We start from the raw sequence: 72,089 nt of genomic DNA, 5'->3' as shown, positions 1-72,089 counted from the left end.
CTTATCTTATAATTCTGTGGGTGTTACAGTACCCCATACCTCATAGAAAGTTCATCCTCGAACTTAAAATAGCTCCGGATACTTTTGTTTCATATCATCTTCTCGTTCCCACGTGCCTTCTTCGTACTGTTGATTTTGTCATAGGACCTTCACTAAGGGTACTTCTTTGTTCCTTAGTCTTTTGACGTCTCGATCCAATATCTGAATTGGTCGGCTTTCGTAGGTTAGGTCCTCTTGCACTTGTACTGTCTGGGGTTCGATCACTTGGCCCGTGTTCGGAATACATTTCTTTAGCATCGAAACGTGGAACACGTTGTGAATGGCTGACATCTCTTGAGACAGCTCTATTTCATACGCTACCTTGCCGACTCTTTTCAGAACCCGGTATAGTCCCACATAGCGCGGGCTTAGCTTTCCCTTCTTACCGAACCTCATTACTCCCTTCATAGGAGCTACCTTGAGGAATACTGAGTCTCCGACACTGAACTCCAATGGCCTTCGTCGCTTATCCGCATAATTCTTCTTTCGACTCTGAGCAGTTTCTATTCTTTGGCGGATATTCTGTATAACACGGGTGGTGTTATCGATAAGCTCTGTTTGAAATCCCATCTCTTTCTTTTCCCCGCCTTCATACCAACATATAGGCGATCTGCATTTCCTACCATACAGAGCCTCATAGGGTGTCATCCCAATAGTAGCCTGGTAGCTATTGTTGTAAGAGAATTCTGCTAAGCATAAATATCGGCACCAGCTTCCTTTGAAGTCCAAGGCACAAGCCCGTAGCATGTCTTCTAGCACTTGGTTCACCCTCTCTGTCTGTCCGTCGGTTTGAGGGTGGAAAGCAGTACTGAATAATAGCTTCGTGCCAAGAGCCCTCTGAACACATTCCCATAAATGCGAGACAAAATGACCATCTCGGTCAGAGATGATGGTCTTAGGAATCCCATGTAGTCTAATGATTTCCTTGACATATAATTGAGCCAGTTGCTCAATTGAATGAGTCATCTTAATTTCCAGAAAGTGAGCAGATTTGGTTAGTCTATCCACGATTACCCATATAGCGTCATAGCCGTTTGTTGTCTTGGGTAATCCTGAAATAAAGTCCATAGAGATATCCTCCCATTTCCATTCTAGAATTTGGACAGGCTGCAGTAATCCTCCAGGCCTCTGGTGTTCTGCTTTAACCCTCTGACAGGTCAAGCAGGCACTAATGTACTGAGCCACATCTCTTTTCATACCGGACCACTAGAATTTCTTTTTCAAATCCTGGTACATTTTGGTGGATCCCGGATGCATTGCATAGGGCGTTGAATGAGCTTCTTCTAATATCTTCCTTCGCAACTCGAGGTCCTCGGGAATACATAATCGATCCCTGAGGTATAATACTCCGCTGTCCGCGGTACGAAATCCATCATTCTTTCCTTCTAAGATCTCTTGTTTAATCCTTTGGAGGTTTTGGTCACTGATTTGCTTCTCTAATATATTGTCGAATAGGGTGGGTGCTATGGTCAGGGTGGAGAGTCGCCCGGATATAGTCTCGACCCCATGACACGAAATGTTTCTCGGTTTCCTGATAGATTTGACCAATGGTTCGCCTTCAGTATTAAATAAAACTTTAGCATGTTGGCTAGAGATAGGCGGCTGACCTGTAACGATAGTAGTGGCGTTCGCCACATCTTCACTGGTAAGCGCGAAAACCCTGGCATTCGTCGTCACTGGCGGGGCTTCCAATCTCCCTTGGCTGATCGAAGTCCCTTCTATAGCAGTTTGCATCTGGTGTAGCTGTGAAGGGGCACTCTTGTTCTGATTATTCTGCTGGAATGGTGCCTGGAACTGAGTAGGACAGTCTCTGGCCAAATGTCCTTCCTGTCCGCAATTATAGCATTTTCTCGTACCTTTGTGACACATCCCGGAATGCAGCTTCCCACAAATAGAACACTGGGGGTATCTCGGTTGCTTATTCACTGACCCACTTTTGGCATTGTCCCACTGCTTTCTTTTTCCGGTAGAAATTCCTTTCCAGCCTGGTTTGGTACTCTGGGATTTCTGTCCTTCAGCTCGGGTCTGACCTTTATTCTCATTCATTGCTTTCTGATAATGTTCCGTAATCAGTGTGCTGCTGACTAATTCCTCTGTAGTCTGCAGTCTATTAACTCCACCGGCCACATTCAGTGCTATCTCGGGTCGAAGCATCTTCAGCATCAGTCGAACCCTTTCTCTTTCTGTACACACTAATTCGGGACAAAGGCGTGCTAGACGGTTGAAGCGCTTTACTGCTTCGTTCACTGATAAATCACCTTGCCGGAACTCGGTGAACTCGTCGTAATGCCGATTCGTCACTTGCGTATGGAAGAACTCTTCAAAGAACTCTATCTCGAAGTCCGTCCAATTCATCATATTCACTTTCCTCTTAGCTTTAACTCATTCCCACCACATTCTCGCATCTCCGGAGAAGCAGAAAGATACGCATTTGATCTTCTCTGATTCAGGCCAGTCCAGTAGTTCCACTGTGCTTTCTACCGTCTTGAACCAGGCCTGGGCATCCCACGGCTCGCAAGTACCCGAGAAGTTCTCCGGCTTCAGCCTCAACCACTGTATTAAGTAGGTCTCCTGTCGAACCACTGGGGCAGGGGCTACCGGTGGTACTGGTGCAACTATTGGCACGACGGGCACTGCGTTCTGAATTACTGGCGGGGTGGTAGGAGTTCCTTGTTGACCCATCAAGGCCGTGATCAGTTGTTGTTGTTCCGTGATCTGACGTTGGAGGTCGGTAACTACCTGAGTCAGATCTGGTGGAGTTACTGTCTCGTCCGCTCGGGTAGTGCGTCTCCTAGCCATGCTTATCTTCATTAAATAGCAACAAATTATCGTTATTCCTATTCGACTATCATAAGGTCAATACTATTCCTATCCTACCATCATGCATACCTAAACTAAATCAAAGAATAAATAAACATGCATAATATTAAAGCATCAAAACAAAAAAAAAATAATTTAAGCATGTAGAATCTTACTTGGAGTGGCAGGATGGAGGCTTGACATGTGTGTAGTGGAAAGGCTAAATCTGGCTCTGATACCAAACTGTAACGCCCCGCCCCTCCTACTAAGGCGACGGGGGGTTACTTGGTCATATATTATTACTTACTACAGCGGAAGTCTTACTTAGAGAATTTAAAACTTTTCCTTACTTTAAAATCACCATGGACATATAAACCTCATAGCATACTTAACATGAATTTTTGAAACATAATACTTAACACATAACTAATGTCATGGAGTCATAATGTAATAACATAACATGGCATATTTCTTATTAAACAAAAAGCAGGTCTTTCCATTTAGCCGAGTCACTTCCACACACATCCTTCTAGCCCCTCCTACTGCTCCCCTAGTACATCCATTCCTTGCCTTTATCTGCAGTACAAGAAAGTAAGCTGTGAGCACTCATGGCTCAGTAAGTTCCTTTCCTACTCACAAAAATCGCATAGCATATCAAAATCATAAGTCATAATGCATGGAAACAAATCTATCATATCAAGCAACATATCATGGCATATCGTAACATAACTATCATAAGGTATCATGGCATAATATAACATGATCATCAAATGTGTCCTGATATAGCATAACATCATCATAAATATCATGGCATAATCATAACTTATAAACAAGGTAAATTCCTAATCATGTATCATGAAACATATGCAACATGTCTTTTGAAAACTTATAGTATACATACTTAAACATAATCTCAACATGATTAGGGCCCCGGCTTGTACCACATACATAAATGTGCACGTCCTATGTAGGTCCAAGGAAGCAAGTCTTGAACCCTACAAGACATACATACTAGGCCCGTTTCTTAGTCCATCGACCTAGGGGCACTTAGGAGCCCATCCCTAACGAGGCCCGTTTCTTAGTCCATCGACCCCGGGGCGCTTATGGAGCTCACCCTTGGTACAAGCCATACATAAAGTAAAGTAGCATGTCATACATATCATAGTTCTTATCGTTTCATGCATATCATATTTCTTAACATATCATAAAACATGCATATTTGGGCACACAACACATGCATGGATCATAAGCATACATAATGAACATGTCATTTATCACATCATAAGGCATGCATATTTGGGTACACAGCACATGCATGGATCATAAACGTACATAATGGACATGTCATTTATCATATCATAAAGCATGCATAATTGGGCACATAGCACATGCATGGATCATAAGCATACATAATGAACATATCACTCATCATACAAAGACATAATCATACATGGAATCATTTAAATAACATCTCTTATTTCATAACATAGCATGTGAGGCACATCTAGGTCACTAAACCTTTTATGGCCGAAAGTCAAGAGTAGAGACATGAATTCTAAACAACATACAAACATAAGAAATTCATGATAACTTCACGTCTTATCATAAGAAAGATCATAAGCATGTTAACCTAAATTTTTAAGCTCTCCTAGGTTCCTAATTCTTTCATGGCCGAAACCTTCATGAAGAGCAATCAAGTTCTAAGCAACATGCAAACATGTAAACCCTAAACTCATATCACATCATATTTCATAAGGAGCAACTTGAGCATGTTTAATTTGGGTTCTAAGTTCCATAAGCTTCTAACCTTATCATGGCCGAACCCTAGCAAAGCCTTATTCTAGGTTACATGTAGCATGAAAATGTTGAACCTTAAGCCAATATCCTACACATTTCATGAGGAACATCATAAGCACATTTGGTTCAAGTTCTAAACTTCCTAAACCCATTAACTCAAGGTGGCCGAAACATATTAAACATGGAAACTAGGTTTCTAGTGGCATAAGAGCAAGGAAACCACAACTACATTTCATAGCATTTATCACAAGAAACATCATGAGCATATCTAAGTTGTGTTCTAAATTTCCTAGGCCTTTAAACCCATGGTGGCCGAAACATGTGAGCATGGAACTAGATTTCTAGTGGCATAAGAGCAAGGAAAACACAACTACATTTCATAGCACTTATCACAAGAAACATCATGAGCATATCTAAGTTGGGTTCTAAATTTCCTAGGACTTTAAACCCATGGTGGTCGAAACATGTGAGCATGGAATTGTTTTTCATGTGGCTTAAAAGCATGGAAACCTTACACAATTTTCATGGCATCATTACAAGAAACAACATGAGTAAACTTAGTTTAAAAATCTAAGCATCCTAGCCCTAAAACTTAGTGTGGCCGAAAGTTACATGTAGCCAAATTTCTATGAAATAAGCAACCATAGGAACATCAAACTAGTTTCATAACATTTCATCAAGAAGGTCATGAGCCTTAGACTTGATTTAAACTTTTCCTAGGCCTCAAATCTCAACATGGCCGAATCTTCACAAGCATGAAATAGAATTCAAAACCAACATACAATCATGGCATAACATCTTAGCTTCATATCTTGTCTTAGGAAAAATCATAGCATGCTTAGTTTTAGGTTTAAAATTCTCCTAGGCCTTTTATTCTTCCACGGCCGAATATTCATGAGCATAAAATAGAGTTTCAATCAACATACAAGTAAGAGGAAAAGTTAACAACAACATTATCATAGGGTACTTAACACAAGAACAAGGAAGCATGTTTAGTTTGAGTCTTTAGCTTACCTAGTCCTCTTGTTCATGCTTGGCCGAGAGTCTAAGGTTCATGGATCTAAGTTATAATTAATCATTCTAGTATGAAAACATTAGATTAACCTCCTACATAAGATACATATCATAAGAAAAATAATAAGCATATCTAGTTTAAAATTTCTTAGCCTCTTCCTTTTGTCTTGGCTGAAAGTTCCATAAAGCAACCTTAGGTTCTCTTTTTTTTTTTTTAGAAATCTATCTTCATGGAAAAACATATGAGCTATTGTACCACAGGTGAGGGGAAGCTTACCTAGTGTTCACTTGTAAATCCTTAAGGAAATGGTACCCTTGGTGAAGAGAAAGAAGAGAGCTACTCCTTTTGGTTTCTCTTGCTTGGAAGGGTACACCTTGAAGGCTCCTTCTTGTAATTTAGTTTTCTCTTAGGGAGAAAACCTAAACTTGGCTTGTGGTGATGAGGAAGAAGGACTCTAGTTTCGGCAATGGTGAGGAAGAAGAAAGAAAATGAAACCCTTTTCTTTCTTTCCTTTTTATGCTAAGTGGGTGGAAGAAACAAATATGAACTTTGCTTCCCTTTCTCCTTAATTCATGTATATACTTTTCTAATGAGAATATGTCATCATTCATCTCCCTTAATTCTCCTCATTCTCACTCTCTTAATCCCCACGAAAACAAGGAGAAACAAATGGAAAAGACAACTTGTCTTTTGCTTACTCCTTTTCCTTAACCAAGAGGTAAACAAGAGGAAGAAAGCTACTTGATTTTCTCTTGTTCCCTCACTTAATTATATCCTCACTTTTAACTACAATTCCCATCATTTTCCATTCATATGTTGTTCATTATCCTAGTGGTTATCATACATAATTTTATTTCTATTCTTTGTGAGAGGTTCAAGGTTCAAACCTTCACCTCTTCTTTTTATTTCTCTTTTTTTTTTTTCTTTTGATTCTTCTTACTTTTATGCTCTAAAGAAAATAACACTCATATACTTATCTTATAATTCTGTGGGTGTTACAGCCGGGAGGTGCTCCTATGGCCCTAGGGATGAAACCCTATGTTCCCTTGGGCTTGTGCGCCGAGAGGGTGAAGGACAAGGAGGGGGCGGCGTGTGAGGGTGAGGGAAGAGAGCTTTCGATCCAAAATAATAACTCTCCACTTAATTTCCCTATTTATATTAAGTGGTAAATACGCCCCAACTAAACCTTAAATATAATTGTCCTCCTTTCCTTTCAGCACGCCCCTGCTGGGGCCCCTTGGTTACTAGAATCACCCTATATGTTATAGAGTCCATAGGTCTCGGGTTCGATTCCCGCTTAAGCTGTCTTATATTTTCATTTATTTTTGCTACTTCGGCTATTCTAAAAATTCCATAAAAATATTCTAAAATTTCAGAAAAATAATAGAATATTTTTAAAATTAATTTGAGAATTTTTGGGCGTTACAATCCCCTATACCTTATAAAAAGTTCGTCCTTGAACTTAGAATAACTCTGGGTACTTCTGTCTTATACTAGCTTCTATCTCCCAAGTTGCCTCTTCTGTTATATGATTTTGCCAAATGACTTTTACTAATGGTACCTCCTTATTCCGTAATTTCTTAACTGCTCGGTCTATTATCTGAATAGGTCGACTGTCATAGCTGAAGTCTTCGCGGACTTGTACCGACTGGGGCTCAATCACCTGGGTGGCATCTGGGATATGCTTCTTCAGCATAGAGACATGAAATACGTTATGGATAGCTGACATCTCCTGGGGTAACTCTAGCTCATATGCTACCTTGCTAACTCTTCTGATGAGAAGGTACGGTCCCACATATCTGGGACTTAATTTGCCCTTCTTCCCAAAACGTATTACTCCCTTCATGGGAGTCACTCGGAGAAATACTGTATCCCCAACTGAAAACTCTAAGGGTCGACGCCGTGTATCAGCATAGCTTTTCTGGTGGCTCTGAGCTATCTCTATCCTCTGGCAGATCTGTTGTATAGCTGTTGTGGTATCTGCTACTAGATCTGTCAGAAGTTCTAGTTCTTTCTGTTCACCACTCTCATACTAGCAGATTGGAGATCTACACCTCCGCCCGTAGAGAGCCTCGTAAGGTGTCATGCCGATAGTGGCCTGATAGCTATTGTTGTATGTAAATTTTGCTAAACTCAGATATTTGCACCAACTTCCCTTGAAGTCTAGGGCACACGCTTGGAGCATATCTTCGAGTACCTGATTTACTCGCTCTGTCTGACCATCTGTCTGTGGATGGAAAGCTGTGCTAAATTTTAACCTGGTGCCCAACGCTGACTGTACACACTTCCAGAAGTGTGATGTGAATCTACTGTCTCTGTCTGAAATGATGGTCCGTGAAACTCCATGCAGTCTAACAATCTCCTTAAGATACAACTGAGCTAGCTTCTCCATGGAGTAGGATATCTTGATAGCTAAGAAGTGGGATGATTTAGTCAATCTGTCGACTATTACCCAGATGGCATCAAAACCATTCATGGTCCTGGGTAGTCCCACTATGAAATCCATGGAGATATCCTCCCACCTCCATTCTGGGATCTGGATTGGCTGCAGAATTCCTCCTGGCCTCTGGTGTTCTGCCTTGACCCTATGACAAGTCAAACAGGTACCGACATATCTAGAGATGTCTCTTTTCATCCCAGGCCACCAAAAACGTCTCTTTACGTCTTGGTACATCTTGGTGGAACCAGGGTGCATCGCATAAGGAGTCCTGTGAGCCTCGTCTAGGATCTTCCTCCGTAGTTCCTCCTGATCTGGAACGCATAGTCTGTCACCAAAATACAGTACCCCACTATCAGATACTCGGAACTCTCCACCTCCTGATTCTGCTAATCCTTGCTTGATCCTCTGAATTTCAAGGTCCTGATCCTGAGCTGTCTGGATGTCACCAAGCAGGGTGGATGCTAATGTCATAATAGAGAGTTACCCAACTATTAATTCGAGACCGAAATCTGCAATCTCCTTTTGTAGGGGCGGTGACATGGCTGCTAGGGATAGTAAGGTGGCACTGGACTTCATGCTAAGTGCGTCTGCCACCTTATTGGCCTTTCCTGGATGGTAGAGGATATCTATGTCATAGTCTTTGACCAGCTCGAGCCATCTGCGCTGTCGCATATTCAGATCCTTCTGAGTGAAGAAGTACTTCAGACTCTGATGATCTGTATACACTCTGCACTGAGCTCCATACAGGTAATGTCTCCAAATTTTGAGGGCTAAAATAACTGCTGCAAGCTCAAGGTCATGAGTAGGGTAGTTCCTCTCATAGTCCTTGAGTTATCGGGAGGCATAGGTGATCACCTTGCCATTTTGCATCAGTACTGCTCCTAGTCCCAATTTAGAGGCATCGCTATAAATATCAAAGCTGTCTGTGTTTTCTGGCAGAGTCAGAATGGGTGCACTAGTCAATCTTCTTTTGAGCTCCATAAAACTGTTCTCACAGTCCTCTGTCCACTGAAATTTTATGTTCTTCCTGGTGAGAGCTGTCAGTGGGGAGGCTATCCTGGAGAAGTCCTCTACAAATTTTTTGTAATAGCCTGCTAGTCCCAGAAAGCTTCTGATTTCACTGGCGTTCTTAGGTCTTTTCCAGTTACTCACAGCCTCTATCTTACTGGGGTCTACCATGATACCATCCTTGGAGATGATGTGACCCAAAAAGGATACTTGATCGAGCCAGAATTCACATTTCATGAACTTGGCATACAGCTGGTTCCGCTGAAGGGTCTGTAATACTATCTTCAGGTGTTCTGCATGTTCTTCCTGAGTTCTGGAATAGATAAGAATGTCGTCGATGAACACAATGACAAGCTTATCTAAGTATTCTCTGAATACTCTGTTCATGAGGTCCATGAAAGTAGCTGGAGCATTCGTCACGCCAAAGGGCATGACTACGAACTCGTAATATCCGTATCTGGTCCTGAAAGCTGTCTTGGGTATATCACCTTCTTTAACTCTCACTTGGTGATATCCCAATCTGAGGTCTATTTTAGATAACACTGCTGCTCCCTTTAGCTGATCGAACATGTCATCTATGCTGGGAAGAGGATACCTGTTCTTAATCATAACCTGGTTTAGGGCTCGGTAGTCTATACACAGGCGCATGCTCCCGTCCTTCTTCTTCACGAACAATACAGGCGCTCCCCATGGTGAGTGACTAGAGCATATGAAGCCCTTGTCGAGCAGCTCATGTAGTTGCTCTTGAAGTTTCTTCAGTTCCGCTGGAGCCATGCGATAGGGTGCTTTGGAGATGGGATTTGTACCGGGAATAAGTTCTATCTCAAATTCAATCTCCCTATCTGGTGCTAGGCCTGGTAACTCCTCAGGAAAGACTGCTGGGTAGTCACATACAACTCGGACCTCTTCTAGCTTTTGGTCCTTATCCTGACTGGTATTGACTACATGTGCTAAGAATCCCGTACATCCTGCATCAAGTAGTTTCTGTACTTTCAGAGCTGAGAGAAACTTCTTGGCCTTCCTCTTTGGTTCTCCGATGTACCCAAACTGCACTCCTGCTTCGGGTTGGAATACAACTCTCTGTTTACGGCACTCTATGGAAGCACCGTACTTAATCAGAAAGTCCATTCCTAAGATGACATCATAATCAACCATATCTAATACTATCATATCACCAAAAAGCTCTCTGTCTACTATGATGACTGGCACTGCTCGGAGCCAGTGCGTGGATGCCACGATTTCTCCTGAAGGTAGTGTCGTCAAAAACTGACCACTGAGTACCTCTAGAGGTATTGCCAACTTTTCGGCGAATGCCCTGGATATATAAGAATGGGTTGCCCCAGTATCGAATAAGACAGTTGCACTTTGCTGTAAAATACTAATCTGACCTGTAACAACTGTCGAGGCATTCGCTACGTCTTCTCCGGTGAGTGAGTAGATCCTCGCATTCGTCGTGGCTGAGGGGGCTTCCAGTCTGCCTTGGCTGATGTGTGGACCATCTAAAGCAGCCTGCATCTGGTGCAACTGAGCTGGTTTGTCTCCGTACTGAATCGGCTGTGGTGGAGGAAAACTGGTCTTGTTCGGGCATTGCTTAGCCATATGCCCTTCTTGGCCATATTCGAAGCATCCTCGCGTGCCCTTGCGACAAACTCCGGGGTGGAATTTCCCACAAGTAGAGCACTTGGGATAGCTAGGTTGTTTACTAGCTGGTCCTCCTTTTGGGTAACTCCCTAGTTTGTATTTGTTACTGGAGTTCCCTTTCCAGTTAGAGCTGTGGCCCTGGTGTTTCTGAGTACCTAAGCCTCCTTGGCCTTTCGACTCTAAGGGGGCTTACTTCTGCTGCTTGATGTTATTCTGGTAATGCTCGGTGGTCAGAGCACTGCTTACTAGTTCTTCTGTAGTTTGCGACCTACGGACACCGCTGGCCACATTCATTGCCATTTCCGGCCTTAACATCTTGAGCATCAACCGGACTCGTTCTCTTTCAGTGCTGACCAGTTCAGGGCATAGACGAGCCAGTATGTTGAATTTCCTCACGGCCTCCTCAACTGAAAGGTTGCCCTGACAAAATTCAATGAACTCGTCGTAATGGCAGTTTGTGACCCGCATGTGAAAGAACTCCTCGAAGAATTCCCTTTCGAAGTCGGCCCATGTCATCTGATTCACTGGGCGCTTCGCTTTAATTTTCTCCCACCACATACGTGAATCTCCTGTCAGGCAGAAAGAGGCGCATTCACCTTTTCATGTTCTGGCTAATCCAGAAGCTCCATCATACTCTCCAGTGTTTTGAACCAGGCTTGGGCATCCCATGGTTCACTAGTGCCTGAGAAATTCTCTGGCTTGATTTTCTGCCACTGGATTAGATAGGCTTCCCTCTTTGCCCTTGCTGCTGGGGCTACTGGTGCGGCAGGTTGAACTGGTGGAACTTCTATCACTACTGGGGTTGCTAGGTTAGGTTCTGGAGTGACAGTGGGAGTGTTCTGCTGGTTAGCCCATAAGGTGGCTATCTCCTGTTGTTGTTCAACTAGTTGCTTCTGTAACTGAGCCACTACCTCTATAAGGTCTGGGGGAGGCACTGAGCTGCCTGCCTTATGCTGGGGCTCAGTAGCTGGTGTCTTTCTAGCTGGGCGTCCTCGTACCATTTTCTAGAGAAATAGAGGACATACATAACTAATACAATCATAGGTACATAACTACTATTATCATGTTAGATGTTATTATATATAAACAAGCTTTAGTCATCTATAAACATGAAAGCAAAACATAAATAAAGTAAGAGGTGTTCTTACTTGGAAGCTGCAGGTTCAATACTGATGTGTGTGTAAGGAAGTATGGAACTTGCTCTGTTACCACTCTGTAACGACCCGCCTCCTGAACTATCTAAGCTATGAGACCGGGGGTTACATTATGCTAACTATTCTTGTGCGGAAGAAAAACTGAACTAATTAAAACTCTCTGCTATTTACTATGAAATCTGGAAATTATTCTCAGAGTACACTTCTGAAGTTGTACATACGCTAAAGAAGGGAACTTGACTTTCTATTTGGTCAAAAACTGAAATTAGGCACTTCTAGCTGAAATCAGACATTTCAATCGATCGGCTGATCGATTGGAGTTGTCTGATCGATCCACTGATCGATTCAACTCGCTACTGTACACGGGGTCAAATCTGGATCGATCGACTGATCGATCCAGCCTGGCCCATCGATCCGATGATCGATTCAGAGGCTCTCTGTTCGCGGAAATTAAATTCCTGATCGATCGGCTGATCGACCCATAACCGATCGATCAGCTAATCGATTCAACAGCTCTCTATACGCGACAGATTACCTCCCAATCGATCGGTTGATCGATCGGGGACCCTCCAATCGATCGGCTGATCGATTGGAGCTCTGATTTCTGATGCATTTCAGAATCTCGTGTACAACATGGATATATCAACTAATAAACACTAAACCCTTACTAAACAGGTCATGATTCATAACTTACCGACTGACATCAAGGTAACTAGAAGTCTAGGCATAACATAGTGCACACATTCACAATTCATGACACATAATATTCTAGAAGTGCAGAAAATAACCAAAACTTAAATACTGAGTTCTTAAATTTGCTAGTTTCCCCAAAGATCTTCATTCCAAGTTCCTTCTCACACACATCTTTATTGCATTGCCCTCCAGCCTCCGCTAATCCATCTTCCCTTTACCTTTCTCTGCAGTATAAGGAAAAAGGAAACTATAAGCTTGGGAGCTTAATAAGAAATCATCTACCTCACAAAAACATGAATTCAACGAAATCATGCTTTTTTTTAAAATATGTTGTGCTAATGAACATGATGAGAATCATACTAGAATACTGAAACATGGCAGTCAACTACTAAACATAGCTATTTGTGTATCAACAAGAACGAAACTGATATATAAGCTAAGCTAATTGTTATCACAATAAGAACTAAACTGAAACTAAGCTGTATCCACATATTTGTTTCGTGAAGTTTGAAAACTATTTTCATAAATAGATAAAAATACTAGTCACGCTGTTGATGGGCCCGGCAACTGTACTCGCGGCGCGCGCATCCCTAACTAGGTCCGAGGTAGCAAGTCCCGAATCTAGTAGGGTTACTAGGTTATCTAAACCTAGGGACGACTATGGGAGCCCAACCCAAGGACAACTGAAGTCCAGTACAGTGTCACTGATAAAGTAAAATACTGTTTATAACTGATTTATCTTATCTTGCTTTTACTAGGTTATCTGAACCTAGAACTAGGTTATCTGAACCTAGAGGCGACTATGAGAGTCCACCCATTGGACCGTAGTCCCGTATAAACTGAGGCAAGACTAAGTATACTATTTAAAATGCACCTATGGCATTTAACTGAGCTATCAAAATGCCTACTGCAGCATTTTACTATACTAGGCATTTTATCGAACACTTGGTGTGCTTTAATTCTGCATATGGCTAAACTGAGAACATAAATGCGAACTAGGGGAATAAAAACATGCAATTAGCTACTTATACTGCAGGTGAGGGGTTACTTACATCCTGCGCTAGATTTCTTACAATTCCGATCGCTAGGTTTCCGGAGGAGATGATCGTTTCGGCGATCCTCTTGCGTCTACGCTTCCTTCTCGCGGAGGGGAGCATCCTCGTATCGGAGACATCGCCGGGAGGTGCTCCTATGGCCCTAGGGATGAAACCCTATGTTCCCTTGGGCTTGTGTGCCGAGAGGGTGAAGGAGAAGGAGGGGGCGGCGTGTGAGGGTGAGGGAAGAGAGCTTCCGATTCAAAATAATAACTCTCCACTTAATTTCCCTATTTATATTAAGTGGTAAATACACCCCAACTAAACCTTAAATATAATTGCCCTCCTTTCCTTTCAGCACACCCCTGCTGGGGCCCCTTGGTTATTAGAATCACCCTATATGTTATAGAGTCTATAGGTCTCGAGTTCGATTCCCGCTTAAGCTGTTTTATGTTTTCATTTATTTTTGCTACTTCGGCTATTCTAAAAATTCCATAAAAATATTCTAAAATTTCAGAAAAATAATAGAATATTTTTAAAATTAATTTGAGAATTTTCGGGCGTTACAATAGTTTTACTCGATCCAATTGAGTTAATTAGCTATACTCAATCTAATTGAGTTTGTCTTTACCCAAGCTTGGATAGGCGGGACCAAGATTGTCCCTCCGCACCCTACCAAGATAATATGCATTGCTCTGCTTTGGCAGATTCAACAACAACAAATGATCGAGGTAGTGATGGGTATCAAAACTTGGTAGGCATTTCAAGTCGACGTGATTAAGATCTAATCTAATCATGAATGTGTATCATATACACATTAAGGCATTAATTACCCTACATTAGCATGCATCACATACACACAAGCAAATTAAATTGTGATGAGATCATGGCCCTACTACGATCTTCTCAAGCCAATGAGAAGATCGGACGGTCAACCTAGGGATAACGGCTTCTTCAAGCGCCTCCTTTGACCGCCATGTGTTGACAGCATCCTGCTCGTAACTCCTTCTTGAGTGGACCTTCCACCGCTTTATTTTGTACATTAAAAATATGAAACTCGAGTTACATTCGAGTCTAAAGTCTTACAACAGGAACATAAATAAAGGAGGCACGACACGTAGGTCGGATATCATATACAACACGCACAACATTAAAATGGTGCGCAGGCCATATTATAAATTACAACACAATTTTAAACCAATCAAATTGGGGTTTTGGGCCATGACCATCACAATATCATACATAATTCTAAATTATGTATTTTACATAAATTTCTATAATTTTACTACTATTTTTATCAATTTTATGAGTCACAACTCCGTGGCGGTCCCGTTTAGCGATTTTCGAGCGCGATCACGAGATAATGCCCCTTGCGGGGTTAGGGGTAGCGCCCCTTCTCACGAAATGAATATCACGAGTGTCCCATCTTGATCTAATAGCGCCTTAAGTCACTATCCCAAAACAAAAAAATTTTGTTTGGGCGAGACCTTTCCATTTCAGAAGGTTTGTCTTGGTATTTGAAGCCTACAAGTGTCCAAGCACTTGTTGCTTCGCCTCTACGAGAAAAATACTCACAAAATCCATAAAAATAGAAAAATTACAGAAACTTATAGATGTAAATCCTTTTTCGTAAAAACAAATACAAACATGTACATGCTTCGCACGTGGCTCTGATACCACTGTTAGCAATTCGAGCCGCAAAAATCACTTTTTGCATTGTAGAAACCCCAAAGCTAGCCACGGATCCGTGTGAAGATAAATAAAAATTCATGTACATGTTTGTCTACACTAGATCTACCTTAGATCTACATGAAAGAAGTGTTACCCTTGTAGCGATGCCCTTCGTTTATCCCGCTCGTCCAAATGGTTGCCGGATCTCATAGAGTGTCAAGTGTACACTCCTCTACACGTATCCACACAGACAAAAGGTGGAGAAAAATCACTTAGAGTGTGCTAGCACCCTTGAGAGGTTTCAGCAATGGAGGAGAGGGAGAGAAGAAGAAGAGAGGAAGAAGATGAAGCCTTGAATTCACACCCCTTGAATTCACTTAATGTGGCCGGCCACTCTTAAGAGGTTTTAAACCTCCATGTAATACCAAGAGTCATGGCTCTTGGTCTCCCTCATGAGGTTGTACACATTGATGTAGCCTTGATGATGTGGAACATCATCATTGGCCGGCCCATGCCAAGTCACAATGAGGTGGCATTTGGTCAAGTCAAACTTGACCCTTCATCTTCCCTCTCAAGTCAAGTCAAACTTGACCTCTTATCTCCCATGGTTGATCAAATCTAACCTTTGACTCAAATCAATTTAATTTAATGAATCTATATTCATTGGTTTAAATTGATTCAATGAATCATAGTCTAAATTAGACTCATTCGACACATGAATCAAATTGAGTCCAACTCAATTAGTCTAATCTGGATTACTCTTAATCCAATTTGGTTCATCACATGAACCTAATCCTCTTGGTCCATCATATGAACCTAATCTCCATCTAACTTCTGTGACCCTATAGGTTCTTGTAACGTTGGCAATGCTCCTAAACTCATTTAGAAACATAAGTAATGAGCGGTATCTAGCAACACATCATTACTACCCAAGTTACAAGAATGTTGAGATCCAACATCACCATTGTGACTACTAATTGTGACTCTCACAATATGTGACAATGTCCTTCTATCCTTGACATCTAAATTGATCAATTGAGACATAGACCGTGTCATCCTCTAATCAATTTATATCTTGAACTCCAAGTAGACTCATTCTAATCAAATGAGCTCAATATCTCATATTGACATATTTGGGCATGGCCATGCACTTAGTGGTCTCACTCTATCAAGAATCATGATGTCACTTCCGTCATATAGGAGGGATAAATCCCATCTACATCACTCACATCCCTCCACATAATTTGTTACATACCCAGTAGTTGCCTTTATAGTCCACTCATTTACGGGTGATGTTTAACGAAGCCAAAGTATGCAACTCCTTATGTAGGGAACCATGGTGACTTTAGGTCCAAGGACTGATAATCATACTAATAGTCACATGAGAAAGTATATGACACTCATATAACGATCCATGATACTTTCTCATGGCGGGTCATTCAGTATACATTCTCCAATGCATACCCATGTGTCAACTTGATATCTAATATCCATGACTTGTGAGATCAAGTCATCGAGTTGACCTACATGCTAGTCTCATCGCATTAACATTGTCCATGAATGTTAATACTTGACTAGGAATGATTAAGAGTAGTGTTCTCTATATCATCTCATTATCAATTCAACCAATCGATTGATATAGATAAGAACCTTCTACTCAAGGACGCTATTCTACTCAGTTATTTGGCACCAATACAAGTAAGTATAATAACCATAAAGAAATACCTTTATAAATATATATAGGAATATGATACATCGAATCCATACAACAATCATCACATGATCGGCTCTAGGGCTCTCACTAACATTTAGGGTTAGTTTAGATGATAAGTTTCAAAAATTGAGATGTTGTTGGAAGCTTTTTAATGTTAGTCAAAGGGGGAGAAGTAAGGTTTTAGTTGAGAAAACCTTAAATGCCTTTGCGTATAGGCAGAATCTTGTGATAGGTTCTTAAATATCCTTGTGGAAAAAGTCATAGCTCATTGGGGAGCTTAGGTGTAGAGGGAGCCTTGTGAAATGTTCTAATGCATGTTGCATATTGAATTAGCGGTATAAGTCCAACTGTGTAGCCTTGGCAGCGTAAATCCAAAATTGTTATTAGCATGTTATTTTGCTATTATGTTTTCCCTAACTTAAACATATTTCCAAACATAAAAAAGGGGGAGATTGTTGAAGCAATCTCGATGGTCCGTGTGACCATGTGTTTTGATGTTTGAACAAATAGTTTAAGTTAGGTTTACCCTTATATTTGATATGTGTATGGGAGTGTGCAGGTTTGTAGGATACACATATGACTCAGCTTGATGGCTTTGGGTCCGATGAAGGATGGAGCATCTGAGGGACCGTAGACAAGTTAGCAAGGATAAGAGCCGAGGGAAGTACACTTCGAGGCATACACGAAGAATGGCATTGGGATAAGCTACGGGCTTAAATGCATCCAAGGGACGAGAGCCAAAGGAAGAAGGCTTAAAGGCAAGAGGTCAAGGTTGTAAGGAAGGGTCAAGTGAGTCGTGAGGGTATGAGTGCATGAGAGATTGCACTTAAGGTAAAACCCCAAGGAACCTATAGCAGTCAACTGATACCGTAGCAATCAATGGTACTATAGCAGTCGATTGGTGCACTGTAATAGTCAATTGGTAAAGAGTCATTGGTAGAATCACAAATTTTATGGAGTACCGTTGGGCTGACACTAGTCGACTAGAGCAAGGATCAATCAACTGGTAATGGTAAAAGAGCAATTTTATTTCTTCCAAAGTTCTATAGAATGGAGCTTGGGATGGCTGGCCAAAATGACGAAATTAATGGTGGTTAACCCTAATTAGTAGTCACTAAGTGCTCAAGGTTTTCTTTATGTCCAAGAGGTCTTTGTTAAAGTTGTGGTGAAGTTTCTCCACCCACAAGGAGACTTGAGATAACCGGAGTTTGTTGGAGGTTGATCCACTAAAGGATTGAGGGATCATCTACCTTACAGGCAGTCGTAGAGTAGGAGCCCTAATCTTTGAACCACGTTAAAGGAAATGTGTTAGCGGTTTTCATCCTTTCTTGTCTTACCTTTATCTTTCATTATAGTAGTTTATATTTTTGTTGCACAAACTAACCTTGTAGAGAGGAAAGAGATTTTGGGGCACCATATATCCAACCCCCCTTCTAGTCGGTCATACGATGCCCAACATAGTTTTCTTTCTTACTTGAGAATTATTCTCAAGTTTCTGTACCAGTCTAGAAAATTAGCTCCATTAAACTTGTCCTTATCAAGGATAGATCGTAGAGAGAGTGTATTCAATGTATTTGACGATATGGTGATCTACAACAATAAAATATAGAAATAAGTATCATATTTATATCATGTAATTAGGTCTTTAATTAAATGATTCTTCCATTGAATTGTAAAGCTTGGTAGGAGCAAGTCATGGATATGATTTTACCCACACTACTAGTTCCAAATCTAATCGTGATGGCATTCATATGGGATAAGATCCATATGATACCTCATCTTGAGTTAACTTTAGCTAATCACCCAAGACTCATATAATATAGGTAGGTAACTTGTACCAATTAAATCAAATGTAACTCTTGTATAGCTAGATGAATAATACTATTTGTTCATTTGCCCAACATGTGGGATATGCCTCTAAGTTTTCAATTTAATTGAGGTAACCTAGTTAAGTCACACCCAAAGTTTAATAGTTGGACATCACAATTGTCCTATCACAATCTATCATGATAAATTGAGTCATTTTGCTTTGGCAAACATGTCTAGAATTGATGTAAGTAAAAGTGAGTACCAAACTTTGATAGGCATATTAAAAGGACCTAATTATGATTAAACTACACATGTATCACATACAATCATTGTATATCATGGCATACATCAACATATATACTAAATAAAATGTGGCATAGTTATGACCCCATCTACTATGGTCTTCTCAAGCCAACCAGAAGATTGAAAGGGCAACTTAGGTTAAAACATCTTCTCCAAGTGCTTCCTTGGTCGTCGTCGTGTCATTATCCTTCTCCCTTTTCACTATCGTCTAGTAGACTAATTCCTTTCTAATTTGTACATTACAAAATCTAAGAAACCTCGAGTTACATTCGAGGGTAGTCTAAATTTACAACAATATTGAAAAAGATGAAGGCACAACACGCAGGTCGTATTTGTAACACCCACTAAGCTTTTAAGATAAGCATATGAATGTAGGATTTTTGCCTTAGAAAAATAATAAGAAGTGGGTTAAAGCAAAAAAGAAATAAAATGAAACAAGAAGAAGAGGAGGTCAAGGATTGAACCTTGAACCTCTTATATTATATTTCATAGGATTAATTAGTAGAAACCAATTGGGATAGAGAGAAGATATTGATAGCAAAGGAGGGAAACTCATGATAAGGGTGAGAGTAAAAGTTAGCCAAAAGAAAACAAGAAAAGAGCAAGAGAAAGGCAACTTGCCTTCCTTCTTTCTCTCCCTCTTTCTTTCTTCATTTTGCCGAAAATTTAAGAGGGAATTAAAGGGATTCATTCCCCCTTATTTCATCATGAATGGTGAGAATAAATTAGAAAATAAAATAAATAAAAGAAAAATAGAAAATGGGTTAAGGGAGAAGGAAAGCAAAAATCAATTTTGCTACCTCTTCCCCCTTAACATAAAAGGGAGCAAGAAAAGAGAAGGTTATTTTTCTCTCATTTCCTCATCCTCCCTCTCCCTCACCGAACACCACTTCCCTCTCCTCCATCTTCGGCCCCAAGCCAAGGTTTTCTCCTAAGAAAGCCTAAGATACAAGGAGGACTTACCAAGGGAATCAAGGGAAAGGAACTAGAAGAAGAGGCTACTTCTTCCATCACCACACCTTAGATCCACAAGCGAAAAGGATGTAAGCTTCCCCTCACCTGTGGTACAAGGCTTTTTATGTGATTTTTGGATTTTATGAGGATTAGAAAACCTAGAAAAGAATTTAAGAAAATTCGGCCAAGGAAGAGTTTTCAAATCTAGGAAGGTTTAAACAAGTCCTCATTTCATGATATTTTTCTATGCTATGTAGGAAGGTTTTTCCTTCATGTTTTTATACCTATATGATGCTTGATCAGAGGAGTACCTAACCCTAGAATTTCGGCCAAAAATATTTTCAAAAGGTTGGAGAAATCATTGTTTAACCAAACTAGTACAAGATTTCCCCCATGAACTACTAAGGGTCTTTTATTGGTTTTCTTGCTTGAAAGTTACTTGGAACCAAAATAAATACACTCATATGTTTCGGACAAGAAAAGGGCTTAGGGTTAGGAAGACCTTTAAATTTAAGTAACCATGTTTGTATGATAGAATATAGAGTTCTCTTAAAGAATTGCATGTTGAATATTGCTAGAAATTCATGAACTCTTATTTTAGATTTTCGGCCATGATAAGATGGATAGCTTAGAAAAGCTTAAACAAAATTTTAACATGCTCAAGACCTCTATAATATTATGATATGGAAGTTGTTTGATGCTCTTATGCTTAATTAGAGTATAGAAAATTTAGTTACATGATATATGACATGTAAGATCACAAGGGTCCTAGCTTGTTTATGAACCAACTTTGTATATGATGTTCTTAGAAATTTTTACCATGAAACTTACTTAGGTTTTCCATGTTTTAGGCCACTTAAAACCTAGTTTAGTGATTGGTAGGTTTCGGCCATGAGGAAAAAAATAAAAGAAAAAGGGAAAGAAACCGAGGAAGCCTAAGACACAATTCACATGTATGTTTATTATGCTTGTCTTTATATATGCTATGAAACTTGTAAGACTTCTTATGCTTTTAGGCTATTTGAAGCAAGTTTATACACTGATGAGTCTCGGTCAAGTAGGGTTTAAAAGACCTAGAAGCCTTAGAATTGAAACCAATGGTGTTAAAAATGCTTCTTATGGAAATATGATAATATGTTGATTGTGTCACATGCTTGTATAATTTTTTCCATGACCTAAATGGACCATTGTATGTTTCGACCATGAAGGGATAGATGCCCTAGAAACCCTAGAACAAAAATTAAATATGCTTATGTCACTCTACATGAAATATGATAAGTAGAAAACCAAAGTTCTCATGCTATATGTTATTTAGTGACCTAAATGAGGCTAGGGTAAGTTTCGGTCATACCTATTGTATGATGTCTTATTATGAATTTATACATGATGTTAGTTCAAGTTCACATGCTTGTATACTTGTTTTTAGCCCTAAGGAATACTTGTTAAAAGTTTGGTCATGACATATGTTAAGGGCTTGAAGAACTTAGTAACTAGCTCAAATGTGCTTACTATGTTACTTGGAAAAAAACGCTATAAATATGGTTTAAGGTTTCCATGCTTTCATGACATTTGAGACCTTGTTTCACACCTGATAGGGTTTGGCCACATGAGTTTAGGGACTTGGAGAACTTAGAAACCAAGTTAATCATGCTTATAATGCTTCCTATGAAATTGATGTGATGATAATTTAGGTTCCACATGCTTGGAGGTTGTTTTTACCTAAATTGAGATCTAAGGGGGTTCGGCCATGATAAGAACCCAAGGGATTAGGAAGCTTAGAATTCAAGTTAACTATGTTACCATGTTTCTTATGATAGTATAATCACATGATACACCCTTATGCTTAAACATGTATGCTTGTGATTCATACTTTCCATGATATGACATGTGCTAGAAATATGCATGCTTTTATGATCTGCTATGTGGATAGAAATATGCATGCTTTTATGATATGCTATGTGATGAAAATATGCATGCTTTTATGATATGCTATGTGATGAAAATATGCATGCTTTTATGATATGCTATGTGGTGAAAATATGCATGCTTTTATGACATGATGTATGCCTAAGTGATGCATATCTTTATGATATGATGTATGCCTAAGTGATGCATACTTTTATGACATGATGTATGTCTAAGTGATGCATATTTTTATGATATGATGTATGCCTAAGTGATGCATACTTTTATGATATGATGTATGCCTAAGTGATGCATGCTCTTATGATGTGTGATATGTATAAGTATGACATGTACTTTACTTTATATGGCTTGTACCAAGGGTGGGCTCCATAAGCGCCCCGGGGTCGATGGAATAAGACTCGGGCCTCGTTAGGGATGGGCTCCTAAGTGCCCCTAGGTCGATGGAGTAAGACTCGGGCCTAGTATGTTTGCCTTGTAGGGTTCAAGACTTGCTACCTTGGACCTACATAGGTTGCGCGCAATATGTAAGTGGTACATAGCCGGGATCCCCCTTTAAGTTGAGATTATGTTCAAGTATATATGTAAGAAGAAATGGTTTTAAAGATCATGAGACATACACATGTTTTTCGAATACATGTTTTCAAAATCATATTGCATATACCTTATGATCATGTTGTGATGATGCTTTGATTTATGATATGCCATGATTAGATATGATTATGTTATGTTTCATGCTATGCTTGATATGCCATGCTACCTTATGATGATGCTATGATATGCCATGATTAGATATGATTATGTTATGTTTCATGCTATGCTTGATATGTCATGCTACCTTATGATGATGCTATGATATGCCATGATTAGATATGATTATATTATGTATCATGTTATGCTCTAAGAGATGATATGCCATGACTAGTTATGATTTTGTTATGTTGCATGTTATGTTTAAAGAGTATGATATGTTATGTCATGACTAGTTGAGATCATGTTATGTTGAGATATTCTTTGATTATGTGATGATTTTCGATTTTAGTGAGTAGGAAAGGAACTTACTGAGCCATGAGTGCTCATAGCTTACTTTCCTTGTACCACAGATAAAGGAAAAAGCTGGATGAGCTAAAGGAGCAGTAGGAGAGGCAAGGAGATGTGTGTGGCTGTGGCTAGGCAACCAAATAAGAACCTGCTTTAAGAACTTTTAAGAATTACGCTTTGGTTTCATAAATTGTAGTACTAAATGGGTGACTTGATGTTATGTTTCTATTTATCTTGTTATCATGTTATGGAAACCATATTAGTGTAGTTCGGATATGAAAACAAAAGAAAAGTTTTATTAATCTAAGAAAAATTATTTTAAGTCTTCCACTGTAATATGTACGTAGAGTATCGTAGCCCCGTCCCTTAGGGTTAGCAGGGAGGGCAGACGTTACAGTATTATGAATTATAACATGCACGCACACACAATCATCCAATCATATTAGGGTAAGGGACCATAACCATGCACCATGGCATATTAAATACATGTTCTTCTATATCACATATAAACAGAACTAAAATAATGTATACACATTCGCAAGTGGCTCTGATACCACTGTAAGAATCTGATGCATAAAACAACACATAATGCAGCGAAAAAAGGATTCCTCTAGAGATCCTTGCGAATGTTATATATTACGTTTTTCTATTCTATCAGATAGAATAGTTATCTTTATTTCATGAACCGGTACTTCCAACAATAACTTTGATTCAGATGCAGATCTCAATGCGATCAGCACGCCCACACCTCTACGGTATCCACATGAATATATTCTCTGTCCGTCTCATGAACTCACGACTTGGAGAAGAAACAACCTTTATTGTCCTAGCAACTACACATGGTTGTTTTTGGCCAAGAGAAGAAGAGGAAGAAGAGCAAAAACTAAGAAGATCACCCTCACCTAAAAGGTTACTTCACCTATAAAAGTTGACTTCACCAAAGGGTTACTTTACCAAAAAGTTTATTTCACCAAAAGGTTACTTTACCAAAAAGGTTACTTCATCTAAAGGTTACTTTACCAAAAATGTTACTTCACCTAAAGGTTAATTTTACAAATGGCTTTTGTACTCATCCAATGAATATAAAAAGTTTTTGTCTCTTGATCTTCTTTTTAATTAATGATGTATTAATCTCTATTAATATTCATTAATCTTAATGGGTTAGATTTAGTATATTAGATTAACTATTAACCCAATAAACCAATGAGTCTAACTCATTACTCAATGAGTCTAATCTGAATTCATTCGAGTCTAACTCAATGTGTATAATTCGGATTAGACTTAACCCTATAATCTATCTACAAATCAACATATTCTTTGTGTGTGATCCAATAAGCTCTCGTAACATTGGCAATGTATCTAAAATCATTTTAGATTCATAAGCAATGAGTGACATCTAGCAATACATCATTGCTACCCAAGTGACAATAATATCGAGATCTGACCTAACATTTCCGTGTCTATTATCTTATATGATTCAATCATTCTATCTTTGATATCTAGATTGATAATGAGGCATAGACCATGTCATCCTCTTATCAATCTTTATATTTCTTGATTTTTAAATAGACACACTCAATCAAATAAACTCAATATCGCATATTGGCTCATTTGAGCATGACCATACATTCTTATGTCCTACTAATTGAAGGGTCCATAGATATCGTTTTTTGTCATATGGAAGGGATATATCTCATCTACATCACTCATATCCCTCCACATAATTTATTGTATATCTAGTGATCGACTTTATAGTCCACCTTGTTATAGGTGACGTTTGTCAATACCAAAGTACACAACTCCTTATATAAGGAACCGTAGTAACTTCAAGTCTAAGGATTATTCATACTAATAATCACTATGAGAATGTTTATGACACTCATATAACGATCCATGAAATATTCTCATAGTGAGTCATTCAATACATATTCTCTAATATATACCCATGTGTCAACCTGATATCTCATATCCATGACTTGTGAGATTAAGTCATCTGTCGACCTACAAGCTATTCTTAATGCATTAATACTAAATTTGTATATTAATGTTTGACTAGGAATAGTTAAGAGTAGTATTTTATATATATCTATATATTCCATTATCAATTCAACCAATTGATATATTATAAATTAGAACTTACTACTCTGGGATATTATTATATTTATTCATTCGACACTAAACTAAAGTAAATATAATAGTCAACTTTACCTTTTATTAATTAATGAAATATGATACAAAATTGTCATTATCAATCATCTCATAATTGGTACTGGGCATAATACTAACAACTAGAACAATAGGATCTACTCCATAACAAGAAGAAAAGAATCCAAAAATAATGAAATCATAAGTTTAAAACCCAATCTAAAGAGAAGAAGGGAGAAGAAGCTTATCAAAGATGTTGAGTGTTCTTCAGATCCAATCTCATGCTTTCGGAGTCAAGGGAGATGATGAGAATGACCACTAGATTCTGAATCGAAGTGTAGAGAAGGCATAGATCTAAACCAAGATGGATCTCCCAAAGGGAAGAACCTTCCTCTTTGAAGAAGGGGAAGAACTTCCCTTAAATAGAGCAGGGAACAAGCCAAGGCATGGCCTGTGTCATGGCCATGCCCTTTGGCATGGCTAGACATTGAAGTTGTACTATTGGAGTGACACGATCGTGCCTTTTGGCACGGCCGTAGTTTGATTCTGCTCGGCTGAAAATGGTATGGTCGTACCTTTTGGCATGGCCCTAGCTTGATTGGGTTATGGTGAGCAAGCATGGCCATGAGAAATCACATGGGCAGATGTGGACACTTTTCTGGATGGATGACATGGCCGTGACTTTTGGTACGACCATATGAAACTACACGACTAAAGCTCTGCTCTCTTCCTTCATCTCTAAAGTACATTTCAACACCGATTTTACTTCAAAAATGTATCCTATTAACAGAAAACTAAACAAAAGTATATTTCCAATAAAGAGAGAAATTATATTGAAAATATGACAAAGAGGGGTAATAATGCATAGAGCATACGCAAAGATAACAAGTGAATATATGTTAAAGCATGCATAAAAATATATATATTCTACGCACATCATTCATCAAAGTTAGTGATCTCGATTTAGGGTTGTCTAAGGACCCTAAGGCGACAGAGAAAAGTCTTTAAAGCCATTCCGAACCTATCCAAGCACTGAGGAGTCATTGGGAGCATCTAGGAGGAGGATTCTTCAAACAATCTTAGCATTTTCTTCCTCTTCTCCGCTTTCTATGATTTCAAAACTATTTGATTGTTATTGTTAATCATGTTTGTAGATTGTAACTGTAACGTCCCGCCCCTTCTTGCTCAAGCTGACGGGGGTTACTTATCTTTTCTTCTTAAAACAGCGGAAGTCTTATCTATAGTATATTTTTTTTCTTTAAAACTTTTTCTTTACTTTTCAAATTCATCATCACTAACTACTTATCATATGAGTCACATAACATGCTTAACATAAATTTAAGCCATAATACTAAAGAGCATGATGAAATGTCATGGAGTCGTAAAAGAACGACATAAGCATAATTCTTATTAACTAGAAGCAGGTCTTTCTCTTTAGCCGAGTCACTACTACACACGTCCTTCTTGCCCCCTCCTGCTGCTCCCTTAGTACATCCATTCTTTGCCCTTATCTGTGGTACAAGGAAAGTAAGCTATGAGCACACAAGGCTCAGTAAAATCCTTTCCTACTCACAAAAATCGTATAGCATAACTTAATCTCCAAGGCATAAAACATAAAGACAACTAATCATATCATGTATAGAAGCATCATATCGTAACATAATCGTAAGGTATCATGGCATTTCATAACATGCATCCTAGCTTAACATAATATAGTCATAAGCATCATGGCATATCATGGTAAAAAATCATAATGTGCATCCTAGCATATCATAACATAATCATAAGCATCATGGCATATCATGATATAATCATAAAGTGCATCCTAGCATAACATAATCATAAGCATCATGGCATATCATGATATAATCATAAAGTGCATCCTAGCATAACATAATCATAAGTATCATGGCATATCATAACATAATCATAAAGTGCATCCTAGCATAACATATCATAAAACATAATCATAAAGTGTTATGCGAGATGACTTTCAAAAACATGCATCATGAAAAATATATGCAACATATCTTTTTGAAAACTTATTACATACATACTTAAACATAATCATAACATGATTAGGGCCCCGGCTTGTACCACATACATAAATGCGCACGTCCTATGTAGGTCCAAAGTAGCAAGTCTTGAACCCTACAAGGCATACATACTAGGCCCATTTCTTAGTCCATCGACCTAGGGGCACTTAGGATCTCATCCCTAACGAGGCTCATTTCTTAGTCCATCGACCCCGGGGCGCTTATGGAGCCCACCCTTAGTACAAGCCATATAAAGTAAAGTAGCATGTCATACATATCATTGTTCTTATTATTTCATGCACATCATATTCCTTATCATATCATACCATACAGAATTTGGGCACACAGCTCATCATAATAGCATGTATAATTTGGGCACACAGCACATCATAAATACATGCATAGTTTGGGCACACAGCTCATCATAAAAACATGCATAGTTTGGGCACACATCTCATCATAATATCATGCATAAATTGGGCACACAGCTCATCATAAATAGCATGCATAACTTAGGCACACAGCACAGCATAAAGGTTACCAATATACATAGATCATAAGTATACGTAATTAAACATAGAAGCATAGCAAGCTCTTGCCACATCATAAAACATTGCATGTGAGATACATGGGAATCATATTTAGATTTCTAACCCTGATGTCATATAATGGTCGAAACATATAGATGTGACTTAGGTTAAAAATCAACATACAAGCATGTGAACCCTAAACCAATATCATATCATATACCATAAGGAAACATCATGAGCATGTTTAGGTTAGGTTCTAGGTTTCCTAAGCTTATAAACTTATCATGGCCGAATCTTATCAAGCATTTCATGGGTTAAAATCAACATTCAAGCATGTGAACCCTAAACCAATTTCATAGCAAATATTACAAGAAACATCATGAGAATAATTAGGTTAGGTTCCAAGTTTCCTAAGCCCTTAAACTTGTTGTGGCCGAAACCTTTAAGGCTTGGAACTAGGTTTCAAGTGTCATAAAAGTATGGAAACCCTAAACCAATTTCATAGCAATTATTACAAGGAACATCATGAGCATAATTAGGTTAGGTTCTAAGTTTCCTAGGCCCTTAAACTTGTTGTGGCCGAAACCTTTAAGGCTTCGACCTAGGTTTCAAGTGTCATAAAAGCATGGAAAACCCTAAACCAATTTCATAGCAATTATTACAAGGAACATCATGAGCATAATTAGGATGAGTTCTAAGTTTCCTAGGCCCTTAAACTTGTTGTGGCCGAAAGTTCATGGGGCATGAAAACAAGTTCTAACCACACTACAACATGAGCATGTCATATTAATTTCATAACTTGTCTTAAGGAGGATCATGGCATGATTAGTTTAGGTTTAACAATTTTCTAGGCCCCTAATCCTATCATGGCCGAATACTTATGAGCATGGAATAAAGTTCAATCATCATATAGGCATGAGCATATCATGTTAACAACTTTCTCATCATGAGGTACATATCATAAAACAAAAAGGAGCATGCTTGGTTTGAGTCTTAACTTACCTATTTCCTTGATTCATGTTTGGCCGAGAGTCTAGGGGTATGACTCTAAGTTCTAACCAAACATTCTAGCATATGAACATTAGATAAATCCCTACCATAAGATACATGTTACAAGGAGCATATTGAGCATGTCAAAATTTAGGTCTTTACATTTCCTAGGTCCTTCTTTTTGGTCTTGTCTTGGCCGAAAATTTCATGAAGGTATCCTAGGTTTTTAGACAACCAAATCTCATAGAAAATACACAAGCTATTGTACCACAGATGAGGGAAACTTACATCCTTTCTCTTGTAGTTCCAAGGAAGGAGAGAGCTTCTTCTTCTTGTACCTCCTTTTGCTTCTCTTGCTTGGAAGGGATGGATCTTGAAGGCTTCTTCTCGAAATTTAGTTTCCTTGGAGAGGAACTTAGCTTAGCTTTTGGAATAAGGAGAGGGAGGGGCTCTTGGTTTCGGTGGAGAATGAAGAAGGAGAAGGAAGGAGGAAGAAAAAGAATTAAATCTCTTATTTTTTTTCTTCTCCCAATCAATTTATTCCTTTGCAAATGAACATGTCTTCATTTATTCCCTCAACTCCTCTTTTCCCTCATTCCTTTAATTCCCACGAAAATAGAGAGAGGGAGGGAAGTAGGTAATTTATCTTTTGCTTGCTTCTTCTCTTAACCAAGAGGAAGAAAAGGTAAGCAACTTGGTTTTCTCTTGCTCTTTTGCTTAGTTTTCTTTTATTTTCTTCTCACCTTTAACTAAATTTTCATTCCTTTCTATCCATATATTATCATTATTCTAGTGGTTATCATACATCAATTTATCTCTATTATTTGTGGGAGGTTCAAGGTTCAATCCTTGACCTCACCTCTTCTTATTCTATTTTGGTTTCTATTTTCCCTTTTCTCTTATCCTTTTTATTTCTATGCTCTAAAGAAAAATAATACCCATATACTTATCTTATAATTTCGTGGGTGTTACAGTAACCTCTTGATTATGGGGGTAATTTACTAGATTCTAGGGTTAGAGAGTAATTTCTATGTGATGTATGTTGGACCCTGTGGTACTTTTGATGTGATCAACCAAATTGAGTTAGGTCCTGTTGTGTTTGATTCTTGTGTCTAAGTGTGTAAGAGCTTAGGAACACAAGAGGTCGAGCAGAAGATGCAGCTAGCGAGAAGGATGACATTGGAAGGGAGCCGACGAGCTCGGTGCATCCGAGGGATGAGGTGCTATAGAAGAGTACATCGGTGGATGATAGGGACGTGTGCGATGTTTCAAGGGACGAGAAGCCAGAGTGAAAGCCTACTTGAGGAGAAGATCGGGAAATGGGTTCGGGTGAGCCCTATCCCGGATGCCCGCGATCACCCAGGCGATCGGAGCAGTAGAAGAGCAAAAAGAAGGCTGAAAATACTACTGGAGGCACCTTCAAAGGGAGTTGAAGGTGCCTCCGTGCACCTCTGCGCACCTCTACACCTTCACTATGGAAGGCGCCTTCCATGGCTGGAAGGCGCCTTCGATGAACAGTACGAATGCACCTTCTAGCTATATGGAAGGTGCCTTCAACCAGGTAGATTTTATCGTTGGCATTGGATAAACTTTTATCCACTGGCACCTCGCTGGAGGCGCCTTCCAGCTCTATGGAAGGCGTCGTTCAAGCCAGGGATAAGATTTTTCAAAGGCTATAAAAGGACCCCTGAGCCTAGGAAATAAACAACAACTCTGGTTTTAATTTCCTAACAACTTTCTAAGCTTTCAACAAATGTAAGAGGCTTCTCCGCCTTCAATGAAGGAGATTTTGTTTTAGTGCTTTCATTGGTCTTGGATTAACAACCACCTCGTTGTAACCAAGTAAATCTGGTGTCTCGTCTTTAAGTTGTCATTTTTATTTATTATTATAGTTGCTTTTAATTAGAGTTGAAAGAACGAGAAAGGTTTTTATTTATTTTTTCAGGTAATTCAGCCCCTCTTGCTGGCCCCACTGTACCAATAAGTGGTATCAAAGCCTAACAACCTCAGAAGGACTAACTGCCTATTGAAGAACTGAAATGATGACCGGACCGACAATCTTCCCACCTAAGTTCGAGGGAGAATTTGCGTCTTGGAAGAAATGCATATAGGTATTTTTCAAAACTGATTTTGATATACTATTAATAATTAAATATGATTTTATAGCTCCTAAAGACTTCCAAGGAAATGAAAAGGAAGAACATCAATGAACTAAGAAGGAGTAAGCAAACTTCATAGCAAACAGACGAGCCGAGTTCCACCTACTTAGTGTACTTCCGCCGCAGGAAGTGAATAGGATAGGTGAGTACGAATTAGCAAAGGAACTTTGGGAGAAGTTCCTGGAATTGCATGAAGGAACTTCCGAAACAAAGCTTGCGAGATGGGACCTGCTCCGGAACCAACTGACGAACCTTTGGATGGATGAAAGAGAGTCAATAGTGTTGGTGCAACCTTAGGTCAAGGTTGACCTGGTTGACCAGACTCGAGTTGACTTGACTCGAGTTGTGTTTTGATGTTTGACGAGTTATGTTTGACGTGAACAGAAAAGTTGTACATTGATGTTTTACAAGGATACAAGCTTGGGAGATTGTGAGTGCAACCCGTGGTCAAGGTTGACCTGGTTGACCCGAGGTGAGTTGACATGACTCGGAAAAGTCCAAGCAGGGAGCTTGGCACGGGAAAAGTCCAAACAGGGAGCTTGGCATGGTGAAAAGTCCAAGCAGGGAGCTTGGCACGGGAAAAGTCCAAGTATGGAGACTTGGCACGGAGAAGTCCAAGTATGGAAGCTTGGCACATGGGAAGTCGGAGAGGGCTCGGTAGCTCGTTCTCCGGACTGTGGTCAGAGAGGGCTCGGGAGCTCGTTCTCTGGACCGGATGGAAGTCGGAGAGGGCTCAGTAGCTCGTTCTCCGAACTGTGGTCAGAGAGGGCTCGGTAGCTCGTTCTCTGGACCGGATGTGGAAAGTCCTGGTGAGTGAAGCCAGGCAGACGGATAAGTCCTGGTGAGTGAAGCCAGGCAGTGGGAAAGTCCTGGTGAGTGAAGCCAGGCAGTTGTGAAAATCCTAGTGAGTGAAGCTAGGTGAAAGTCCTGGTGAGTGAAGCCAGGCAGTGGGAAAGTCCTGGTGAGTGAAGTCAGGCAGTTGGAAAGTCCTGGTGAGTGAAGCCGGGCAGATTGGAAATCCTGGTGAGTGAAGCCAGGTGAAAACCCTAGTGAGTGAAGCTAGGTGAAAGTCCTGGTGAGTGAAGCCGGGCAAGGGAAAATCCAGATGGATCAAGGGTGATCGGACATCTGGTGTTGAGAAGGTCAAGTAGGTCAAGGGAGTGACCGGATACTTGACACGAAGAGAAAAGTCCAAGTGGGTCAAAGGGATTGACCGGACACTTGGTGGGGAGTCTTAGCAGGTCAAGAAAGTGACCGGATGCTAAGCATGATGTACCAAGAGGTCAAGGTTGACCGGATATTGGTTTGGACTTGGTTTTGGCAAAAACCAAGACCTGGATCGGTCTGGTGACCGATCCACTGATACTGTGGTTTCCTGATCGGTCTGGAGACCGATCAGAAAGCGGGACCGATCAGGCTTCGCACAGAGAGTTGGGAAACTCTCTGTGAAAGCTTTCTGATCGGTCTGGGGACCGATCAGCATAGAGCCTGATCGGTCCCCAGGACCGATCAGAGGTGCCCTGGACCGATCAGGCTTCAGCCTAATCGGTCCAGAACTATCCGTTGGCTCACAACGGTCTTCTGTCTTCTGCTGTCTTTTGGCTTCTTCTTCGCAGATGGATGCAGGTATAAAAGAGGGTTGAGGGCTTCTACAGTCTTCTCCTCTTCTTCTTTCGACTCCTGACTGTGATCGAGCTTTGCTGAGCTCTTAGCTTACTGAGCTTCGTGTGAGCTCCTTCTTGAAGCTTCGGGTGAGCTTTCCTCGACTGATCAGCTGCTGCTGTGAGTTTCCTGAAGTTGCTGCTTCGGATTCCAGTCGACAAGAACATGAGGCAAGCTTTGTTTTGTACATTCATATTGTCTTCTGTTTTGTGTTGTATTTTTGTACATCTTTCTTGCTGTTGCAAGAAGTTTCTGTGGCGAGGTTTCTCCACCCAGAAGGAGTGTTCTTATTAGCCGGTTTTCTGGAGACTCATCCACCGACGGATTGATAGGCTTCGTCCACCTTACGGACACGCCGAGGAGTAGGAGTTTCATCTCCGAACCTCGTTACATCGACGAGTTTGAGGTTTGATATTCTCCGTTGTCGTTTCTATTGTTTATTTCCGCTGCGCTAACCTTGATTTGTAGAAAGAAACGAAAGATTTGGGGCGCTATTCACACCCCCCCTCTCTAGCCGCGATCATCGATCCTAACAAATAGCACATCTACATGGAAGAATCAAAGAGCTTATCACCGGATTAACAAATCTTGGAGAATCAGTAACTAATCAGGATGCACAAATGTATGCATTAAATGCGTTCCCAAGAACACCGGAATGAACTTCCATAGTAGACTCCTACTATATATCCAAAAATCTCGATGTGAGTACTTTAGAAAATCTCTTTTTTATTTTTGAATTACACGAATCTCGGTGTGCGTGACAAAGAAAGGGACTGAGTTAGGATATTTCCCTAAAGGCAAGAATGGAAGATCAAGACTCCGAAGCATCAATCGATAAAGCCGAAGCGACCCTAATGGTAAGAAAATTTAATAAGTTTATCTGATCTAATAGGTTTAAATCGCATATGAAAAAGGATTATCAAAACAAAAGGAAAGTCTGATGCTACAACTGTCAAGGAGAAGGGCACATCAAAGATGATTGCCTAGAACTAAAGAAAAAGGAGAAGGTTAAAAGCACACGACCAACAAGATCTAGGCACAAAAATTTGAAGGTCACATGAGGCGAATCATCATCCTCTAAGTCTAAGGTCGAAGCTTTTTTTGGATTAGCCCTAATGGCTAACCATCAAAAAGAAGATGAAAGCAACTTAGAGATGAACATCGATGAAGGGGGAGGATCATCAGAAGAAAGCTGCGATGAAGGGGGAGCACCAGAACATAAGGTAAGTGAGGTACATGCACTATCTCTCAAACAGTCTTTTAATTTTATTAAAATTCTTTCAAAGGATTTGGTAAAATTAGAAAAAGAAAACATTGATTTGAAAAAATAATTAGATAGCTTAAAATTAGAAAATGAAAGATTAAAAGAAAAAGTGAAATTATTCAAACAAAATTATGCATGCACAAATACCTCTAATTATTCAAATGTTAGATCTATCGATAAGCGAAACTAGTACTTACGATTTCACAGGGGTCAAATTAGAAAGATCCCAAGAAATTATGTACCTCCAAAATTTCTGATTAATCCAGTAGGAAGAAATTTATATTGAGTTTCAAGATCATGCTTAGACTAAATTATTTTAATTTTTAAAAGGGTAAAATGTCAGAAAGGAAATTAAATATTAATTTCTTTAAAAGGTCGTGTTTAAGAAAGTGGTTGTTGCTCTAATATCCAAGAATATCTAGTATCTCGTCATAGCCTGGAAGCCAATTATTAGAACACATGTTTAATTGACTAACTAACAAGTTAAATTCTTTTATGTCAAAGTATGTCTTTATGATTTTTTTTAAAAAAAATTGTTCAAAATTTTGTTTGAAATTATTTAGAAATTATTTTTTAACTATCCCTAAAATTGAATTTCAAAATTTTATAACTTTCTATCTTACTTTTCCCTATTTTTTGATGTGATCAAAAGGGGAGGAATAGGTACAAGTTTAGGGGGAGTGAGGGACATTTTTTTTCACATTTTATTAGTCCAACATGTCACATTAAAAATGCATTTTAATGCTTAACTTAATTTTGCAATTAATTTTGCAATTTCTTTAAAAAAAACTTATGTTAGTGCAATTTGGTTATTTTTTTTATCCTAACTTGAACTTGAGTTGATACACATCAAAAAGGGAGAGATTGTTGGATCCCGTGGTAGTTTTGATGTGATCAACTAAGTTGAATTGGGTCCTGTTGTGTTTGATTCTTGTGTCTAAGTGTGCAGGAGTTTTAGGAACATAAGAAGTCGAGTAAAAGATGCAGCTAGTGAGAAGGATGGCACGGGAAGGGAGCCGATGGGCTCGGTGCATCTGAGGGACGAGGTGCTGCGGAAGATTACACCGATGGACGAGAAGGACGTACGCGATGTTCTGAGGTACGAGAAGCTGGAGCGGAAGCCTGCTTGAAGAGAAGACCAAGAAATGAGTTTGGGTGAGCCCTATCCTGGATGGTCGCGATCACCCAGGCAATCATAGCAGCAGAAGAGCAAAATGAAGGCTGGAAATATTGCTAGAGGTGCCTTCAAAGGGAGTTGAAGATGCCTCCATGCACCTCCACGCGCCTCCGCACCTTCACTGTGGAAGGCGCCTTCCAGGTCTATGGAAGGCGCCTTCGACCAGATAGATTTTACCGTAGGTAGTGGATAAACTTTTATCCACTAGCGCATCGCTAGAGGTGCCTTCTAGCTCTATGGAAGGTGCTCTCAAGTTACGGATAAGATTTCCCAGGGATTATAAAAAGACCCCGGACCTAGGAAATAAATAACAACTCTGGTTTTAATTTCCTAACAACTTTATAAGCTTTCAACGAGTGTAAGAGGCTTCTCCGCCTTCAACGAAGGAGATTTTCTTTTAGTGCTTTCATTAGTCTTGGATTAATAACCACCTAGGTTATAACCAAGTAAATCTGGTACCTTGTCTTTAAGTTGTTATTTTCATTTATTATTATAGTTGCTTTTAATTAGAGTTGAAAGAATGGGAAAGGTTTTTATTTATTTTTTTAAGCAATTCACCCCCTCTTGCCGACCCTACTGCACCAACAATGTAAACACTTTGCTTTGATTTATGCATGTTTTCTATCTTGTTGCTATAATATGTTGGATTGTGGTTCGGATCTACTGTTTTAACATGATCTCGGTGCCAAAAGTACTAAATTTGTATCCAATGAGGGTTTAGGGATAAACTAAAAGAAGAACCTGATCCTCCAACCTGTAAACGATCGTGATGCTGAGACTCAGATATGAAAGTACAACTTGGCTTGCCGCGAGGAACCCTAGGCAATCATAGAACTTAATGAATCATACCTAATACATTCAACGGTTAGGGTTGGTATGTCATTGTAGAAGCAAAAGTTCACATCATATATCTTAGGATTGTTTACCTACACGAGTCCATATTAAGGACAAGAATTAAGACAATGATTAAGTGTTTGCTAGCATTGAAGTGAAACTGAAATCTTAGGATCATTCTCTCTAACTGTCTTTCCTCTCTCTACTTGCTTTGATCACATTCTGGCTTGCTTTTGTGATCTCTCTGAATTCTCTCTCTCTCTCTCACCCTCTCACTTCTCTTTCACATTTAGATTCAGATTTGTGATCATGACAACTAACACTTTTGATTTGGTCCAGCCTATTAAGTTTGATTTGTAAGCTAATACTCAATCTCATTCCTGTGGATTTAATCTTATTATTACTTGATGACACTTCCATGCACTTGCGGATTTACCCACACATTCTCGATTTCTATAGCTCGCACACATCAATTTTCTCCCAATAATGGCAACGAAAAAACCTAATTTGCTTCCATACTTTGTATTCTTCGCTAATAAGGCAAAAAACTTGAAATGTAGGTAAAACCTAGCTTATCCATTACTATATTCAACAGATATATATCAATTCGCTCATCCAATTGGAATTGAATGCAAAATCCTAAGCTCATTCTTAAAAGACGAGAATAAGCTAATCCTAAGCTCTGATACCAATTGAAAGCATTATAGATGCATTGGAATGAAACCACATGATGCATCTATGGATCTAGTTATCTATCATCAATAAGGCAAAAAAAAATTGAAATCGATTCCAATGGCATATGAAGGGCTGATTTGAATCCATCGCTAAAGTCATTGCTTCTTACGAGTTCCTACAAGTATGGAATGATCTTCTACAGAAATGGGCAGCAACCGATCTTGGTCTCAATGGAAAAGAGTCCAAGGGAGAAGAAGCTCTCTTGAATCCAATGCTCAAGAAGATGCCCAAATCAATCAAGCTTTTTCTTTATATACCAAACTCATCTTATAGGGATCATCCACAATGAAGTTCAGACCTATTAATAAGTCATCAATGTTCACGAATTAGGTTATTGAATTTACATATTAAATCCACATCTAATAATCTAAATCCCTCTTTATACTACAAGCATTAGATCACTTAATCAGGATTGATCCTTAATGACAATGGTTGTTGGTGTTAATTCAAATGTAAGCCCACCAAATGAAGCTTAAACGCTTCAATGAGTGTATATTTGATGATCTTGTTGGAAATATAGTTTTTTCGCTTATCGTTAGATTTGACTATGGCATTTTGAAAGTTTGACAATTTAGCTTAAATTATGTATTTGATATTGGTGCATCGAACATGCAACTTTGTATCAAATTGATGAAAAGCTTAGATGATTGAAGTTGTAGATCTAGTAAGAAGCCATAGTAAATTGAGGACTCACGGATGGGTTTTGAACTTAGAGGAAGACCTAAAAGAATATATGAAACCTATGTAATCTTGGTATTTATTCTTGGGTTAGATTATATTTAATGTTGCAATTGCTTAAGAAGAGAATTGATTTAGTTGTTTAAGCCTTGTGATATTAGGAGGTTCTTAAGTCATGTGTGTCAACTAACTCAGTTCTCGAACTTTAGGTCTATTGGCTCATAAGAACTAGTTAGAGGGAGTAAATAGATAGTTAAAAAAAATCTCACACAAACTCAAATCAATTAATTCGCAATCAATGCATTACCAATGCAATGGAATAAATAATAATAATAATAATAATAATAAATTTAATATGACTTAAGATATTACAATGTCGAGTCCAGTGGAGTAAAATTGGTTGAGTAAATGTTTTCTTATAAATATTAGCATTTTTTGAGTAAATGATAAACTTTCTCAAAAAGTTCCGTAATATCTATATAAATCAACCTCAACTTAAGTTCGAATCGGAATCAACTTTAAAAAAAATCAAGCTAAACTTAAACAATTAATTAATTGTAAACTTGACTCAATTCAATTTACTTAAACAAGAGTTTAGTTAGTCTTCTAAGTGGGGAGAAGAGTCAGAAATAAAATAAACTGATCATTTTATGATTTTCTTCGGATTTTTTTAATTTTTTTTCTAAATTGCTTAAAACATTTTCTCAAAACCCTTTCAAGATCAAAGTATCACAAAAACAAAAACAAAAAAAACTCCATTTAATGTCTCGGAACTAAGTTTGGTAATTTTTCACATCCCAACCGGGCAAATAATTCGATAAGCAATTCCGTAAAAGATAAGGGGGTTGCTGCAAGTTTTGATCTTCCCCTTCCCCTCACTGCATTTTGGGAGCAAAGCGAGAAGGTCGAAACAGAACGGCGAGCTAGCGAATTGATCATGCGAGAGAGTCTTGATCATCCCTGAACCAGAAGAGGCGACAATCTCGCTGCGGGTATCGGATAGAAAGAGGGATTGCTAAAAGCTGAGAGACACACGTACACAGAGATAAAGGGAGGAGAATAGGCAAGTTGAGTCATTACTCAACACAACCCTAATCGCCTCCCAGCACTATAATTCTTCGACTAGGAGCTGAATCTCGCTGCAGTAATCGTTTCTCGGACTCACAGTCATCCCAGGTTGCGCCTTGGGAGATACCTGTTCACTCCAAAAGACCACAATTTGCGGGGCCATTCTTGTCCTCTGTTCGATAGGTATGCTAGAAAGGGTAATTTTTTCTCGAATTGCTGCAGTTAGTTGGTTTCCCTGTGTATTTTGTGGCTTTATCGCTCGAAGGTGAATGTTTTATGATTTGGGATTTGCGTACATTGTATTTCCATTTCGAATGTTTTATTCATTTGTTCGGCATGACGTTTTCCGGTCAAAGTGATGGTTATGGATGCCATTGGTGGTCTCTGGATTTCTTGAAGAAAGTGTTTATCTTACACCACAATTGTTTAGCTGGACGGGATTTATTTGTCTTCTAACTGATGGATAATGGTCGTACATGTTGTATCTTTTGGGGTGTACATTAAAAGCAGCATATATATATATATATATATATATATATATATATATATATATATATATCAAGCTGATGCTATCTCAACTGGTAAAGTGTAGGTCGAAGCACCAATGTGACCCCAAAAATATGTAAGTTGAGTAGCAAGGATTACATGATTTGGCGATCTGTTTCTGGTCCATTGTTAAATTCTAAACACACCATAAGCTATTTGCACAATTTGCACCATTTATTGTTTGTCTATTGACATCATTATTTCCAATATTATTTTTACTTCTAAATCTTTTTTATATTTCAGGTTGAATTTGGTCTACTTGCTCAAACTAAGATATTGCTAATGCCAGTTGATGGTTGTATCAATTAAGTTATGAATGATAGCGAAGAAGATGATGATGCACCTATTATTTTTAGGAGGTCAAACTCTTTGTTAAAACAAGGTCACTCAACCTCTTCTTTGAAGAAAACAACTGCTCAAAAGGATTCCAGCTCTATTTTTCATCAATTTGTGCAAAATGATAGCAGCTCACATAAGCAAAATGCAACATCACTCCCTAAGGCATCTAGTGAGAAGCCTATGGCAGGATCAAATATTGGATCTTTGCTACCTGCCCAGTCAACTAATTCATCTCATGATAAATTAACAACAAATGATAGGAGGCCAAAGCATGAGGATGAGCTATCTGATTCAGATGATGATAAACCATTAAGTCATAGACATAATTCTGTTTCAGCAATAGTTCAGAGAAAATGTTCTGTGGACTCAGAGAAAACACATATACATTCTTCACATCTTATTGTTGAAGGTAGGAGCACTGAAAAGATGGACTTGGTGGACAATCCAACCATAAAGAGTGAGAATTCTGATGATGACAAACCATTGAGTGTCAAATATTCAGGAGTAATCAACAGAAGTGCCTTTTCACATGCTGCAGAGGCTCCTCAAAAACCAAAGCCTTCTTCACTTAAATCCATGAAGTTGACTTCCAATACCAGTGAAGAAACAGATGATTCAGAAGATGCAAAACCACTTCTTTCTAGGTTTCAGTCTAATGTTATTGGTGTTTCTTCCGCGAAAGTCTCCAATGGACCTGAGAAGCCTTTGTCTTCTAAATTGAAGTTAAATGGTTCTAACAAGAAGGGCATAAGCAGTAAGACAACTGCTCCCAAAGGTGGAGAAAAGCGACCTCTTAGTGATGCCAATCCTGCAGAATCTTCATCAAGTAAGAAAGCAAAGCTAACAGGTACCTCTGTTTCTGCCAAAGTTAAACAGGAGGTTTCTGTTAGTAAAGAAAGTAAAGAAGATGATAATGATCACACACCAATTGCACAACGAATGAAGAAGTCACCGTCTTCTAATAGTGCATCAATCAACCAGAATACATTGCTGAAAACTGCTAGTTCATCATTCAAGAAAAGTAATCTTACAATGAATAAAAAGAGGGATTCTAAATTCTCAAAGTCATTGAAGGCCCCTGTTGGATCTGGTGGGGAGCAGAAATGGACTACCTTGCAACACAATGGTGTTATATTTCCCCCTCTATACAAGCCTCATGGGATTAAAATGCTTTATAAGGGACAACCAGTTGATTTGACTCCTGAACAAGAAGAGGTTAGCTTTAAAGATTTTCTGAACTTGTCTTATTATTATGATGTTGTTTCTCTGGTATTCTTTTACTTCTTACAGCAATTGTATTTGTTTGTTAAAAAGTGCAATAGTTTGTTGTCGAACTACATCGAGTTTTGGTTAATTTCAATTGTGAACTCTAGTTTTGGTTAATTACAATTGTGAACTCAACTTTTAAAAATTCCTGGCGCTACAGGTGGCGACAATGTTTGCTGTCATGAAAGACACAGATTATGCCCTGAAAAAACAATTTATCAAAAACTTTATGGATGATTGGCGACTAATACTTGGTAAAAATCACATCATTAAGAAGTTTGAGGACTGTGATTTTACCCCAATATATGAATGGCATCTAAAGGAGAAGGAGAAGAAGAAGCAGATGACTTCTGAGGTAAATTATGCTCCATTTATCCAGAAGTAGGATGATGACTCAATTATGTCATAGGAGATAGACACTTTTGTTGTAGTGTGCTCTGCATTTTGACTCTGGCATTATCTTATAACAAGAATAGGTTTTTGCTATTTCTTCAAAGTCATACTTATAGTATTGTTCATAAAGTTTATGGAACTAGTGCTAATACAAAAAAAATTCAGATGTCACCACACATTTCTATATGGCCCTTTGTCCCTTATTGTCAGTTGACCAGTGAAATGATTTTCTTGAATTACAAAAACCTCTTTTTATCTCTCTATTTTCATATTATAATTTGTATTAATTCATGATTTAGCTTCTTGTTTATCTGTTTCACAAAGGGTTTTATCAGACCTACAACCTTCATGAACTTTCATCTGTATGTCTAGTTAAAGATGACGGTAGATTTACATTTATGTTAGGAATATTATTTTTAGAAGCTACCAATGATATGGTGACTAATGGTTATTTACCATCCTGGTTTAGTTTCTGATTAGAAATTATCTTGGAATAAATTCATTTTTTTCTTTTAGTATAGTTTATGAAAATTATATTTTGGGACCAATCACTTGAATTATACTTTGTTTGGCCACTTGCATGCTTTTTGCTATTTCCAGAATTAAGTATTATTTTTATTGGAAAGTAGACATTGTGTCTATACTTCTTATGTAGGAAAAGAAGGCTGCAAAGGAAGAAAAATTGAAGCAAGAAGAGAAGTATATGTGGGCTATTGTTGATGGTGTGAAAGAGAAGGTTTCCTCTAATGATAATTTTGCTACGTTTTTGTTTTATATATGATATGAAGCTATAGATAAATTGCTTTATGCTGCATTTGGCACAACTGAATTGACAGCAAAAACTTGAACTTGATTTAAGCTAATAGCTTTTGAGTTTGAATTAAGATTTTATGATCTGAGCACTGTTGAGGATTGTGAATTTATTATTTATGTGTTTTTTGGGTGGAAAATAATTCTTCGGAGCATGTTTTATGTAGCATGAAGCTTCCCATGCAACATATGGTTGATACTCTACCATGAACTTCTAAGTCATTGACTCATTGTGACCAACAGCGAGAGAAACAACAACGAGCCATGAAATCCTTATAGATTTGTGACTTGGTTTTACAATGGCTGTTTGAGCCTAATGTGATTCCAACTTGCTTTTTTTCATCCAGGCTTGCACCCAACGCTGGCAGTTTTCAATCCTTCCTATATGTTTCTTAAAGCAATTCCAACTTGATTTCTTAGGATTAATTATAGTAGGAAATTGTTTACTCATGAATGCATGATATCTTTGTTATTATTCCAATGCCTCCTGATGCTTCCTTCAAGTGTTGTACGTCAATATTAGTGATGCGTATAAACTCTCCTATGTTATTTTTATGCTGACTACTAGTGAATTGGTCTATTTTAGGTTGGAAACTTTAGAGTAGAACCACCAGGGTTATTTCGTGGTCGAGGAGAGCATCCAAAGGTCATATTTCCTTGTCACTATATCTACTTTAATTGTTTCTGGTTGACTTTGTCAAATTCAATTCCACGATTTCTGTTTATTTTTCCACTAAATTACTGTTCCACTAAATTACTGTTGGTTTGCTGTGATTATAGATGGGAAAGTTGAAAAAGAGAATTAGGCCAACAGATATTACCATCAATATAGGAAAAGATGTACCAATTCCCAAATGTCCAATACCTGGTGAAAGGTAATGTTATTAACAGAGCAAAACTTGAGCTAAGCAGGTACCAGATGGATCAAACTTGTTGGTAAAACTTCTGACAATCAAATTACATTTACAAATGGTCAATCTTATATTTTTCAGATGGAAAGAAGTAAAACATGATAATACTGTCACGTGGTTGGCATTCTGGAATGATCCCATAAATCCAAAAGAGTTCAAATATGTCTTTCTGGCAGCAAGTAGTTCATTGAAAGGGCAAAGTGACAAAGAGAAATATGAGAAATCCAGGTTGTTGAAGGTATACAGTTTGTCTCTCTCTCTCTCTCTCTCTCTCTCTCTCTCTCTCTCTCTCTTTTCCCCTTGAATGGCCAATTTAAGTGAATTTGAAGGTTTCAATTTCAAAAGATATATGTCACTTTTACTTGCCTTCTCTTTTCACTAATAAATATCAATCTTTATTCAGTCTTCTCTCTGAAAACTTCTCCTTAACTCCCCTTATCTCTCCAAGGAATATTGAACTATATTTAAATTGAGGAGAGTTAAGCAAGATGGTATTTTTTTAAGTAATCTTTTGTAACACAGGCCGAGTTTTCATCAGTCCCACTTAAGTATTAGCTCAAAGTTTGACAGGGAAGGGGAGCTTAATTTCAACCTGGTTACTAGTATCTTCAAAATAATGAGTATCTTAGTTTTTTTTTCAGTGTCATTTTTCTATTTGTAGGACTCTTTTGATTTTTTGTGGCAAACATTGTATCAATTGGTATTATGCTTCAACTCAAGGGGAGTATTAATATTAATAGTTTAGTCCCACATTGGTTATTATTTCATTAGGTATTATGTTTAATCTATAGGGTGTAATTGCTTACTTTGCTATTGAATAATACACTTTTGTTCCTCTCAGTTATGCTATTTGTATTGCAGGATTATATACAAGATATTCGGGCAAACTATACAAGAGATTTTAATAGTAAAGATCCAACAAAGAGGCAAATATCAGTGGCGACCTACCTTATTGATAAGCTGGCACTCAGGGCTGGCAATGAAAAGGTATAAATCCTGTGGCAAGGTGTAATAGGTTCTTTGTTTTTCTATATTGTGATCCTTGATTGTTTTTGTGTTTTTCCCTTCCATTTCTAAATTATCTGGGTAGCTCATGTTGTGTTTCTTAATATTAGACCACACTGATCCACCTGTTTTATCATTCCAATGAGATTAGCTGAATTCTGCTTTTTTGCTTCTGAAGATATTGGCAATTACACAATTAGATTGTATATATCCATACTGATATGCTAGGTATAGTTCCAAAGTTGCAATCATATACCTGTATGGCCATTTGCTTGTTTTCATGATGTATATTTTCTTTCAAGAGAAAGGGAGCCTTGGCGCAATGGTAAAGTTGTTGTCATGTGATCAAAAAGGTCACCGGTTCGAATTCTGGAAACAGTCTCTTGCAAAAAGCAGGGTAAGACTGCGTACAATGGATCCTTCCCCGGAACCCCGCATGGCGGGAGCTTCGTGCACTGAGCTGCCCTTTTTTTTTATATATTTTCTTTCAAGAGCAATTAATTATAATATACATCATATGGCTAAGTCTAAGTTCATCCTTTTTCATATAAATTTGTACAGGATGATGATGAGGCTGATGATGAGGCTGATACTGTTGGTTGCTGCACTTTAAAGGTCGAGAACGTTGAGTTAGTTCCTCCAAATAAATTGAAGGTAGTATAACACACTTCTATGTTTCTCAACATATTTTATGAATGAACATTTTGTTTTCTTTAGTTTGACTTCTTAGGTAAAGATTCTATTAGATACTTAAACACAGTGGAGGTTGAACCACCTGTTTATACAGCAATTGGTGATTTTCGAACTGGTGAGTTGACTTCAAAATTTTTCCTTAGTTCAGATTCTTATCAACAGGGTGTCGGGACATTATTAATATTGTTTTTTTTGTTAGCCAAAAAGAGCAACGGAAGTAAGAAAGACAAGGTTGATGATCTCTTTGACTTGCTGGATACAAGTAAACTCAATGCACACCTGAAGGAACTCATGCCTGGACTCACTGCAAAAGTGTTTCGTACATACAATGCTTCTATTACCTTGGATGTTATAGTAAGAAACTGACTTCAAATGTTTGTATATGCTTTTCTCCTTGTATGCCCAAGGTTTCAAAAGCTCCGTCAACTCGTTCATTCTCTTACCAATTATTGAAGGTTGATGACGTGGGAAGGATTGCTTGAAAAAAATATCAATTCTTACCACTCTTAAATAAAAAATCTGTTTTTGTGCATTCACAACTTGAAGAATTTTGTAGGACTGTTACATCTTTATGAATTTAGATAGTGCACTTATTAAATCAATCCATTTCTTGTTCTGTACAGTAGTATGAATCCAAATACACACTTGTTTTTTTTGTTTATACTTTATTTTTCATTTCCATCTGTATTCCTAGATTAGTATGGATCACTTGTTTATGTTGATTTTGCAATAATGACAGTTGAATAAGGAAACCAGGGATGGCTCTGTGCCTGAGAAGGTGGCAGTCTATCAACATGCAAACAAAGAGGTAGTTAATACTCTTGTTTTGCCTATTTAGTCGTTGGCTATGAATTGTGGTTATGATTCATCATTTGTTTTCCAATACAGGTTGCAATTATCTGTAATCACCAACGCAGTGTATCAAAGTCTCATGAAACTCAGATGTCTAAGTTGAATGAAAAGATAAATGATTTAAAGGTTTTAAGTTTTTCCACTTCAGTAAATTACAGCCAATTTATATGCTCCCTTTGATTTTTCTCACTCAGTCTGTATTGCAAACAGACCCAAAGAGAGGAATTGACAACAGATTTGAGTAGGGCTAAGTTACGGAAGCCTCCACTTGAAGATAAAGACGGGAAGCCAAAGAAGAACTTGGCCCCTCAAGCGTAATGAACTTAGTGAATTCTTTTGACTTGCACATTTATTTTTCCCCTAAATAACTCTGATCTGATGTGTCTCAACTTGCAGGATCGAGAATAAAATTGCTCAGCTTGATGCCAAGATAGAAAAAATGGAAATGGATAAACAAATAAAAGAGGATCTGAAAACAGTTGCCCTTGGAACATCAAAAATTAATTACCTTGACCTGAGAATATCAGTCGCATGGTGCAAGAGGCATGAAGTGCCAATCGAGAAGGTACCTGATCCCTCTATTTTCCTCTTGCAGCTTATTTTTGCAAGATGTCTCTGTCAAAATTGTCTATTTGAGTACATCAGTAATCCCGCCGCTGTGGCTTTCATTTCTTATCCTTGGTTTTTTCAGATATTCAACAAATCACTACTTGCAAAATTTACATGGGCAATGGATGTTGATCCCAACTTCAGATTCTAGAACATATTTACCCCGATTGATTCTTACACCGGATAGAGAAGTTTTCAGCCATTCAACTCCATTTCAAGTAAATTTCAACAATGCTTCAAGTCGTTTACACATGCAATGGCAGATGTCGCACAACACTCAAATATACATGTACTTTGATTCACAATCATTAGCGCATTCGAGTTCGTTTCCATGATTAAATTAAATGTCCAAAATTGGATTTCCTTCATTAGTTCCCTCCGGATGAACTACCCATATGAGTTTCAGTCATTCTAGACCCAGAAATGTAGCTCATTATAGCGAGGATGTTATCTGACTTTGGAACGTAACTTGAATGAAAACTTTCATCATCTTCCTTCTTTTTCAAAGCCGACGCCATATCTTCCTTTTGACTACTACTCAAATTAAATGACCAGTTAGAATCAAATTTATAATGATTGTATGTTTGGTGCAGCATCAGCACCATACAATTCAAAATGAAATGTTAGTGTAACTTCAAATCATACAATAAAAGAACGTTTTTTTAATTGATATCAGTTTTTTTTTTTTTTAAATCGATTAATCTTAAGGATGATCGAAAATTTTTATTAATCATTAGAATAAATTGAGAGGCGTTTGGTCTCTCCAGATGACTCACTTTCTCATCCTCCTATTTATTGGAGAAAAAATTTCGTATAATTTATATATTTTTTCAAGCCCTCTATTCATTAGAGAGATCCTAAAATTCTTGGGATCTATATTGGGAGGTCTAACTGTTGTATCATAGATTATATCCTTGATCGAGGGCTTAGATATAAATCGATTATAAATGAACAAGATCAATAGTTTGATCAAATTTATTTATGTCACAAATAAATGTATATTTTGTATCCAAACTACAAAGTCTAAATTAACTTGATAGGAAAGTCATTATATAATTAAACTATTAATAAAAATAACAACAATCAAATCTATCCCACTAGATGAAATCAATTATATAGATCATTATATGTCATTGAGCTATATTCTCTACTATATCATTATTTATATTTAAATAAATTTTATTTTATTTTATTATTGTTAACGTAGTCATTTTTGGTCTTTTTTTTCATTCGATATTCATATTTGTCATAATTTTATATAACCTAACTAGAGCATTAATTGATCATCTAAGTACATATTTGTATTATCTTAAATATGTTTCTTAGAGTTTTTTCTAAAAAGAACGGGTAAGGACGAGTTCTCATATGGGGGCAGCCTTAGGTGATGATCCAACTAAGGGTTTCACACGGAATTTGGAGTTGAGATCAAACAGTTAGGTAACTGACAAACTTACATTGTGCTTAATATATCATATTTATATGCTAACTCTATTTTATAGGAATCGATATACCGATCAGCCCGATTAATACACCGAACATTTTGGTAGACTAAAAGGCTAGTTCGACCAACCGAGCACTAAGATGTCAGTTGAGTTGTTATGTGTGTTGACATGGCATCCAACGTGGACAGGCCTAGGCCTCAGATTTCATAAGTGACAAGGGATAAGGACAATCTTGTTGACATCGAGCGAGGATAAGCTTTGACTAGCTAACGTGGTAGAGGGTGCGGTTAAGGATAAGGACCGCAGTGTTGACATGGTGGAAGGAGATTAAATAAAGGTCGGATCTATAGACCGATTAACTAGATCTAGATTTAATTTTTGAGGTGATCGATAGACTTATCATGTTGATCAATAAACTCATCCAGGTATATAAAAGAAGGCCTCAAACAGAGGCTCAAATATCAATTACTCAAGTGCTTCTACTCTCGCCTAAACTCTAAAAATGTCAAGGCTACGCAAACTACTACTCTGACAACCGTGCTCAACTCTAAATCCATATTTATCGATATACTTGCTTTATTTCATTGTCTTTTGTAATTAAGTTATAAAGGAATGGTAAACATGTTTCCATTCCTTAGCTTTTGTAAAAAGATGTATCTCTTTCTCTTTTGAGAAGGAGATAGCTAGTGAATTGTCTATCAATGATCACATACCTTGGAGTAGTAGGAGAGGTTGTGAACCAAGTAAAAAAAATAAACGTGTTCTTTGTGCGTTGAGTGTTTTTTATTTTAATTTCCACTAGCTTAATTTTAAAAAATAAAAGAAGCTTTAAATGAGAAAAAGTGACCCGTTGTTACGAAGCCACAAGTATACGACTACATCGTTAGTAATAAAAATATCGATCCTATAGGGACTGTTGATTAAACACTAGTTGATTTCACACAGCGAATTCTCTAGACAAACAAAAGATTGGCTGGAAAAGAGAGAGTAAGAGAAAGATTAAGGAGAAGAAAGAAGGAATAAGAGATGATCTTGGAAGGGGATGGATGATAGATGCTAGAATTTTAGTTTCGTTACAATGCTAGTTAATGTTCCTATAAGGAATCCCTATCACTATGACCCCCCAATCATACGTTCCTAGATTGTACAGTTACTTACTAACGGTAACACTGAAGTATCCACTTCAATTAGAATGTCCTAACAATGATTAGTCTCTATATTAAGATCTTTTCACTCTAGAAAGTGGATAAGTATCGATGTCCTCTGTCACTAAGGGTATAATATGTCTGATTGAATGGGTATCCTCTGTCACTAAGGATCCCCTGATTATCCAATCTAGTAGCAACCTTAACATAAAGACAAACCTCTCACGTCTACATATTTACATCATTCATACTTTTCGTCAAACACATAAAAGGCATAACACATAGAACAAGTAGTAAACACATCATTGCATAGGAAAATGTCTAAATATAAGTTCATACATCAACATCACAATATAACTACTTCCTATATCATAGATCTAGAGATCTACTCTATTACAAGGGAGGTACAACCAAAAAACGATAAATATAACATCTACAGCTCAACACATGGATTGAGAGAGAAGAGGATGCTTATCTTTGAAGCACGACATCCTTGGAGGCATCTCCTTGCTCCAGAGGTGGACGGATAGGTGAAGATCGACGAGGGTGAAGCCTAGGGCTCCCCCAAGGGGGAAAACCCTTACCCAAGATCCAAGATTCTGGAAAAGGAGGAGAAATCCCCTTTTATAGTAAGGGAGCACGACCCCCTCGTGTAGTCTACCATAGCTGTACCTTTTGGCACGACCTAGGTATTGTTGGACACAACCACAGAGGCACGATCGTGCAAAAGGCATGGCCAGATCTCTGTTGGCTTTTGGAATCTTGGTACAGTTGTGTGATTCCACACGACCTGAGTTGGATTGAGCTCTGCTCAGAAGACACGGCCATATAATGAAATAGGATGCAATAAATATAGATTATACTCATGAAATACAAGTAAATATGTGTCAAAATATAAATAAAAGTGTATATAATTTACGTACATCATCCGTGCTATTTATCCTCCATGAAAAGGCTTCTCTGATCCTACCATTAGAACTCAGTTCCAACATATTTCTCTGATCCTTTGAAACAATAACATTATGGTGGTTACACTCGATGTACTGGGAAAAAAAACTTGAAACTTGTTTAAAAAAAAAACATGACCAACTACACAATTTAAATCAAGTTACCTAAATCCAGAGAAGCCAAATAAAAATAAAAAAGAATGATTCCTCATAATCCTCCAATAAGCAGCTACCCAAATGTACTTTGTAAACCTATTGATTGCAATAACAACCCAAACAATTGGTGCAGCATCATAGGCATTGTATTCAAGTATAATAGTCAAATCATATATTGACTCTTTCTGAATAAGATATTCTATGGAGTTGAAGGTAAAACATAATCAGTAAATTTCCAAATGACATGCATATTTGTCTGATTGTCAATTGCACGCTAAATCCCACTAGAAGTTTTTTCGCTTCACAAATTGAATCAGAAAATTTATTTAAAAACCTTATAGAAGTAGCCAAGGAAAAGCAATCTCAATTTTAGGAAAACTTCCCTAATTGCCAAATAAAAGAAGATTTTGTAGACATTTTCCTTAGGTACGTGGTTGACAGTGGTGGGTCCTGCAGTTAAATAGGCAAAACTACTTTCAGAAGGTTAACTCTGCATTAGTAATCTTACCACCACTTGGTGAAAAACCCTATGATAGCATTAATGTTTGTGCTCATAGGATTGCTATCCTGCATAAAATTCAACTCAGATGAATAATACATTTTCAACCCCATGTGACTTTCTAAGTGTTTGATAGGGACTTTATCAGACGGATCGACACAATTTGTTTACTGATACTGCAAGTACATAAACAAAATGTCCTTGGCACTGGCTTTTACCTTGGTGGCCTTCCTCATTTCAGTAAGAATAGAAAAGGCGATGAAGGACAAAAATTATCTCAGGCTCCTATAAGAAACTTTAGACTAAAACAATACCACTTACAAATAGTACTACGAGTTTATAGAGACATTTCGTTTTCTTAGTAACCGAACTTACTACTCAAAGAAATACAATAGAATTAAACAGCAATAGTAGCCTACCCCAACCAGAATAAATTAAAAATTGTTGACTAATGAATCAACAAATGTCAAGTAATAACTCCGAAAAATGTAAATAGAAATTTGTTTCATGATAGCAGCATGAGTCACGATTAGAGAGGGCACTAGAAACAACATAGGAGAGTTTACTTTAAAAGTCTGTCCCGTCATCTTACAAGAAATAGAGATCTAGTGACAATAGTTACCATTTCAGCATGGTTTGTTTTTCAACTCTGATGGCTTCTGATAAAAGAACAGGCTTTCGATCGTGGAGTGTGGCAAAGTCTTGCAGCTAGAGCTGGGCATGTTAATTGAATTCATTGATAACTGATGGAGAACTGCAGGACTCAAAATGTCAGATGGGGCGCAAATGGCTCTGACTGGCCTGTCTGGAAGTTCATGCTCAGTCACGGGGAAGCTGTTTGAAGCAACTTGCTCTGATGCTATCTTATAAGCCCTCACTAGCAAGGTATCAATGTACTTTTGATATGCGTCCATTCGTATCTGGACATGTCTCTGAACCTATGGAATAGCCAAAAGAGCAGTTTTAGTATATAATCTACAATGTAATTTGAACTTTGAGGTGAACCCAATGATTAAGTTTCACAAGTAGCTCCATTAATACGAGTTCTCATCAAAACAGTACTTATTGGTCATACAATAATGTAGACTTATATTTGCTTGTGTTGAATCCATAATTGCACATAAACCAATATGCCAAAGCAGAACAGAATAGATAGATGGGAACTGCAAACAGAAACAAGCGGTAATTGGTACCTCCACTTGCTCAAACAGTCTTCTTTGCACTTCCATTTGTGCTCTTAAAGCCTCCTTGACTTCTTGACCCCTAAAAGCAGGGGCGCCAACCTTGTTCATGTTTCTTAACCATGTGCCCTACAATATTTCTACATTACAATTATATGTCACTTACTCGTTGACGTCAGGAGTAGGCACTCTCGGAGACAAAGCACTGCTGCTGGGATTCTCCGAAAGGTAGGAGACTGAAATACAAGGCAAAATATTTTTAAAAAGCAATAAAAAAAATAAACGATAGTAACAGCATAGGGCATTCTTATATCAACAAAGGTTATTTTGTGCAGATTGCTCATACCAACTGTCAAAAGAAATGGTCCACATCAAAATAGTTGTTACATTTTCACCCACTTTCTCATGTACTAGAAATGTGAATGGAAAAGGAGATGAAAAGAAAGGAGATTCCATTGTGTGTGGGAGTATAGTCACATTGGGAGTTTTATGACATTATAGTTGGTTTATATTGAATCGCAACGAATGAAATTGTGAACATATGTATGGGGGGTGCAAATTCAGAATCTGAATTGCACTAAACCAAATTGACTCGTATATGAGTACGACCCGCGCGCGTTGAATGCTGGACCGATCAAGAAAAATTTGCCCAAGCGAATCAACCAACATTTTGCCACCTGAAATGCATTAACACGTCTTATCCTGTCCGAAAGTGTGAAGCTGGAAAGCTGAGGATGTGGTGACCTCACTGACCGGCTGGGGACCTCGCTCCACTCTGCAAAACAAATAACGTCAGTGCTGAACTTAGGAAGGGGTCTCCGGCATTAGCCCTCCGATGCTCAAGTCAGTCACCGGAATGTGGAGAAAAGTGGAGCAACTATAGAACTATGCGTAAACAACAAGGTTAGACTACGACAACACCTAACTTAACTCATTTGTCATTCATCAAAACCTGAGTCTACCATTAGTGCAAATTGCACCAATAGTAACCTTTTGGTGAAGTAACCTTTTGAGTGATAGTCATCCTTTTAGGTTTTTGCTCTTTTCCTCTTCTTCCCTTGGCCGAAACAACCTTGTATATATAGTTGCTAGCACGATGAAGGTTGTTCTTCTCCAAAGATTGAGTTTGTGAGACGAACGAAGGACGTGTTCGTGTGGATACCGAAGAGGCACAACCATTTTGATCCTTGCTGAGATTTGCCGAAGTAAAGTTGCTGCCAGAATTGTTCCATTCACGCAACAAAGGTAACAACTCGATCAAACTTTGTATACTATATTTGCATCAATCTCTAGAGGGATCGATTTTTCCACTGCGTATATTTATTGTTTTTCGCAAAATGATCCCTACCATCTGTGTTGTAATAAAGTAGTTTATTATTATGTTTATTTCTGCTGTGCATATTTACAAAACATGTTTTAGCACGCACCCGCATCGAACTCTGCAACACAACCATCAAGAACTAAAGAAAATGGTAAAGGAAGCAGTGTTCACCTCAGCTCGGAACATTCCACTTCCGAACTGGATTTTACATTTAAACTGTCTTCACCCGCACAGAAGAACTTTCAAGGAGACAATAATGGAGGGAGCGACATTTGACGATCACATGAAGGCTCTCTGCTCGTATCATTCCACTCCCATCTTAGCTTCTATTTCTAAATCATCTTCAATCGTCAAAAATAAAGGGGAGTTCGTTCCTTTCCTTTCATTTTCTTGCTTTTTGTTTGCTTTCATATATTGTTTTCTTGCTTTGAACTTTGTTTAGTCTTGTATATATTTTGTCTAGTTTTGTTGCATAACTCCTTGTGTTCCTTAGTAGCATTTTGAGAATCATTAAAGTTTATTAAGTTTGACCGTCTAATTTTGGACTCTTTGGCATGAATGAATATTTTGCTTGCATGTTGTCGATTAGTGTGGTGATGGACTCTACCTTGATAGATTGAGTTTGATGGTTTTTATTTATCTAGTAAGGATCTTAACCATGTTTATTCTTGATCGTCTTGTATGTGAGTTGCACTCATAATATTTGACATTCTAAAACTTGCTTTGATTCTTTTTGATATTATAGTAACATAAGCTTGCATGAATGTGATGAAAGCAATCTCTTATTTATCTCTCGGTTTCTCCCCTTTGCTATTGTTACTGGTGAGCATCCCACCTAATGCTTTCATATTTTATTGTATTTTCTTTGTCATATATCTTCATTGTCAGTATAGTTTCACTATCGTATCTTTATTGGTTTATCCCTTTTCTGATCATATGATAAGAGTATGGATTGATAACATGATGAGTTACATTGTCCGAAATAGACAAGTTTGGGGAGAGGGGGATATGTGTGGAAAGAAGAAGAAAAAAAAAATTTTAAAAAAAAATCTGGTGAACTAAAAGAAAGTCAAATGAAGTAAAGAAAGGAGAAAAGAGAGGAAAAGAGAAGAAAAAAAATTCAAGCGTTGTAGCCTTTTGATGTTGTGATTGATAAACACAAAGAAATATTTATGTGGATGTCTCTAGGAGTTGCCTATATTAGCAGTGACAAAGTTTTTGAAAAAAAAAAAAAAACATGATGTATATTCATTTGGCATTGTCATTGGGAGACTATCACAAATCAAGAAGAGTGTACTAAAGAAATTGAGTATTGGAAGTGTGGGTGAGTTTTTGTGCATATTATTTGATTGAATGCATCATGTTAACCATCATGTTCTCTTCTTGTACATATCCTTCTTGTTTCTTTGGCCTCATTACAACACCGAATAAGTCCTAATTTATGCATGTATATGTTTACCGTAGTAAAGTAGAAAATAAGCAAACATATGCTAGTGCAATGTTGTAAGTAGCATTGAGTGAGACTCCATATTCATATATGCTCATGAGAGCAAGGGCATAACTACTTACTTGTGAGGCTCTTTCTTAATTTATTCAAGTTGATTGAAATTACCATCCTTGTTGACTTGTGTAGGAATTGGATTTATGAATATCTTGATCCTTATAAACTTAATCCTAAGTAATTAACTTTTACGATCTTATTAGTGTTGATTAGGGATTGATAGAGAGATGAGTTTCGATTTTCTTCTAGTTTTGTTTACTTGCCCGAGACATGTAAGAATAAGTGTGGGAGAATTAATAACTAGCATTTTGACACGTTATTTTAACTCTTATACTTAACATTTTTATCCTCGTATGATTAATTGTTGATTTATATCATATTTTACGAGTAGGATCTATTTTGAGCTCATGATGATATTTCCCTACATTTATAGCATTAATTCTTAAAATGTGAACTCGATTTTGTAGGGAATCAAGATGAATCTTCAACCGACTCGGATCGAACCAATTGAACATGAGGCTAGGGTTAAGGAGAAGCTGATTTATCTTGCCGCGGTTCAATTTGGGGCTTTGGTTCATATTGAAGTTGGCTTAATTGGTGATTGGTTCAATTCAATGGGGTTTATCATGCTTGGTTATACTTGAGTTTGGTTCACACTTGGAGAAGGGGTTCATCCAACCCAATCAAAGGGGTTTACCTCCTAATGGATCCAATTTGGATCCACGAAAGAAGATCCACATGAGAAGCCCCCTCCCAATATGACGATATGTTCTCCCTCAATCGCACGCCTACTCCAATCTCACCATTGATTCCAACCATCGAGATGTAAAGGGGTTTCCCTTCCTCCGGCCATCTTCCAGCCACATCTCCTCCACCGATCGATCCCAACTTTCTCCCGACACATCACTTCTTCCTCCCGACGCCGACTCCTTTGCCGCAAGCCACCATCGGAGAGAGACGGGGATTCCCTTCTTCAACCAGACCACAACATCATCATCCATCCGGCCACTCATCTTCCATCCCGACCAGATCTGGACAGAACCGAGCTTGGGGTTTCCCTTCATCGGAACGCAGCCATCTCCTCCGATTAGCCTTCAACCACACCCATTTCAAGATGCGGACAGCAGTTCAATCGTCAATGCCTTCATCCGCAAGCTTGATTTAACCTTTATGATGTGTTGATTTGTTCTTAGTTAATCTTCATGTCTGATTGATTGTAATACACTTTAGTTCTATGTTTACGAATTCATGCATTTGGTTTGAATTGTTTGACGCTTGTCATGTGTTTGATGAAATTCCCCTTATGTTTTCATTGTCTTGGCTAATGCAATTTGCAATGTTTAATTTCTGCATAGTTAGTTAGCATTTAATTAGTTGTTATATTGCTATTCCGTTAGAACATTAGACGGATAGGTTTCATGTCTTGCTTTAGTTTAGATTTGATTAGATTCATTGAATGTTCAAGTTCCTTTAATTCATTACAAATGTAGTTTAGGTTAGATTAGGATGTTTTTTAATTATTAGTCTTAGAATTGAATCAAAACTCAAACCTCATTTCCAAATAAATTATTACCTTATTTGGCTACATTCTATAGTAAGTTTGCTATTACCATTAGTTAGTATGTCAATATTTTTAATTGTTATGTCAGAACAACATACGGGTATTATCAAGTAGCATTAAAGTACTCACTCGGTTCACCACGAACAATTAGTAATTGGTTGTGTACGTGGTTTTCCCCATTGTATCTTGGAAAACATACGTCTAATGTGACCTCGAAACACAACCGGAGGGGATGAAATTGTTTTCAAAAAAATATATCAAAGGCAAGTCTCGATGTTGTTTCTCTTCCTACTCGGGCCTCAACCTCTAGTTAGGCAGCTCGGCTCGGCAGCTCGATAGACTCAGCGGCTCGGTAGCTCGACCGACTCGACAACTCGGTCGACTCCGTAGGTCGGCAACTCGGCACTCAACCAACTGAGCCGCTTAGGAGCACGGTCGACTCTGCAACTTGACCGACTCTAAAGCTTGGTCATACAAGGCAACACAGTCTTTCAAGTAGCTTAGTCAACCAAAGCAAGTCATCCTTCCCTACTTGGCAGCTTGATCAGCTCAAGCCATCTCCAACAACAATTTGGGTGTATCAAAAGCAACTTTAAATATGGCACAAGAAACTCAGCTAAAAAATTGTGTTTTATATTACTGTCATGAATTTCTAATCAGAGACAATGGGTGGTAACTAACAAGAAACATCTTCGGAGAAATACAACTGATTGCATGGTAGTTTGGAAGTAAAGAAGTATAAGAAAAGATCTTGAAGACCCATGATCTGACTAGAAGAGTACAGCTAAGAAAGTTGAATTGAAACAAAATTATGAAACAAGCTTAAGACAGTTTCTGAACATTATAAAAGGAAAATATATCATAGCTACAATTATGCTTTTTTGGATGTTTTTTGAGACTCAAATAAAATGTATTAGAAAGACCAAAGATAGCAGAAAGGGAGTTATTCTTGCGAACTCACCATCTTTTGATTGCTCAGTTAGCTCTTTGGCTGATTGCTTTCCTAGTCTATATTTCTGGAAAAGAAGATAACAGGAAAAAAAACTAGAATACTGGTGAGCAGTCAAGTTAAGCACTTGTAAGGTGACAATGTTTAACATGTACCTGGAGATGACTCTTTAGGTGAAAAAGAGTAAGTCCCTTAACACCCATTGTCCTCATGATAGCCTTTGGTGTTGCCTCTACAATATTCAGCATGTTGCTACATTTAATAGTTAGAAATAATGATTTTCACATCGAAAAGGAATACTTGTGGGACTTTGATTTTTTTGGCAGATGCTGTTCCCTACATTACTTATTTCTGGAATCATTTGTAAGCAATGATGGAAAAGAAAGAGGAGCATGTGTTCCATGGAGATGACAATCATTGAAATTGATGCCCAAAAATGGTTAAAGAAAAATCATATATTATAGAATAAGTAAAGAATGATCCTCATCAAGTGAAACCAACAGCATAGTCAATCAATCTCAATAATCACTGAACCACTGAAAGAAAAGGAAGATACATAGCTCAACATAAGAGAAGTAGCATTGCCTGGGAACAAGTACCTACATGTCAAAACATATATTAGGTAATGTATAATGTATCACACACCAAACTAGACTTAAAATCATTAAGTTGTTTCAGCAAATGAGAAAAAAAAACAGGAACAGCAAGAACTGTAAAGCACAATAAATCAAGCTGGGTTAACTGATCTTGCTGTAGTATAACTAAATTGTACTTTTCTTTTCTCAAAGCTAAAAGAACATTAATCTTGAAAGATGAAAATAACTTCATTCATAACTCCATATTATGAGCTCGAATTAATATCTGTATATGGGTGCAAAAAGGATTCACACAATTGAGAAACAGCATGAGGAAAGCTGAATAATTCTAGGATTTTAAGCCAAAAGCATGTTTTCCCTTCACATGAACATTATTAAGGCATAGCCGTATATTTTAATATGTCTATCTATGGCAAACATCAAACATTTTGGTACATTAGGTTGAAGTTGTCTAAACAGGGAACCTTGGTAAAAATGTTAAAAGTATTACAAGTGCAACTTTGGTGATCAGGTTGGGGGTTAGAGCCACATTAATTAACTGGTTTGCTATGCAAGTTTAAGCTCCCATAGAGAGCTCAATACAGATTTTTTGGCAGAATCTATCTATGATTCTTCATAATTTTTTCCCTGGAACAGGAAATATTAATTTCCCCTAAAGAACAGAATGGCCAAGTAGTGCACAACTTTTAAGGTGCGCAACCTTATCAGGGTTAATGGTATTGAGGTTGATTGTATAAGAAATTTAATCATCCAATTTTCAGATATAATGTCCATTTGTCTTTATATGCAGTATCATACTACATCTAGCTTATGAATTATAATCACATTTAATATGTGGTGACAAATACTATGCAAACTTTCATTGTTGTTGCTTAAAGGATATGTAAGAGCCTATTTTCTACCAGTATTTGGATTAAAAATGCATTACCATTATATGAACGGCCAAAGAGGAGCAAAGTAATTATTCCCTTGAATTGGAAATGGGAATAACTGCAGCATTTTTGTTTAAAATTGACTTATGAACTACCATACATGTATATATGTGAAACAGGAGCACATAACATAGCACCAATTCTCATTTGATCAAGGTTATTCACGCTATCACTCACCAATGCTTAGGTTACCAGAGCAAGATTAGATTCATGATCATCTACAAGCTCTGCATTGAGCTAAGACCTTGGAGGACACACAATGACATTAAAAAATAGTATAGAGGAAGTTGGTATTAGCAGTCAAGATTCAGTAGAGATCTAGAGATCCAAGGCATTTTTAAATGATTTTCAGTGTGTGTTAGTAAGCTATGGTTACATAATCCTGAAAACTACTATTAAGGAATTTGAGTACGAGTAAGACTAAGAGTCTAATGGACAATGTACGACGGCATGAGAGAAACTAGCTAGTTACTTACTTTTGATTGTAAGATCGGTTAAATTTGACTAAATCAAAGCTAGCAATATCATTACCAAAAGATTGCACAGTTGAGGAATGAGGAGAAGTAGATAGGACTTAAAAAGCATGACACTTGATGGAAATTGGGGAGATCAAAAAGGACTACCAAATGGATCGTGAAGTAAACCTAGAGTCAACCAGCAAGACCAGGATACGTCCACAAGAGAGTACCCACACTCTAGCGACTAGAAGGAACTAAAGCAAAAGTCCTTAAAGAACAAACCGCAAAGCTCTTGAAACCTCAGAAAACGACGCGGAAATCCGTTCGCAAGACGTCACCTTTTCTGTCATTCGTAATAAGGAGGACCAACGAGCGCTTGCAAATTTGCTACTCAAGGCAAAAAAAAAAAACAGTTACTTTCAGGTCCGCCGAGCTGGGCGACGGAATCGACGAAGCGCTCGTGGAGGTCCGCCGTCCATCGGAGACGCGGCTTGGGGTCCGCCGTCAGTACCAGGCTAGGGCCGTGTGCCTCCTCCGGTGGAATCGAAGCTTCCGGTCTGTGGATCAAGCCCGAAAACATCCTCCTTTCGAGTGGAAAAGCGATCCTCGAAAGGCGAAAAGAAAGGCAAACAGATCACAAGGATTAAAAATACAGTTGGAAGCAGGGAAAAGGTGAGGGAGAAGGGGAAAGGTCGAAAGCTTTTTGGCTCCTAGCTCGAGCTCAACCATACTCTTTGTCAGTGGGTGTTTGGATTTGGCCCTTTTGAGCAAATTATACCACTAGATCTGTTTCCTTTTTCTTTACAATCCTCTGTCTCGCAATTTGTCTAGTGAATTATAAAGTTTTGGATGGAGACGTGTGATCAATTGTGTAAATTTTTATGCATTAACCACTGAATATGTCCTGAGAACAGGAGACGTGTGATCAAAGAGGATAGGAAGAAGGATTAGGAGAAAAGGATTGAACAATATTGGGCTTGATAGCCATGTGCGAGAGGTACCAAGCATTGGGTTGGCAAGTCAATGAATGGATCACTAACATGACATTCTTTAACCTATTTTGCATTGCCTTTCATTGTAATTTTGTTGTTAAATAAGAAACCAAGAGAAGGAAGGAATTGATGGTGCTTGCACATCTAGAATTATTATGTTATTCTCTTTGCTTTGCGAGACATGATAGATAAGATGCAAGAAAAGATTTCAAATTTTATGATGATAATGATGATTGTTATTATTTAGAGAAACCAAGATAAAATGATATTGGTTCCAATGTTTTTTATCATATATTTGGTAATTGATATGAGTTATGATAGATTGACCTGTCGAATGAAGAAAGAGTCAATATTGAGAAAGATAGAAGAGGTATATAGTCGGGTGAATGTATAAGATAATGAACAACCAAATAAAAGACTTTTTTGTACGCGCTCGGTCAGGCAAAGTCTGACCGAGCGTAAAGGTACTTAGTCTTATAAAAGCTTTTAGTATATTACCAACCGAGTGAAGGTCGAGTAAGTACCAATGTGCCTTCGCTCGCTCGGTCAGGAAAAACCCGACCGAGCATAAAGGTACTTAGCCTTATAGAAGCTTTTAGTATATTATCGCCCGAGTGAAGGCCGGGCAAGCACAAATGTGCCTTCGCTCGCTCGCTCGATCAGGTAAAGTCCTACCGAGCGTAAAGGTATTTAGCTTTTTAGAAGATTTTAGTATATTACTAGCCGATGAAGGTTGAGTGAGCACCAGTGTACCTTCACGCGCTCGGTCAAGCAAAGCCCGACCGAGCATAAAGACTCTTAGCCTTATAGAAGCTTCTAGTATATTACCGACCGAATGAAGGCCGAGTAAACACTAAGGTACCTTCGCTCGCTCGGTCTAGCAAAGCCCGACCGAGCGTAAAGGTACTTAGCCTTATAGAAACTTTAAGTATATTATCGGCCGAGTGAAGGCCTGGCAAGCACCAATATGCTTACACACGTTTGGTCAGGCAAAGTTCGATCAAACGTAAAAGTACTTAGCCTTATATAGTTTTCAATATATTACTGGCTGAATGAAGGCCGAACGAGCGTCAGTATGTGTATATGCACTTGGCCAGACAAAGTCTAACCAAACGTAAAGGCATTAAGCCTTATACAGCTTGCAGTTATTACCGGTTGAGTAAAGGTCGAGTGAATGTCAATATGTGTATATGCACTCGGCCGGAAAAAGTCTAATCGAGCGTAAAGACACTTAGCCTTATATATAGTTTTCAGCGTGTTACTGGCCGAATGAAGGTCGAGAGAACGCTAGTATGTGTATATGCGCTTGGCTGGACAAAGTCTGACCGAGCATAAAGGCATTAAGCCTTATACAGCTTGTAGTATATTACCAACCGAGTGAAGGCCGAGCGAGTGTCAATATGTGTATATGCACTCGGGCGGACAAAGTCTGATCGAGAGTAATGACACTTAACCTTATATATAGTTTTTAGTACGTTCTCGGACAAGTGAAGGTCAAGCGAGCACCCATGTGCTTACACGTGCCCGGTTAAGTAAAGCCCGACCGATGATAAAGACATTTAGCCTTATAGAAGCTTTTAGTATATTATTGACCAATTGAAGGCCAAACAAGCACCAGTGTGTGTATATGTGCTAGGCCGGGCAGAGCCCGACCAAGCGTAAGGGCATTCAGCCTTATAAAGCTCATAGATATTCTCGGTCGAAACATGTTTAGCAGAAGGTATTCTCAATATACACACGATCGGCTAGAACGATTGGTCGAGACATGAATAACAAAAGTATATAAGTATGACAGCCTGGTAAATTTGGCAGAAAATGTCTTCTAGAAACTTCTTCAGTTATAATGACGTATTCATATGCATACCTCATCATAAATATGAGTCACAAACAATAAAAGAGGTACATCTAGAGTACAAAAAAGATTCCTTAAAAGATTATTACACGAAGCTTAGAAGATGACTTCATCTCCTAATAAACTCTAACAAACCGAGGACCACTTCATAACTAAGGAGGTTACATGAGGTAATATAAAAAGGAGAATCCTCTCCATTGGCAAAATAAGTAGGTTCTGTTGGTGTTGCAAGGTTGCAAACATAGTCCCACATTGAAAACACATGGGAAAGATCATGGGTTTATAAAGAAAAAGATATCTCCATTGGCATGAGGCCTTTTGGGGAGAGCCCAAGAGCAAAGTCATGAGGGTTTAGGTCCAAAGTGGACAATATCATGCTATTGTGGAGATATCTAAAGTCATTTCGATCCTTCAATTGGTATCAGAGCCCGGACTGCCAGAAGGTTTAACCGCTGACTGTGCACAAGAGCTATGGTCTGATTGAGCCATGTGGGTACAATATTGACCTCGAACAAAGAAAGTGTGGCCTCCTATGTTAGGATCAAGAGGACCAGACACTAGGCAGGAAGTCCTAGCAGGTCGGGTGGACCGAGGGGCAGGAAGACCTGGTGGGTCGAGGATCGGACATGGGAATCTTGTGGTCCTTTGTTTGAGGAGGGAGATTGTTGGTGTTGCAAGGTTGCAAACATAGTTCCACATTGAAAACACATGGGAAAGATCATGGGTTTATAAAGAGAAAGATATCTCCATTGGCATGATGCCTTTTGGGGAAAGCCCAAGAGCAAAGCCATGAGGGCTTAGGCCCAAAGTGGGCAATATCATGTTATTATGGAGATATCTAAATTCTATTCGATCCTACAGGTTCTAATATCTAAACTCTGTTTCTAAGTACTTCAGTTACTGTACTTCTTCTTCTTCTTCCACCTTTTGAGAGAGAAACTGACTTGAGCGTCGGAGGGCCTAGCCAGGGATTCCCGCCTCGGTCTTAGGTCACTAACGCTTTGTTGGCTCGTCTAATTATGTTAGGATTGTGGAGGAGCTCTTCTAGATTTTCACAAGTTCATCTTCATCAAAAACTGTCGTTCGCCGAAGCTAGTGCACCACCTCGCAGATTTCAGACATGATCAAATTTGGCGCCGTTTATGGAAACTATTCACCTAAATCTGAAGCTATAAAGATGGAGGAAACTGGAACACTCAACACTATTACTATATCTCAGGAGGATCTAGATCTACTCATCTAGGCCAAAGCGTAAAAGCTTTTTCAACAACATCAAGCCAATACTGGAGGTATGATGCCTACAACTCCATATCCCGCTATATCAACCACCACTCATCCAAGGGAAAGAGGGGCGGAAGAAGCTGATCCGGTTCATATATTCCCTACTCCTCTCTCCTCAACTCGATGCCCTAGGGAATTCTTCCATATCCCTCTTGAATAAGGAGGTCAAAAGGAGTTTCCCTAGGAATCTTCTGGAGAAGCGCCGATGTGTGATAAGTGCAAAGGGAAGATAGTGGCTAGTGACAATTCTCCGGAGTGAATCGTCACTCCATTCTCTCAGCGAGTGATGCATGATCCGCTTCTAAAGCATTACCAAAATCTAAATATCAAAGAATATTCGGGGACAACTGATCCTAAGGATCATCTATTGAAATTTGAAAACACTGCTCTGCTTCAACAATTCTCTGATGGCGTTAAGTGCGGAATGTTTCTTACTACGTTTAGAGGAGCGGCTCAAAAATGGTTCAAGCAATTATCGGATAATTCTATTCGGCGCTTTAAGGACTTTCATAAGGTGTTTCTATATCATTTTTCTAGCAATCAGAGGTATCATAAAACTTTTCAATCAAGCAAGGACCTAAAGAATCTATTAGAGCTTATATTAAAAGGTTCAACCAAGTGGCTATCGATGTCCCTTTGGCCACCACGGAGATCTTGGTAAGTGCCTTTTCCTGAGGGCTTAATGATAACGATTTCTTTAAAGATTTGGTCAGGAACCCTCCCACCAATTTTGATATATTGATTGAGTGAACTTCAGAGTTCATCAATGTGGAGGAGACTCAAGTCGCCCGGAGGAAGGATACTACCACTTCTACGTCGGTTCCTACTGTAGCGCGTCTAGTGGGGCGTGCCTAAGACCTCGGGCATATTCGTATTATCGTCACCAAGAGCCTAGGCGAATACTCACAACACGGAAAATTGTTTTACTCTGAAAAATCAGTAGGCCGGTAACACTCATTATCGTCGACATTCCCCAATTCCAAACTACCGACGATATCCATGATAGAATAATCCTCTCAAAATTGAATATCAGCCGAGCGAATCACAAGCAGGAATTTTACCCCTCCCAGTGGTACAAACTCAAGTGCCGGATCAAATACAAGAAGAATAACCATCAACTTGGCAAGAAGAAAATCGCAACAATGCTGCTCGGGACAGTATAAATATGATAGCAGGAGGATCTACTGATGGTGATTCTAACCGGACAAGAAAGTCGCACGCTCGGCAATTAGTAATTCATGTCATTGGATGCAGTGCCGAGAAGGTAGTGGGGCCAAAAATCAGTTTTGAACCCAGAAATTTGGTAGGGTTAGAAATGCCCCATGATGATGCATTGATAATCAAGGCTGTTATAGCCAATTATAACATTTCTCGTACTTTTATTGATATCAGTAGCTCTCTTAATATTATATTTAAACAAGCTTTTGATCAGCTGTAGATAGACCCAAGTGAGTTTTAGCCTATGGTTACTCCATTATATGGGTTTACAGGCAATGAAGTACAACCACTGGGTCAAATAAAATTGGCCATATCTTTAGGGGAGGAGCTCCTTATGCGGACACGCCAATTGTCCTTCATGGTGGTTGATGCCCCATCAGCTTATAATGTTATCTTGGGTCAACCAACGTTGAATGAGTTCAGAGCGGTCGTTTCTACTTTCTGTCAAAAGATTAAATTCTCTATTGATGACCAAGTGGACGAGGTCAAGGGAGATCAAGTAATTGCATGCAAATGTTATGTGGAGGTGGTTAGGATGGAGGCTAATGTTACTCGGAAGATACAAAGGATGGAGATTAATGTCGTTCATGAAAAGTCGCATGTCCTTGTATATGAGGAAAAAGAGAAGGTACAAATACAAATTGGTTAACTGGAAGCTATTACTCACATTGTGTCTGATCTCGCTCCTGAACTCAAAGAGGACCTGGTAAAATGTCTGATGAATAATAGCGATGTGTTCACATGGACACCCAAGGAGGAAAAAGGAGTGGCACCAATAGTTACGGAGCACGTTCTTCATGTGCATCCAAACACTCGGCCAGTCTAGAAAAAGAAAAGAGACTTTGAAGCTGATCAGAATAAAATTATCAAAGAATAAGTGGATAAACTATTAGATGTTGGATATATTCGGGAAGTACAATTCCTGAGCTGACAAGTTAATGTCGCCCTAGTTTTCAAGCCATGGAACAAGTGGAGAGTTTGCATTGATTTTCGAAATATCAACAAAGCTTGCCCAAAAGATTATTATCCTTTGCCTCGTATAGATCAAGTAGAGGATTCCACTGCTGAGTATGAATTTATCAGTATGCTAGACGCTTATCAGGGATATCATCAGGTCCCGCTAGCCAAAGAAGACTAGGAAAAGGTTAGCTTTATAACTGTCGAAGGTACTTATTGTTATAATGTTATGCCTTTTGGTCTAAAGAATGCAGGAGCTACTTATCAGTGACTTATGAACAAGGTTTTTCATAAACAGATTGGTAGAAACATGGAAGTTTGTGTGGATGATATCCTTATTAAATCTATACGAGCTTCTAGTTTATGTGCTGATATCGAAGAAACTTGTAGGACTCTGAGGAGGTCTGGACTCAAACTCAATCCCAGCAAATATTTATTTAGGACCAAGAGTGGAAAGTTCTTAGGATACATGGTGGCCGAGTGGGAAATAGAAGTCAATCCCAGCAAAGTAAAAGCATTGCAAGACATGGATGTAGGAGATCGGTGGCCGGTTAAAAGGGGGGTTGGATAGCTAGGTCACCCCCAATTCCCTTTCTTCTCTACACGGTTAGTTTGCGCAAGCGGAAATGTAACTAAAACAATGAAAGCAATAAGTAAGAACATAAACGCTAACATGATTCGTTTACGTAGTTCAGAGATTGCTTGCTCCTACTCCATGACGTGTCCTTTAGGTGGATGAAGCCTTGGTCCTTCTGTGGATCAGTCTCCGATAATCTTCGGCTAGAGCTTACTCCTTCTTGGTGGAGTACAACCTCTTACAAAGCACTCTTCTTCTTTTACAAGATAGAGATTAAGAGTAGGAAGAAGAGTATGGCTTGAAAGCTTTGGACAATAACAAAGGAGTGATTCAACAATAATCAGTAACCTCCTTCATGCCCCCAAAGCTTCCTATAAATAAAAGGAGAGATTTGACCATCATATCAACTCATCTCGGCACCAGTCGATTGAAACTTTCATCAGTCGACTAGTGCTACCTTTGGAGGTAACCAATGGCTACTTCGCAGTGCCAATGACTACTTACCAATCAACTGGTAAAAGTACTAGTCGACTGGTCGTTGTTGGCTGAGCGAACAGAATGCTTCTGTTCACTCCTAATTGATTGCATAGTCGACTGGACTAGTCGACTGTAACTTCCATCAGTCGACTGGTTTCGATTACACTCACACTCATCCTCTCCGGAGTCACCCTTGAAGCCCTCTTCCCCGGCCTTCATCCCTCAGATGCACCTGAGCTCGCGGCTCCTCTCCGTGTCATCCTTCACGTTTCCTTGAAGTTCGCTTCCTTCGACTTCACTCCATTGTTCCTCGTTTGGTGGTCCCTCGGATGTCTTCCACACCATCCTTCACCGACTTAAGGATCCGAGCCCTTGGATGAACTTCCCAAACTTGCTCGCACCAAGTTCCTCATGTGTTTCACCAAGTCCTGCAAAACTTAAACACATATCAAAACAATATGAAAGTCTAACTTAAACTCTTTGACACACACATCAAAATCATGATCGTACCGATCAAACTTAGGTCGATTGCACCAACAATTTCTCTCTTTTTGATGTATGATAATATGTTTAAGTTAGACAGAAATAATAACTTTGAAAATTACAAGTAATATATAAACATAAAACATAAAACCCAAGCTCCCCCTTAACATATGTTCTCAACCTTAACTTTCAAGTTTTGCACAAAATAGAGAAATAAAAGTTTCTAACTTAAACCTTCCCATTTCTCCCTCTTTGACACCATCAAAAAGATTGCATCAAAACAATCATGTATATAATAGCAACAAATTTACCCTAATTGAAACTAAGTTCAATATCCGAAAATGTAAGAAAACTGCTAAAAACTACAGTCACCAGTCGACTGCCAACCGTTTGCAATCGGCTGGCACACTGCAAATCCAAATTTCAACTTTCTGAAGTCAACTTCGGAAATGCATAAAAAAATTCAAAAAATTTAAAAAATCATGAGACTTTGAAAAAATATTTCTTATAATATCCTCTATCAAGAAAAAATATATTTTCATGAAAAGTCAATGTATTTTGAAATTTTGACCAAAACTCAAAAACCTTGAAAACATGTAATTATGTATTAATTTGAAACCTAGTTTTACATTCATATGCTCCAAAATAGCTATACCACAGTAAATAAAATATAGAATAAGTTTCAAAATATTTAAAATGTCTAAGTATGATCTATGGGCAATGATCCTGTCCGAAAGTCGAAGAGACGATGCTGGGGATGTGACATTCTTGCTAACCTCCGGTGGGCATCGCTCCCTCCTGCAACACAAGCAGCATCAGTGCCGAGCCATGGAAGGGGTCTCCGGCGATGCCCCTTTGACGCTCAAGTCAGTCTCCGGCGAAGCAAGAAGCAAAGAGAACTGTAGTGCAATAGTAGAAATCGCGAGAAAAGCATACCTCTGCCGATGTTTGGACCCCCCCTTTATATAGGGCTCCTACAGCGTGTGCGCATTCTTCTTAAAGAGGGCACGCTATCCCAATCTTTCCTTGAAGAGACATGTCAGAATAGTGTCTCTGACACAGTACCTTAATGGACCGAGCATATTTCTGAAGTGACAGTGGAAGCTTCCGCCGTACGATCCTCTGTCTGACCATGTCGCCCGTCAGCGGCACTAGCTCCCAAAAGGATGTCGAAGGACATCCCGCTGTATCTGTTGTTTGACCGAGCAGAATGGATGCTCGGCTAGGACTCTGATATCCATGCATCTGCTGCCACACTCCGCTCGGCTGAAAGTCCCTTGTTTAAGTATCATCTATTATTGGGCCGAGAGGGATGGCTACTCAGCCGGAAGTTCACTGCCCACCTGCTCTATTGCTTGGTCGGAAGCTCACTGTCCACTTGTTCACTGTTCGCGTGCTCAACTGATCTCGAGTCTGCTGTTAGGCCGAGCGGAGGAACCGCTCGGCTCGGCTTCTGCGCGTCTCTTGAACATCGGTTTGACTACTACGTGTCGGAGACGGTGGGTCAGTACTTAACCCCCGGTCGGAATATGACTCACCCGACCGGTCAAGACCATTCATCCATTGACCGTCTTGACCTTGACCTCCATTGACCTTTACCATGGCAACGGGGTGGGGCCCCTTATCATCACTGCATCACAAGCCTCCTCTTCAAGTCTAGTCGAAGGAGGTTGTAGTCCGACTGACTGGACCATTGTGTGAGAGGATTCCCTCCCGATCGGCCTTCATCACTATATGGACTCTAATCAGGATAGGCCCAATCCTCGCTGATCAACCTTTTGAAGCTTATCGTTCGGTCATAGGCATGCTCCCTCGATTCGATCGGGTGGACAAAGGTTTACACTTGTAGAACTTTTTCCTTGGGCTATCTCGGGCGAGCTCAGGCTATGCTGACATCACCCTGATTTCTTGGGAATTGTGCAAATCCCCTATCATTAAGACAGAACAGGTTCTCATGCCTGCATTAACTACCGATCCATGGTATCATGCCATGTGTCACACCCACCACCGCTGCACGTCTGACGTGACAGACATTGATTGCAACGTTTGGTGATTTTAATTTGACGGTTGGATTCTGGCCTAGGTTTCCATGACCTAGATCTGGTGGCTCTAGTTGGCTGAGCTTGGGGTTTATAAACCTGCATTGTCGCCACTTCTTCACGCATCCTCATTCTTGTGCTCTCCAGCTGCGCTACTTCAGTGCTTTCCCGATGACCTTCCCTGGCGATCCTTCATTCCCTTTCTCCGGTGACCTCCTCTCCTTTCCAGTAAGCTCTCTCCCTCTCATGTCTGCTTTTGGGCATTTTGACTCGTCTTCGGGTTTCGGTGAAACCCCTAGCAGTCCTTTCCTTCACCAGTTGTATTTCTTTCCCCTGTCTGCCCCCTTTTTCCTGTGTTTTCACGATGACCAGCTCTTCGCAGCCATCAATTACCATCCCTGGACTCTGGTATACTATCATGGAATCTAGGTTTGATGAGAGTGACGCTGAGGGCCTTAGGAATGCTTTCGAAATCCCATCTAACCACGAGATCATTCTGCCTTCCCCATTCGATCGGCCAAATACCCCGCCAACTGGATGCATCTGTCTATTCAGGGATCACTTTATCGTCGATTTGTGATTCCCTATCCATCCTTTCATTATCGCAGTTTGTAAATACTTCGCATCTCTCTTCCCTAACTCATGCCGAACTCCTTCCATCTTCTGTGTGGCGTCGTCATCTTGATTCGGCTGCACGGCATCCCTCATTAGCCCCGGGTCTTCCACTATTTTTACTACCCGAAGTTGTCCGAGTTGGGGGCTTTCCTCTTCGAGTCTAGGGTTGGTCTAGTGTTTTTAAATAAAATGTCATCCTCCAATAAACATTGGAGGTTGTACTTCTTTTTCATGCATCTTCCCGAGCGGTTGGAATTCTCGACCTGCTGGCAGTTCGAAGTGGCACCTCAACCTCCACTGAAGAGTTACAAGAGCTGATCGAACTATTTGGATGTTGCAGTGATACTGGACGGTCAAAAGTACGACATCCACAAGTTGCTTCTTAAGGGTGTCCTCTACATTTTCGGCCTGAGTTCAATCCGCACCCGACTGTCGACTAGCCTAGGTAAGACACTTCTTTACATATTCCTTTAATGCTAACTAATTTTTCCTTTTATCCTGCAGTCAAAGTCATGATGCGAGCGTGGATGGTTGGAAAGGCGAAGCTTTCGGACAGCATGATCGAGGCGACAACTACCGAAGAACTGGCGAGCCAAGGTCTGCAGTCGGTCAGCTCCCACGAATATCCGCTCGGGTTGAGAGAGGAGGCACCCGTGGAAGTGGGCGATGGCGGAGCTAGTCATGCGCCGAGCGGAGGGGCCACCCCGGGCTCACAGCCTTAGATAGAGTGGCGCCCCATCATTCCCGTCGAAGAACCCTCGAGCTCGGCTTCCTCCGACGTGCCACTGACCTGGTGCAAGAGGCGCCTAGCGGAGCCATCTTCACGTTCCGCTACCTCGAGTGTGCAATCGGTCTAGAGAGTCAAAACTTTGACTCTAGCTCCGCTCCCTAAAACTGTGGAGGCTTTATCGTCCGATTGGACGCCCTCCCTGGCCGAGCTGCCGCAGGGGGTCATCGTCGCATCACCCGTGGCCTTCATGCCACCACCACCTAAACCCCAGAAGGTTAAGCGGTCTTCCATTCTACCAGCCTCCGGTCGGGAGGCCTCAGCTCACTCGACCCCGAGCGACCGACACTCTATCACAGTGATCCTTCATCTGCCAACGGTGGACTACAGCAAGCCTAATGCCCAGTCTCGGACCCCCGAGCACTAGATCCTCATCCGGGGGTCGCTCGCCAAAGTCTGGGAGGATGCACGAGCCCGTGCGACGATACTACCTCCAGGTGTCCTGGCCAACAGTCACACCCAAATGCCCATTGGAGTAATTTTTTTTAATATAAACTCATGGCTTACCTCCATTCGGCTATAACCTTTTCCTGTTTACTCGCAGTACTGGGTGGAGAGCTTGGCCATGTGCCACAGACTCGGTCATCACCAATGCAACACCTCAATCCATCATAAATACCTCGAGTACAATGATCCATCTAACACCTATATCTATAGGTATGAGTAGATCCAATAGATGTCTACAAAATAATAAATACAATAAGTAGAAACACTAGACATGTACAAACCACACACGTACACACCCTATAACATATGTATAATCAACATGATACCTCTAATATCACACCAGACACATAATCACCAATATAGGTATTATTGACATATATCCCCAATAGTCAGACATATGTACAAGCAATAAAAATACAATCAACATGGTTCCTCCAATAGTAAACACCGGACATGTGTACTGTTATGAACCACAAGTGCATGGTTACGTCGTCAGTAATAAAAAAATATCAAACCCACATGAACTGTTGATTAAGCACTAGTTAACTTCGCACGGTGAATTATCTAGACAAATAAAAGGTTGATTAAGAAAGAGAGTAAGTAAGAGAAAGGTTGAGGAGAACAAGAAAGAAGAAATAAGATAGTGAAGTTGGATTTGGGGATGGATAAATGCTAGGATTTCGGTTTCACCATGATGCTAGTGAATGTCCCTATGCATTATTCATATCCTTAACTCCATGTTTACATTCGTGTAGTGATTCTAATCAAAGTCCGGCACAATCCCGCGTAAGTTACACCGGAGAGTCTACCCAAGTCTTAACACCATTAAGTAAAGAAGTAACTCTAGAAAGTCCGATTAAAGGGTTACCTTCTGCCATAGGGCCCCCCGGTCATACATTCCTAGAGTTATCTAATGTACTTCCTAACGGTAACACCGGAGTATCCACTCCTATTGGAATGCCCTAACAAGGATTAGTCCATATGTTAAGATCTTTTGACTCTAGAAAGTTGATAAGTATGAATGGTATCCTCTGTCACTAAGGATCCCCGGGTTATCCAGTCTAGTTGCAACCTTAATATAGAGATGAATCCATCACAATCCACATGCATCTACCACACACACATTTTTCAAACATGTACAAAGTATAAAACACATAGACCATGCATAAACACTTTATTACATAGGAAAATATCTAAATACATAGTTCATACATCCACAGTTACATCATAACTACTTCCTACATCCTAGATTTAGAAATCTACTCTATAGCAAAGGGATTTACAACCAAAGACGATAAGTAAAGTAATCTACAACTCAATACATAGAGATACAGAGAAGAGAAAGCTTATCCTTAAAGCGCGACGTCCTTGGAGGTGTTCCCTTACTCTGGAGGTGGACGAATCAGCGAAGATGAGACTTCTAAGGTTCCCCCAAGGGGGAGAACCCTTCTCCAAGGAATGAGAATGAGTCCCAAGCTAAAGATCCATGAAAAGGGGAGAAAACCCCTTTTATAGCACTTAGCACAACCCTTGCACGAGCAGTGACACGGGCGTGTGAATCCACACGGACTCCTTCTTTATGCTATATGCCAAGGTGACACGGCCGTGTTCTACTTTGGCTCTGGATGAGCTACACGGTCGTGTGGATTTACATGGTCGTGCTCTTCTTCTCTTCTACTTTGGCCACACGGCCGTGTGGGTCACACGACCAAGGTCTTCTTACTTTCTAGAAATGCTGCACGACCATATAGATCTACACGACCATGCTCCGGATACTGTTGATGGGGGTGACACAGCCGTGTGGGTCACACGACCAAAGTCTTCTCCTTCTTTGGAAATGTGACACGGTCGTGTGGTTCACATAGCCATGACTTGACCATTGCTACATTTTCTCTCCAAATCGCATCATATCAATAAAAAATAGGCAAAGAGCAGATCT

General features: G+C 39.1%; 2 protein-coding genes across 9 annotated transcripts; one reads left to right on the top strand and one right to left on the bottom strand.

Moving 5' to 3' along the window:
• Positions 1 to 38,094: 38,094 nt before the first annotated feature.
• LOC122056553 (DNA topoisomerase 1 beta-like) lies at positions 38,095 to 46,244 on the top strand. Of its 3 annotated transcripts, none has more exons than XM_042618559.1 (16): positions 38,095 to 38,496; positions 39,103 to 40,413; positions 40,625 to 40,819; positions 41,513 to 41,593; positions 42,254 to 42,313; positions 42,448 to 42,542; positions 42,660 to 42,816; positions 43,440 to 43,565; positions 44,145 to 44,237; positions 44,301 to 44,391; positions 44,476 to 44,630; positions 45,016 to 45,084; positions 45,165 to 45,254; positions 45,339 to 45,442; positions 45,525 to 45,693; positions 45,820 to 46,244. In XM_042618559.1, exons 2-16 carry the CDS (start codon positions 39,172 to 39,174, stop codon positions 45,886 to 45,888), a joined length of 2,796 nt encoding a protein of 931 aa, XP_042474493.1. In that variant the 5' UTR covers positions 38,095 to 38,496; positions 39,103 to 39,171; the 3' UTR covers positions 45,889 to 46,244. The 3 variants fall into 3 exon arrangements, with proteins under 3 accessions (XP_042474493.1, XP_042474500.1, XP_042474507.1); XM_042618566.1 differs by lacking the exon at positions 38,095 to 38,496 and adding an exon at positions 38,876 to 38,935; XM_042618573.1 differs by lacking the exons at positions 38,095 to 38,496; positions 39,103 to 40,413; positions 40,625 to 40,819 and having other exon boundaries at positions 42,448 to 42,579.
• Positions 46,245 to 48,613: 2,369 nt separating this feature from the next.
• On the bottom strand, positions 48,614 to 59,241 carry LOC122056538 (protein PHR1-LIKE 3-like). Of its 6 annotated transcripts, XR_006133217.1 has the most exons (9): positions 58,843 to 59,241; positions 56,595 to 56,671; positions 56,452 to 56,506; positions 51,274 to 51,343; positions 51,120 to 51,189; positions 50,549 to 50,864; positions 49,437 to 49,523; positions 49,248 to 49,328; positions 48,614 to 49,131 (listed from the first exon to the last, which is right to left on the bottom strand). XR_006133217.1 is itself a non-coding variant. In XM_042618557.1 (7 exons), exons 3-7 carry the CDS (start codon positions 56,649 to 56,651, stop codon positions 50,553 to 50,555), a joined length of 564 nt encoding a protein of 187 aa, XP_042474491.1. In that variant the 5' UTR covers positions 56,652 to 56,671; positions 57,025 to 57,038; positions 58,843 to 58,978; the 3' UTR covers positions 50,391 to 50,552. The 6 variants fall into 6 exon arrangements, 3 of the variants coding, with proteins under 3 accessions (XP_042474491.1, XP_042474469.1, XP_042474490.1); XR_006133216.1 differs by lacking the exon at positions 49,437 to 49,523; XR_006133218.1 differs by lacking the exon at positions 49,437 to 49,523 and having other exon boundaries at positions 48,614 to 49,114.
• Positions 59,242 to 72,089: the final 12,848 nt, after the last annotated feature.

Source organism: Zingiber officinale, chromosome 1B (genome assembly GCF_018446385.1).
Source record: "Zingiber officinale cultivar Zhangliang chromosome 1B, Zo_v1.1, whole genome shotgun sequence".
In the NCBI taxonomy this organism is placed as follows: Eukaryota; Viridiplantae; Streptophyta; class Magnoliopsida; order Zingiberales; family Zingiberaceae; genus Zingiber; species Zingiber officinale.
The sequence above is the reverse complement of the archived record's forward strand: the minus strand, read 5'-3'. Positions and strand labels throughout refer to the sequence as shown.

What these genes read in the sequence shown, in the direction of transcription:
- LOC122056553 (XM_042618559.1), top strand. Translation starts at nt 39,172, where the DNA reads ATGAATGATAGCGAAGAAGATGATGATGCACCTATTATTTTTAGGAGG. An exon ending in AGAAGCAGATGACTTCTGAG is followed by an intron (nt 40,820 to 41,512) that starts GTAAATTATGCT and finishes CTTCTTATGTAG; the next exon opens with GAAAAGAAGGCTGCAAAGGA. An exon ending in TGTCCAATACCTGGTGAAAG is followed by an intron (nt 42,543 to 42,659) that starts GTAATGTTATTA and finishes TATATTTTTCAG; the next exon opens with ATGGAAAGAAGTAAAACATG.
- LOC122056538 (XM_042618535.1), bottom strand. Translation starts at nt 59,005, where the DNA reads ATGTTTTCGGGCTTGATCCACAGACCGGAAGCTTCGATTCCACCGGAG. An exon ending in CCAGCTCGGCGGACCTGAAA is followed by an intron (nt 56,672 to 58,842) that starts GTAACTGTTTTT and finishes TGAATATTGTAG; the next exon opens with AGGCAACACCAAAGGCTATC. An exon ending in ACCTAAAGAGTCATCTCCAG is followed by an intron (nt 56,507 to 56,594) that starts GTACATGTTAAA and finishes CTTCTTTTCCAG; the next exon opens with AAATATAGACTAGGAAAGCA.